The 57,648-nt window shown below is 45.4% G+C and overlaps 1 protein-coding gene across 1 annotated transcript; it reads right to left on the reverse strand.

The window, feature by feature from the left end:
- Window positions 1-610: 610 nt before the first annotated feature.
- SLC36A1 (solute carrier family 36 member 1) lies at window positions 611-57,419 on the reverse strand. The gene is given in 12 exon segments (XM_032628832.1): window positions 611-5,076; window positions 14,915-15,084; window positions 26,124-26,290; window positions 30,573-30,671; window positions 36,003-36,221; window positions 36,791-36,875; window positions 38,905-39,000; window positions 39,472-39,560; window positions 40,534-40,551; window positions 40,553-40,625; window positions 45,671-45,818; window positions 57,273-57,419. Coding segments are annotated over 11 exon segments (1,431 nt in total). The 5' UTR covers window positions 45,814-45,818; window positions 57,273-57,419; the 3' UTR covers window positions 611-4,804.
- Window positions 57,420-57,648: the final 229 nt, after the last annotated feature.

Genomic DNA, 57,648 nt, shown 5'->3' on the forward strand with positions numbered 1-57,648 from the left:
GTGCAGGGTGGCAAGTTCAGAATTTACAGGGCCAGCTAGCAGCTGGAAACTCTTGGGCAGGAGTCGATGCTGCAATCTTGAGGCAGAATTTCTTCTTTCTCAGTGAAACCTCAGTTTTGCTCTTAAGGCCCTTTAGCTGATTGGACAAACCCCACCCATATTTGAGGATAATCTTTTTATTTAAACGCAACTGACTGTGGACATTAACCACATCTATAAAACATCTTCACGGCAACACCTAGGTTAGTGTTTGACTGAATAACTGGGTTATTCAATACAATCGCCCAACCACCTTGACACTTAAAACTGACCATCACAATTGTCTTGGGTGGTCATCTGACACACACAGAGGGGGCTGAGAATTCCTACTCAAGTTTTTGAGAGAAGCAGGAGCACACTTAGGAAGGGCAGGATTGTCTGACACAAAAATAACTACCGCCCTTTCTTGGGGACTCTCCATCCACAGATGGTTCTGCTGTTCCCACTACACCCCTGGATGAGCTCTGTGACATAAACCAGAAACATTTTGACATAACATCTAGTAAAGGGATCTGAGTGACCAAAAAAAAAAAAAAAAAAAAGTGAAAACAAGGACATAGACCGCAACCTCTCAAAAATCAAAAATAAAATTCATTTATTAAGGAAAAGTTTAACACATGAATCGTGTGCAGAACCCAAAATAAGATCTTCCATGAGCTCCAGCATGATCCACATCTCTATACATACCATGCGGGAAACACACATCCAACGCAGGCACATAACATACACAGGACTGTCTTGTTATCAAGACCTGCTGGAGGGTAGTTTTTCATATTCCTCTTATTCACACATCCACTGACATGTTCTACAACAGAGCCGCATGATTTTATTGTTCAGTAAAACAAAATCACTTCTACAGCACCACCTTGATTGAAACAAAAGAACACGGCTGACAACAGGCACCCTCACCCTCACTCCCCACTGCAACTCTGGCAACCTTAGATCAGCACCGTTTATGTCTCCTGGCCAGGAAAGGACCCAGTGGTACAAGGACAGGGAAGAAATGCCACAGGCAGATGCTGTGAGAGCAAACAGCCTTGCAACCAGCAGGACTGTCTAAAAAGTATTGACCGTGATTTCAAAGACAAAGCACTCTCCTTTCCCCTTGGAGACGTGTAATGTACTTTGAAAAAATTGATTCTAAGGCAGACGTCAAGCCGACTCCTGTATACCAAGTCATGCCACTTACATTTTTTATTTCCACCGTGACAAAGCAGCTTTGTGTTCTGAGCGGGGCTGATACCGGGTCTCGCCTTAACGTCCAATCGGCCATGAACTAAACTGAAACAGACCCCCTTGCGGTGAATAGTGAACAGAGGGAGCTGTAAACAGACATAAATTGAGACTCTGCACTTCCAAGAAGCATGAGGTGAACATGTGGTATTAAACACAGACGATGTTCTACAATTAGGAAGGGAGAAATTTTAGAAAAAAAGAGAGACAGGAGAACAGGGAGGGGGGAAGAGATTTTCCTAATGTACCTGTTTGCCTGGGGGTAGAGAGTTGAATGGTGAGCATCAGCCCGTGAATTTGGCTGGAGAGGTGAGTGACAGAGAAGGAGGGTGTAAGCGGCAGGCTCTAGGCTAAGACATGCCACACAGTCACATATCTCTGTGCAGATGAAGGGCTCCTAGCAGCTGGACAACAGCACAACATAAATATAAATAATGCCACTTGTGAATGGTACAACTTCTAGGAAAAAGGGAATAGTAGATGCCAGGTCATGCTGTTCCCAGCAAGAACCTACATTTAAGGAGAGGTATACTGCCTACAGGGAGTTGGAAACCTGCTCCCAATAGCGGCATTTGCAGGACAGAACAAGGGGCTCCGAGAAGCTACCTCTGGGCCGATGGAATCTGGGGTTGCCCTGGGGAGACTGGAGGAGGACACAGAGCCCAACAGCACTGGGCCAGAAAGCCCCACGGTTTGGTTTGGTCTGACAGATGTGGCCTCACACACCTGAAAGCCTTCGCTCTGCTGCTCCCCGATCAGTCTCTTACTGATGCTGGGGCTTTCTCACCAGAGACTAAAGCCGGGCCCAGGAAGAGGCTGGGCAGCTGGTTCCTAAGAGCACTGGGAGGAAAGCAGGCAGGGCTCCCTGACTGAGCAGCCCTGTGGGCAGCAGAGGAGTAAGCTTCCCTGAGCTGGCCCCGCGGGCTGCTTCCAGAAGAGGAAGGGCTTCCTCCACTACAACCTCTGGCCGACCCTTTACTCGATACCTCATTGCTGTGCAACTGCACTAGCCGGAAGGTCCCCATGGGGTCCGCCTTGCCTAGGTCTCCTGAAGCAGCCATGCCATCGGGCTGTCAAAGCAGCAAAAGCACGGGAATGCAATTGAACAGGACGAAGGCCAGGCCAAACTAGCCTTCCCGAAGCCCCAGGACTAGAGCTGTCTCTCCTATGCACCACCTTCCCTGGGCAGGGGCTCTGAAGCAAGAGACCTGGGGCCAGAGGATCTCAGTATTGTGCCACCCAGTCCTCAGGTCCCAGCATCACAGTCCGGGTCTCAAGACCCACCTGGAGAGGACTGCCTCTAGCAGTGCCCAGAGCCTCCCCAGTGGAAGCTGTGGGTGGGCTACACATCTGACCCGCTTCTACCGGCCTGCACCTTCTTGCTGAAGACAACTCTCAGGACCACTCTGGAGAGACTGCTGGAACCGGGGCTTGCAAAGAGGAGCTGACAGTTCTTGAAGTTACATTTTGGTACTAGAAGTTACTTAGAAAGCCCGAGGGCAGGGAAAGCCTTCAGAGGGCAGGGCTGCTGCCACCTCCAGCTAGAACCCTGGTCATGTAAGCACCTGTGAGTGACCACCAAAGAGCAGAAAGGATGGAGGAAAGTGCCATTTTCCTAAGGGAGACCAAATCACCACTGACTGCATCTTCCTAAGTGAATAAATTATTAGGTAGGTCAGGAGTCACTGCAATGAGAGAATCTGGCTTTGGAACAGAAGAGAAAGAAAAAGCTGGGGCTGTGAGGGCGAGTCACAGCCCCTAGGAGCTTTGGTGAAATACAGAAACAAAACCCCTGATAAAGTGGTGCTGTTCTCCCCACTTTCAGGCAAGAACCTGGTAGCAGGGGTAGAGGACAGCAGAACCCTGTTATATATGCAGGGGAGCGCGCGCACACACACACACACACACACACACACACAGCTCAAGAGATGGAGAGTCAATGAACACCCTTCTGCAATACTTCTCACACCAAGAGGGAAGACGGGGCAGCCGAAAGCAAGGCAAGGGACCTTCCCCTGCCTTCTCGGCAGTTTGTTCCCAAACCTGAAGGCCGACCTTGAGGTGAGTCAGCCCTGAGGCTGTTTCTTTTCTGATACCCAGGGAGGCATGCATGGGGGGGTGGAGCGGCGGTGGGGGGCGGGGGCGGGCAGAGACAAGGGCATGATTAGTGTTTAGAACACAGGAGACCGAAGCCCCAACCACTGGAAGTCCAGGTCCTGGAGGCAGCTTGGGGCGGAGCACTGTTTCTGCCCATCCTCCTCATCCTCTGGGGATTGTAAACAACTGAGCACCACTTGTAGTGTCAGACCAGCTGCTGCAAACTCCAGGAACTGAATCTCACACGCTCTGGGCACACTGGCCTCGTCTTCTTGTCCACGGCAAGAGTCTGGGTGTCTTCCTGGACGTTGCCGTGACGCTTGTCTGTCAGGGGCTGAGGCTGGGAAACAGGCCTGAATGCACAATGCAGCCATTTTCTAAGCCTCCTATGGAGAGAAACACACCCCATGTGGCCATCCTTCCCCTTGGCCTTGTGCACCGGCAAGCATCTCTTGAGTCCTTCATGTCTTCTCAGTAGGAAATGTGGCTGGTCAACGGGAGGCAAAGTCCATGGTGCCCCACTAAGGTCCACACTCTGATGACCCTGATGAAAATCTCTGGGGTCCTTGGCCAAGGGTGCTGAGGGTCTAAGCAGACATCTCCTGCACTTAGCTTCTTCTCAGCGGGAGAAGCCGAGCAAGGGTTTACTGAAGAAGGAACAATTCACAACAGTCCCAGATCCAGAGACGGAGTCTAAAAACAAAGGCTGATTTTAAATAAAATATAAATATTTTCAACTTTGGCAGCACTTGATACCTTCCAGGAGTTCCAGCAACTAAGATAATAACAGTATCGTGACCCACACGAGGAAACCGGAGAAGAGGAGGTGTCGCCGAGGATGACAGCACGCCAGAGACAGCAAAGGCTAAAAACTCCAGCTTTGGGCAGCTGGTTTTAAACTGCTAGGTAGTCTCCACTACGAGGTGGAGACTTGAACAGGTAGGAAAATATTGAGGTAAAATATTTGGGAGAGAGATAAGAGATGGGCCCGGCAAGGGCATAAAGAAGGGCATTTCCACTGACATCATCTAGGCCTGGCCCGGGCGAGGAGAACACATGAGGTGAGAGACATTAAAATTTTTAAATAAAGTGAGCTGTGCAACAGGAATAATTTGGATGAGGTGGGTCAGAAGGAGAAGGGCAGGCAGTAAGGGAGGAGGCGTGATCAGGGAAAAGAGTTGAAAAGTTCCGGGTTAAAATAAGTACAAATGAACAGAGATGGCACTGCCCCTAGAGGTACCTCCCACACATCTGCTGCCGACTCTCTACCCTGCCCTCAACCCTATCTGGCTCAGGGAACCCAGGTGCCAGGCAAGGGTACGTGGATGGCAACCTTGCCTCTCCCCAGAGCCTGGACCCTACCTGAGGCTCTGGGGCCAGGTGCTGGGGAACATACAGGGCGGAGTGGGCCAGTGTAGGGAACGCACCCAGCCCGCTATACAAAGGCACTGGTGGAGTTGACGAAGATGGGAGCGCTGCTGGGCTGGATCAGCTCGTAGAGGGTCACACACGTCCCCACCACAAAGCCCACGAAGCCCAGGAGGCTGATCAGGGCGTCCTTGACGATGGTGACGGGGCTCATGCCCTCTGAGTAGTAGGTGGCGATCTCCAGGAGGGGCGGGATGATGAGGGCCAGGGCACTGCTGCTCACGGAGCCCACCAGGGAGATGACCAGGTCCAGGCGGGGGATGAGGATGGCCAAGACGCCTGTGGAAGAGAGGACACGCCTGTTGATGACTGCCCAGAGCTGAGAGAGACCGCCTCACTGTTCAGCAAATTTAGCAAGTGTTCTTCTCATAGTATGGAGAGCTCCAAGGAAGCTGAGACATCGTCCAGTCCAATCTCTCATTCCACAGATGAGAAAACTGATGCCCAGAGATGTGGCATGACCCGGGTCTCACAGCAAGGATGGCAGAACTGGGACTGGAAACCTGCCACAGTCCTTGACTTCCACCTTTCTGAGGAAAAGGAACCAAATTACATTCCAGGGTAACCTGGTCTCGCAAAGGAGAGCGAGTGGAGAGTAGAAGAGGAGGTGAACCTTTTCTGAGCGACTGCTCATCTTCTTACCACTGAGGGTACCTCCAACACAAACCACTCTACTTGAATGACAAGAAACGAAATGGGGAGAAAACCCTCCTTCTTCTGGAACGATCCCATGTCAGCCCCATTGCACAGAGCGTTTTTATACAGGGAAAGGAGAAGCAGGTCTGTGTGCAGGCCAACCTCAGAAGCAAGGCCCCCCATGATGACTGTGTCCCTGTGCCAGGACAAACCAGTGGCTCCCACACCTGAAACTCAGCCCAGGTGTACACGAGGAAGGTGCAACTGATGATAAAGGTGAATGGGGGGGACTTCCCTGGTGGTCCAGTGGGTAAGACTCAGCGCTCCCAATGCAGGGGGCCCGGGTTTGATCCCTGGTCAGGGAACTAGTTCCCGCATACCGCAACTAAAAGCCCACATGCCACAACTTAGGAGTCTACATGCTGCAGCTAAGAGGTCTACATGCTGCAACTAAAGATCACACGTGCTGCAACTAAGACCCAGTGCAGCCAAAATTAAATAAATAAATAAATATTTTTTAAAAAGAGGGGCTTCCCTGGTGGCGCAGTGGTTGAGAGTCCGCCTGCTAATGCAGGGGACATGGGTTCGAGCCCTGGTCTGGGAGGATCCCACGTGCCGCCGAGCAACTGGGCCCGTGAGCCACAACTACTGAGCCTGCGCGTCTGCAGCCTGTGCTCCGCAACGAGAGGCCGCGACAGTAAGAGGCCAGCGCGCTGCAATGAAGAGTGGCCCCCGCTCGCCGCAACTGGAGAAAGCCCTCGCACAGAAACGAAGACCCAACACAGCCAAAAATAATAAATAACTAAATAAATTTAAGAAAAAAAAAAAAAAGAAACTGAATTGCCATTGCCATCCGGATTTACTGCCTGAAACAAAAAAAAAGCTCCTGATCTGTTTGGCTTAAAAAAAAAAAAAAAAAAGATGAGTGGGGACTGCATGAGGAAACGCCATCGGCTTGCAGAGCACACCAGCGCCTGTACCACCAGCCAGCTTGGGGGTGAAGGCCAATGTTTCACAGGTTTATTGAGGATTATGGCCTCTGGAATTAGGCACTTGTGTGTGAACCCTGGCTCTGCCTTGAGTGATACATGGCTCCTTTCTATTTCCCAGCGTTCTTGTTGGCAAAACAGGGATACAAAAAGCTCTTACGTCACAGAGATCTTGCGATGATCAAAGGAGATTACACGGGCACTTAACTAGAGTCCTGGTGTACACCAGGCACATAATACAGTTAATATTACTCTTCACTAGTGTATATCTTGTTGCTCATGGAAAGTGCATTGTTAATTCGTCAGTCATCGAATGTATTTTGATGGATTGTCTTCCCGGCTGCGGAGCTCCAGCCGGAGGTCCTGCGCATTGAGACAGCGATCCAGGGCACATCTGTTACCTCACTGATCCCTATGAGAGTCTCACACTAGACACGGGGGTTTCAGTTCTCACTTCATTTCATAAAGCAGAAATGTAGTTAAATTGCTCTGAGGAAGGCATCACAGTGGTGAGAGACCAGAACATCTTGTATTGGCCGGAGTCCAATATAGCCTTTTTACCCTCCAGATGGATTGTCTGAATCGATCGCTGCTTCTTTGGCTGAGCACCAGACGAGAGCAGTGGGCTGCATTTAGAGGCCAGGCTTTATGAGAAACACCTACTTTTAAACTGGAATACCACTCCATGCGGTAAAGGAAGAGGCATGCTGGGAGCCGGGATTTAGCAGGGGAGGAGCAGGGTCACGTCACCTGTCTTACACTCACTCTACAGCTGTGCTGTCCGATAACGCCGCAGTCACTAGCTATCTAAATCTAAATGAATTCAGTTCCCCAATCACACTGGCCACATTGCAAGGACTCAACTGCCACCTGTGCCTAGTGGCTACTGTCCTGGACAGCACACCTAGAACACTCCCATCACACAGACCGTCTAGTGTCTAGTAGACAGCACTGGGAAGCATCCACTCACTGAGCTGAATTTCCCTCTGCTCCACGGGTACAGAACTCCACATTATAATGGTCCCTGTGGAAGGAAAGGTCCAAAGAATTTAAATGATAAAAAGTGACAGAGCTGGGACTAGAGTCCAGGATCTTAAGCCCCTGCTACAGTCACATCAGAGACCTGATGATCAAGAAAATACAGAATGGGACTTCCCTGGTGGTGCAGTGGTTAAGAATCTGCCTGCCAATGCAGGGGACACGGGTTTGAGTCCTGATCCAGGAAGATCCCACATGCCGCAGAGCAACTAAGCCCATGTGCCATGACTACTGAGCCTGCGCTCTAGAGCCCGCGAGCCACAACTACCGAGCCCAAGCACCACAACTACTGAAGCCCACGCGCTCTAGGGCCCGCATGTTGCAACCACTGAGCCTGCGTGCCGCAACTACTGAAGCCCATGCAACTAGAGCCTGTGCTCCACAACAAGAGAAGCCACCGCAGTGAGAAGCCCGCGCACCGCAATGAAGTAGCCCCCGCTCACTGCAACCAGAGAAAGCCCATGCACAGCAACGAAAACCCAATGCAGCCAAAAAAGAAAATACAGAATGATACATGCAGCAGGAGGGATAACGGGGGATCTGGCTGATCGGCGGAAAGATCCTGTCTGTGAAGAACCAGGGGAGTCTGATATCGGGTTAGCTTTCCCAGGGATGCACCACAATCATGTGGTAGGGAATCCGGTACAGGTCAGCCCTGACCTCTCTCTGCTTTGTAGAGGACACCAGACAAGGATTTTGAAGCCTGGATAACAAAAGGGGGTACAAGGAAAATGAGTCTCAGATCTGCCTCTGCCGCCCAGGGTTTTATAGCCCTGGGGCAATCCCTTCCTCTTTCTTTCTTCTATATTCAACCATCATGGCAATTATCCATGAATACCCTCACTGTTCTGAAGCCTTCAGAAAGTCTAAACAAAGGATAAGCTTTTAACTTGCTCTGCAAGTTAAAAATAGTCTGTTTCAGCCTTTAGTTACTTCTAAATAGAGTTGGTGATGTCCCTCAAACCTTCAGGGTTGAATATGGAGGAAAGGTGGAAGTGAAGTGTCCGTAGGCTGATGACAAAATGGCATTCTCATCATGGATAACCTGACGCTCAACAAATGTTGATCTGCTGTGTGACCTGGAATAAGACACTTGCCCTCTCTGGGGTCTGGGTCTCTCTCTGCCTAATGTTTAACCACACAGTGGTGGCTCCAGATGTTCCAGTTTGGGTGAGCAGTGGGGTGGAAACAGCTGAGGCAGCCATCAGACCTAAGCCTGGGTGTGGTTAAGGGTCTGGACTCAGAACCTAGGCTCCAATCCACCACCAGCCAGTTTCTTAACCTGTTTAAGACTCATCTCCCGTACTGCTAAAAAGGGATGGTCAAATGAGATCATTCACGTAAAGAACTTAGAGTACTACACACATAACAAGTGCTTCATACATGTCAGCTAATAGCATCACCCGTCCCTGCTCAGTAGTAGGCTGTGTGTGACCTGGGGGGGAAATCAGTTCCTATTCTGAGCCTCAGTTCACTTACCCATGAAGTATGGTGATTGCATTAACACTGGATGATCACTCAAGTCACACTCGACTCTGAAATTTTAAGGAACTGTGCAATGCAGATTTAGTCACGTAGGAATGTGTTCTGGGATATGTCCCTCAACTCACTGTCAACTGGGAAGCAACGTGTGCTGCTCCAGAGTGGCACAGCGGAGAGACGGGATTCCGCTCTAAGAACACATGGTTGGGCCAAAAACGTAGCTTCTAGCCTGCCTGCTTTTGTACCGTTAAAGGGAGTGTGAGTTATTCCTCCTGGTCCCCAGGATGCTCCAGCCCACTCAAGAGAAGGGAGGATTTTAGCAGAGGCAATGAGCCCCTGGAGGAGATAAGTCAGAGGACCTGCCCAGCCCTCCCAGCTCTGACAGTCTGTCCTCTCCCTTCCCTCTCTCCCCTTCCCTCTCTCTTATTAGCCCGGAGGACAGATGGGTACTTCATGATACGAGTTAAGTGAAGTCACTCGTGCTCCACACTGATAAGAATTAAATGAAAACAGAAACAGAAGCTTGTGAGATCAGAATCTTTTCTCAGATTGGACGGAGATGTTCCATTTCATCATGACTTTAAAAAGCAATCTAAACACTTGCTCTTGTTTTTACTACAACAGATACACAAGATAAGTATGTTTAGCAAAAATATCCTTAATAGAAATATTTTTAAAAGGGCAAAAACTTTTCTTTTAAAGCCAGGACCACAGGGTTGCAAATGGAGCACTGTCTTCCTGTCCTAGCTGGACTGGATATTTAGCTGAACCAAAATACAGGCTGACACTGGAGAAAGATAATGGGGGAAGAAGGCGGGAAGAGTGAGCCTCCCGCTAATACACTGGGGGAAGAGGAAGAGAAAGGGGCCCAAACTGAGGGCTCACTAGCCAAGGCATCTGTTTACCTACAAGGCAAAACGTGACAAACTAGTTTTCACTAATCCCATAGGTGGGAATCAGTACTTGGGAAAGATACAGGAGCAACTAAAACCTCTTCTAGCACTGAATGTCTTTACTCCATGAGTTAAAATAAAGCCCTCTAGAAAGAGAAACCCAAGAAGGCAGAGACCTCAGAAAGCAGCCAACTGGGAATACTCTATCCCCACTTCCCCACGAAAAGAGCACCGCATGCAAAGAGGAAGCCCACAAACTCCCAACTGGCAGTTGCCAGACCTCTGCATTAGCCCAGCTGTGGCATGAACAGAAAGGGGGCCCTGAGGATAACCAGACCACATGATTAGTGAAGAGGGCTCCAATGGTGTTACAAAACATCTTCCCTCTGGGTTAAGAAACACTGAGAATGTGACTTTAACTGCTGAAGCAGCAGGAGGCCAACGGCCATGTTCAGAGGAGGAGCCGATTGGGATTCTGGAGCCTGTGGTTGTAGACCAGCAGCAGAAAGAGCTGACGTATGCACAAGAGGAGAGCAAGCACTTTAGAGACAAACACGCACTGACAGAAATCCCTTGGACACTTACAGCTCCCGTGTCCAGAAGTGCTCACTGCTATTTATTATGATCAACGCTGGTGAGGCCCACCTATGTGACTCTTAAATTGCTAGAAATCTCCCTTTAAATTAATAGCAGCCTTGGACAGGATATACAATTTCATTTAGTGGGAGTATAAATTTTAAAAATAATACAAAAAGCACGGGAAACAACTTACACGTCCAACATTAAAGGAATAGTTTAGTAAATACAATTCATCAATAAAATGGAATACCATGCGGTCATAAAAATATTTATGAAGGATATGTATATTCATGATGTAATTTTAAACAAAATGCAAAAGGCAAAGTTATATGTACACTAGAATTGCAACTTTTTGTAAAGAGCGCCCATGACGGACTTCCCTAGTGGCGCAGTGGTTAAGAATCCGCCTGCCAATGCAGGGGACACAGGTTCAAGCCCTGGTCCGGGAAGATCCCACATGCCGCAGAGCAACTAAGCCCATGCACCACAACTACTGAGCCCGTGCTCTAGAGCCTGCGAGCCACAACTACTGAGCCCACCTGCTGCAACTACTGAAGCCTGTGCGCCCAGAGCCGGTGCTCCACAACAAGAGAAGCCACTGCAATGAGAAGCCTGTGCACTGCAACGAAGAGTAGCCCCCGCTCACCGCAACTGGAGAAAGGTCACGCGCAGTAACGAAGACCCAATGCAGCCAAAAATAAATAAAATTTTAAAAAAGAAAAAGAAAAAGCGCCCATGAGGATTAACACAAGATAAAATGCAAGAAAAATTATTTTAAGTCACTGGGATATTGGGAATTTCATTTTTACTTACTCCAGATCTAGACAGTCTTCAGGTGTTCTTACATTAACTTCCTTTTTTTGAGCAATACTTTGGTAGAAATTTAAAATCAGGCTCAAAGTAGCTGTGCAGCATCACAGAATTTTAGACATGAGGCGATCGGATACCCTTCTTATCTTACAGATGAAGAAGCTGAAGCCTTGCGACCGTCCCCGCAGTGGGGACAGGGGGCACAGTGTACAGGTATTAATGCTGCTGCCCTTTTTCTCTATAGCTGCAAGACTGAGACGTGTGAACGGCCGAAAGGCATTGAAAAACCGCTTTGTTTGGACCTGGAAGCTTCATGCTCTAAAGGGTCTGGCTGCTTGGCATGTTTTACATTCTAGTCTAAACAGGCTTCTTAACTGAGGTGGTTTTGTTGTTATTCTATCTTCAATAACAGGTGTGTGACATTCTCATACCTAACTGAAGTAAAATGTTTCAAGTGGCAAATGCCACAGAGAATCAGTTCGAACCACTGAAGGACAGGTTAGGGCCTCAAGGAATCCAAAGAAACTACTCTTCGTACAGCCCCGGCTGCCCTCAGGTGGAGCCAGCCTCTTCCAGCCCCTTCTACACAAGTTCTGGACATAAGGTGGCCTGCTGAGCCTGCATGTCCAAACATACAGACTGGAAGTAACTACTGTCCCACATGAAATCATAAGAAAATGAGCACCAGTCTCTGACGTGTGTTATTTTCCTTTCCTCTCCTCTCCAACAGTGTGAAATTAAGCATCAAAAAGTAGACACAGGGCTTCCCTGGTGGCACAGTGGTTAAGAATCCGCCTGCCAACGCAAGGAACACGGGTTCAATCCCTGGTACGGGAAGATCCCATATGCCTCAGAGTAAGTAAGCCCATGCGCCACAACTACTGAGCCTGCACTCTAGAGCCCATGAGCCACAACTACTGAGCCCGTGTGCCACAACTACTGAAGCCCGGGCACCCAGAGCCCAAGCTCTGAAATAAGAGAAGTCACTTCAATGAGAAGCCCGTGCACCGCAACAAAGAGTAGCCCCCACTCGCCGCAACTAGAGAAAGCCCGCGTGCAGCGATGAAGACCCAACACAGCCAAAATTAAATTAATTAATTAATTAATTAATTATTTTAAAAAAAGTAGGCACAACCATCTTTGGTGGATGGGGAAGAGTGGTGAGACGGTTGAATTCCAAGTGGAAAAAAAAATGAGGCTGGACCAAATGCTCCTGCTTTCCTTGGGGACAAGGGTGAGGAAGAGGAGAGAAAGTTGAGAAAATGACGAGAAAAATACCCAAAATGGCAATAAAATGAGCTGCCATTAAAATTTATAGGTATAATTGAAAACAATCAGTTATATCAAAGATCTAAAATCATACACCAATTAACCTTCTGCAAAAGGATCTGAAGGTACAGAGGAACAAAAACAAATGAACTCAGATAAATGCAATTAAGTTGGTGCTACAGTAAAATGCCTCTCCTGAATCCCACAATTACTTCACAGTCTCCAGGGAAAGCAAGAGAAGCCTAGGGCTGGGAGATGAAGGGGTTGCACCCTTTAATAGGATGACAATGTAAGGCTAAGTCACAAGCGACCACAGAAGAAGGCAAAAACAACCCAATGCGCTTGAAGATCAAAAGCGGCTCATGTCATTTGAGAGTCACGCTGTAGAAGGGAGGTGAGACCCACAGACAGTGCCAGGAAAAGCAAAGCGAAAACCAAGAGGCATCTAAGGATAGTATGAGGTCTGTGAATCAGAGACTGCTGGTTCCTGCGGGGCGCAGCAGAGAGGAACCTGGCAGGAAGCGCGACATATGGTAGCGGAGGCTAAGCCAGGCTTGAGAAGAAAATGGGGCGGTGAGAGGAGTCAGGGCCAGCTCAGTGCCCCAGCTCTTCCGGCAGAGACAGCACATTGTACCCAGACAGACCTACCTTCTCTCGAGGAACCACTCTGAAACAAAGCCCGTTATTTGAGCTATCCCTATCCTTTCTTCCAATGCCCCTTGCATTCAAGAATCAGGGCCCTGAGAGTTGACATTATGAACACTTTTCACGTGCAAGCTGTCTCCTCAACACTCAGAGCTAATCCATCCACAGAGGAAACATACATATTTGATCAAAGCCTCCAGAGTTGCCAAGCAGGAGACAGGAGTAAAATCTAGAAGAGTCTAAGCATCCTATCTTATCACACATTAAGGCAATTTACTGGAAAAGCAAGCTATATCACATTCCTTCCTTTCAGTCGCTTTGGGGCAGCAGTGGCCTGCAGCCAGTGGGTTGTTTCTCTAGGCTGGTCTAGGAGAGAGCCGGAAGGGCTGTCAAATAAAGGCTACAAGAAGTCAGATCCTTGGTTGCCATCAGCTCTCTGGGGCTGGGGAATCCAAGGTACCCACGGTCCTACCCAGGTCCACCCTATAAGAAATCTTCAGCAGGACAGCTGCCCAAGATTAAGGTCAAGGGACAGTCTTTAGTTCCTCAGCTCCAGTGAGTTTTTTCCACGCAGATCCAGGATGCTGAGCTTCCACCCACTGCCCTAGAAGTAATATCAGGAAGACAACTGCAGGTGGCTTGAGGAGGTCCATTCCAGGATGAGCACTAGTCTGATCCCCACGTTTGCTTGGGTAAGGATGGACAGCCTCTTCCCTGTCCTCCTCTTGCTAACAGTTAACCAATAAACTCATTTCTGACTTTCCATACTATGAGTGCATGCTAGACAACATTCACATCATTCATCCCTAAAACATTCCATTCTGGTCTAGTTAAAAAATCACATAGAACTATCTTTACTCCAAAGACAGAGGCTCGGACTGGATAATTTAAAGAAAGTCCCAGGGAAGTCTCAATATAATAGGAAAGACGTTTCTTTCCCCAAAAAAAAAAAACAAAAACTTAAACACAGCCAAAAAGAGAAATCTATGATTCAAGCATTCAATTTAGAAAGGAACTGCAAATCGCCTAGAAATTTAAATTAAATATTACAGACTAATTTATTCAAGGATTCTCTATTCTATCAATTCACAGAATCTTCCAAAAAAAAAAAAAGAATTTATTTTTATTTTTGAACTTATACCAGTTTTAACCAAGAGCAAATAGGGTGATATCTCGTCTCTCAACTCACGCTCCTGGGTGTGTGGTCAGGGAAGAGGAATAAAACACAAAGTGATAAGTCAAACACGTATATTAATCAACAGAAATTTTCTAAGAAACACAATTTAGTTAAGACCAACATCCAAAAGTGTCTGGAATAGTATCAAGCAGTCTCAAAATGAAATCCAAGGAATAGACTGTCACATTGGAAACCCAATTATTTGAAAAAACAAACAAACATACACCTGCTATCAAAGTAACCTATAGTACTCATTATGCATATGGCTTAAATGGCTCTCTTTTAAACTTTTGCCATATTTCATATGGAATAGTAATTGCGTATGTTTAGCATGAATTATGACCATCGTCATTGCATTTTAGGCCATATCTATAAATAAAGCACCGTTTCCATTCCCGTGTCCTTTAGAGCACATCTATAATCAATTCACTCCCTTCACGGACGTGCCTCAACTCTGAAGCTGACACTGCACCCCAAGTTCTCTGCTCACACAGCACTGGCCATTTCACTATGATACAAGTTCTCTCTCATGAAAGCCCTGCGGACTCGATGCCCTCTGGAAGAAAACAGACAAGGCAATGATCTTGTCCTCTACTCACACGTCAGGCAGACCAGCATGGTGCGCACGGATAGGTCTATCACCAGCTCGCAATGCTCAGGTGCACGGGCCACGAAGAAGGGGATGATGATCTCGGCCGGGACGTAGAACTGGAGGGCATAGGTGAAGAAGATGCCGATGGAATAGAGCAGCTTAACTGACTGGTACAGCCTGCAGAGAGAGCCGAGACACATTCAGAGCCGGCTCTGTACGCTCATACACCAGCAACGAGAGTGCAAAACAGTCCCAAGGTGATTTGGCCATATCTATCCAAGTTACAAGCGCACGTGTCCTTTGGACAAAAAAATTCAGGTCTAGGGATTTATCTTGTAGATATACTTACACATGCGCACATAAACTTACATAAAAAATAAGTTGCTGCAGCATTATTTAAATCTGAAAGACTGAAAAGAGTTTAAATGTTAATCAGCGGGGAACTGGTTAAATAGATCATGGCACCCCCATATAACTGTTAAAAAGTAGGAGACAGAACTCCAGGCGCTGATGTGGTACGAGCTCCACGATATATGATGGAGTGAACAAAGCATGAAGCAGAACAGTGTCGACAGTATGGTACCAACTGTCTAAAAAAGGAAAAAGAGGGAAAAACACTCCCCTTCACACACACATACATGTGACATTCTTACATGCACCAAACATCTTCAGGAGGAAACATAAGAAACTGGTAATATGGTTGTCCCTGAAATGGAAAATTGTAAAACTGGGGTCCTGGAGAGGCAAGTGGAAACTTAACATTTTCTGTATGCCCTTTGAACATCTGGAGTCTTTTCCACAGGCATATATCCTTTCAAAAATAAAAACAATTGAAAATACAAGGTGGAGGAGCTTCAAGATGGCGGAAGAGTAAGACGCAGAGATCACCTCCCTCTCCACAAATACGTCAGAAATACATCTACATGTGGAACAACTCCTACAGAACATCTATTGAACGCTGGCTGAATACCTCAGACTTCCCAAAAGTCAAGCAACTCCCCACGTACCTGGGTAGGGCAAAAGAGAAATCAGAGACAGAATAGGGACGGCACCTGCACCTCTGGGAGGGAGCTGTGAAGTTGGAAAGGTTTCCACACAATAGGAAGCCCCTTCGCGGGTGGGCGGAGACGGCGGGGGGGCGGCGGGGAAGCTTCGGAGAGACGGAGGAGAGTGCAGCCACAGGGGTGCGGAGGGCAAAGCGGAGAGATTCCCGCACAGAGGATCCGTGCAGACCAGCAGTCACCAGACCGAAAGGCTTGTCTGCTCACCCGCTGGGGCGGGCGGGGCTGGGAGCTGAGGCTCGGCTTCAGTCAGATCGCAGGGAGAGGACTGGCGGTGTGAACACAGCCTGAAGGGGTTAGTGCACCACCGCTAGCCGGGAGGGAGTCCGGGGAAAAGTCTGGACCTGCCTAACACGCAAGAGACTTTTTCTTCCCTCTTTGTTTCCTGGTGCGGGAGGAGAGCAGGTTAAGAGCGCCGCTTAAAGGAGCTCCACAGACGGGCTCGAGCCGCGGCTATCAGCGCGGACCCCAGAGAAGGGCATGAGACGCTAAGGCTGCTGCTGCCGCCACCAAGAAGCCTGTGTGCGAGCACAGGTCACTGTCCACACCTACCCTTCCGGGAGCCTGTGCAGCCCGCCACTGCCAGAGTCCCGTGATCCAGGGACGACTTCCCCGGGAGAACGCACAGCGCACCTCAGGCTGGTGCAACGTCACGCCGGCCTCTGCCGCCGCAGGATCGCCCCACACTCCGTACCCCTCCCTCCCCCCGGCCTGAGTGAGCCAGAGCCCCTGAAGCAGCGGCTCCTTTAACCCCGTCCTGTCTGAGCGAAGAACAGACATGCGCAGGCGACCTACACGCAGAGGTGGGGCCAAATCCAAAGCTGAACCGCGGGAGCTGTGCGAACAAAGAAGAGAAAGGGAAATTTCTCCCAGCAACCTCAGGAGCAGCGGATTAAATCTGCACAATCAACCTGATGTACCCTGCAACTGTGGAATACCTGAATAGACAACGAATCATCCCAAACTGAGGAGGTGGACTTTGAGAGCGAGATTTATTACTTTTTCCCCTTTTCCTCATTCTGTGAGTGTGTATGCGTATGCTTCTGTGTGTGGTTCTGTCTGTATAGCTTTGCTTTTAGGGTTTTTTTGCTTCTAGGGTTCTATCCGTCCGACTTTTTGTTTTTCCTTACTTTAAAATTTTTTTTCTTAATAATTTTTTATTTTAATAACTTTATTTTCTTTTATTTTATCTTCTATCTTTCTATTTTTTCTCCCTTTTATTCTGAGCCGTGTGGATGAAAGGCTCTTAGTGCTCCAGCCAGGAGTCAGTGCTGTCTCTGCCTCTAAGGTGGGAGAGCCAACTTCAGGACACTGGTCCACAAGAGACCTCCCAGCTCCACGTAATATCAAACGGCAAAAATCTCCCAGAGATCTCCATTTCAACGCCAAGACCCAGCTTCACTCAACGACCAGCAAGCTACAGTGCTGGACACCCTATGCCAAACAACTAGCAAGACAGGAACACAACCCCATCCATTAGTAGAGAGGCTGCCTAAAATCATAATAAGCCCACAGACACCCCAAAACACACCACCAGACGTGGACCTGCCCATCAGAAAGATAAGATCCAGCCTCATCCACCAGAACACAGGCACTAGTCCCCTCCACCAGGAAGCCTACACAACCCACTGAACCAACCTTAGCCACTGGGGACAGACACCAAAAACAATGGGAACTATGAACATGCAGCCTGCAAAAAGGAGACCCCAAACACAGTAAGTTAAGCAAAATGAGAAGACAGAAAAACACACAGCAGATGAAGGAGTAAGGTAAAAACACACCAGACCTAACAAATGAAGAGGAAATAGGCAGTCTACCTGAAAAAGAATTCAGAATAATGATAGTAAAGATGATGCAAAATCTTGGAAATAGAATAGAGAAAATAAAAGAAACATTTAACAAGGAACTAGAAGAACTAAAGAGCAAACAAACAATGATGAACAACACAATAAATGAAATAAAAATTCTCTAGCAGGGATCAATAGTGGAAATAACTACTGCAGAGCAGAATAAAGAAAAAACAATGAAAGGAACTGAGGACACTCTCAGAGACATCTGGGACAACATTAAATGCACCAACATTCGAATTATAGGGGTCCCAGAAGAAGAGAAAAAGAAAGGGACTGAGAAAATATTTGAAGAGATTATAGTTGAAAACTTCCCTAATATGGGAAAGGAAATAGTTAATCAAGTCCAGGAAGCACAGAGGGTCCCGTACAGGATAAACCCAAGGAGAAACACGCCAAGACACATATTAATCAAACTATCAAAAATTAAAAACAAAGAACAAATATTAAAAGCAGCAAGGGGGGCTTCCCTGGTGGCGCAGTAGTTGAGAGTCCGCCTGCCGATGCAGGGGACACGGGTTCGTGCCCCAGTTCGGGAAGATCCCACATGCCGCGGAGCGGCTAATCCCGTGAGCCATGGCCGCTGAGCCTGCGTGTCCGGCGCCTGTGCTCCGCGACGGGAGAGGCCACAACAGTGAGAGGCCCGCATACCCCAAAAAAAAAAAAAAAAAAAAAAAAGCAGCAAGGGAAAAACAACAAATAACACACAAGGGAATCCCCATAAGGTTAACAGCTGATCTTTCAGCAGAAACTCTGCAAGCCAGAAGGGACTGGCAGGACATATTTAAAGTGATGAAGGAGAAAAAGCTACAACCAAGATTACTCTACCCAGCAAGGATCTCATTCAGATTTGATGGAGAAATTAAAACCTTTACAGACAAACAAAAGCTGAGAGACTTCAGCACCACCAAACCAGCTTTACAACAAATGCTAAAGGAACTTCTCTAGGCAAGAAACACAAGAGAAGGAAAAGACCTACAATAACAAACCCAAAACAATTAAGAAAACGGGAAAAGGAACATACATATCGATAATTACCTTAAATGTAAATGGAATAAATGCTCCCACCAAAAGACATAGACTGGCTGAATGGATACAAAAACAAGACCCGTATATATGCTGTCTACAAGAGACCCACTTCAGGCCTAGGGACACACACAGACTGAAAGTGACGGAATGGAAAAAGATATTCCATGCAAATGGAAATCAAAGGAGAGCTGGAGTGGCAATTCTCATATCAGACAAAATAGACTTTAAAATAAAGACTATTACAAGAGACCAAGGACACTACATCATGATCAAGGGATCGATCCAAGAAGAAGATATAACAATTGTAAATATTTATGCACCCTACATAGGAGCACCTCAATACATAAGGCAAATACTAACAGCCATAAAAGGGGAAATCGACAGTAACACAATCATAGTAGGGAACTTAACACCCCACTTTCACCAATGGACAGATCATCCAAAATGAAAAGAAATAAGGAGGGCTTCCCTGGTGGCGCAGTGGTTGAGAGTCCGCCTGCCGATGCAGGGGACATGGGTTCGTGCCCCGGTCCGGGAAGATCCCACATGCCGCGGAGCGGCTGGGCCCGCGAGCCATGGCCGCTGAGCCTGCGCGTCCAGAGCCTGTGCTCCGCAACGGGAGAGGCCACAACAGTGAGAGGCCTGCATACCGCAAAAAAAAAAAAAAAAAGAAATAAGGAAACACAAGCTTTAAATGATACATTAAACAAGAAGGACTTAATTGATATTTATAGGACATTCCATCCAAAAACAAAAGAATACACATTCTTCTCAAGTGAACATGGAACATTCTCCAGGATAGATCATATCCTGGGTCACAAATCAAGCCTCGGTAAATTTAAGAAAAATGAAACTGTATCAAGTATCTTTTCTGACCACAATGCATTGAGACTAGATATCAATTACAGGAAAAAACCTGTAAAAAAATACAAGCACATGGAGGCTAAACAATGCACTACTTAATAACCAAGAGATCACTAAAGAAATCAAAGAGGAAATCAAAAAATACCTAGAAACAAATGACAATGAAAACACAGTGACCCAAAACCTATGGGATGCAGCAAAAGCAGTTCTAAGAGGGAAGTTTATAGAAATACAATCCTACCTTAAGAAACAGGAAACATCTCAAATAAACAACCTAAACTTACACCTAAAGCAATCAGAGGAAGAAGAACAAAAAAACCCCGAAGTTAGCAGACGGAAATAAATCATAAAGATCAGATCAGAAATAAATGAAAAAGAAATGAAGGAAACGATAGCAAAGATCAATAAAAGTAAAAGCTGGTTCTTTGAGAAGATAAACAAAATTGATAAACCATTAGCCAGACTCATCAAGAAAAAAAGGGAGAAGACTCAAATCAACAGAATTAGAAATGAAAAAGGGGAAGTAACAACTGACACTGCAGAAATACAAACGATCATGGGAGATTACTACAAGCAACTATATGCCAATAAAATGGACAACCTGGAAGAAATGGACAAACTCTTAGAAATGCACAACCTGCTGAGACTGAACCAGGAATAAATAAGAAATATGAACAGACCAATCACAAGCACTGAAATTGAAACTGTGATTAAAAATCTTCCAACAAACAAAAGCCCAGGACCAGATGGCTTCACAGGTGAATTCTATCAAACATTTAGAGAAGAGCTAACACCTATCCTTCTCAAACTCTTCCAAAATATAGCAGAGGGAGGAATACTCCCTAACTCATTCTATGAGGCAACCATCACCCTGATACCAAAACCAGACAAAGATGTCACAAAGAAGGAAAACTACAGGCCAATATCACTGATAAACATAGATGCAAAAATCCTCAACAAAATACTAGCAAACAGAATCCAACAGCACATTAAGAGGATCATACACCATGGTCAAGTGGGGTTTATCCCAGGAATACAAGGTTTCTTCAATATACGCAAATCAATCAATGTGATACACCATATTAACAAATTGAAGGAGAAAAACCATATGATCATCTCAATCGATGCAGAGAAAGCTTTTGACAAATTCAACACCCATTTATGATAAAAACCCTGCAGAAAGTAAGGATAGAGGGAACTTTCCTCAACATAATAAAGGCCATATATGACAAACCCACAGCCAACATTGTCCTCAATGGTGAAAAACAGAAACCATTTCCACTAAGATCAGGAACAAGACAAGGTTGCCCACTCTCCCCACTATTATTCAACATAATTTTGGAAGTTTTAGCCACAGCAATCAGAGAAGAAAAAGAAATAAAAGGAATCCAAATCGGAAAAGAAAAAGTAAAGCTATAGTATCATGCAGATGAGATGATACTATACATAGAGAATCCTAAAGATGCTACCAGAAAACTACTAGAGCTAATCAATGAATTTGGTAAAGTAGCAGGATACAAAATCAATGCACAGAAATCTGTAGCATTCCTATACACTAATGATGAAAAATCTGAAAGTGAAATTAAGAAAACACTCCCATTTACCATTGCAAGAAAAAGAATAAAATATCTAGGAATAAACCTACCTAAGGAGATAAAAGACCTGTATGCAGAATATTATAAGACACTGATAAAAGAAATTAAAGATGATACAAATAGATGGAGAGATATGCCATGTTCTTGGATTGGAAGAATCAACATTGTGAACATGACTCTACTACCCAAAGCAATCTACAGATTCAGTGCAATCCCTATCAAACTACCAATGGCATTTTTCACAGAACTAGAACAAAAACTTTCACAATTTGTAGGGAAACAACTAGGGCTTCCCTGGTGGCGCAGTGGTTGAGAGTCCGCCTGCCGATGCAAGGGACACGGGTTCGTGCCCTGGTCCGGGAAGATCCCACATACTGCGGAGCGGCTGGGCCCGTGAGCCATGGCCACTGAGCCTGCGTGTCCGGAGCCTGTGCACTGCAACGGGAGAGGCCACAATAGTGAGAGGCCCGCGTACCGCAAAAAAAAAAAAAATGTGACAGGAGAGAAAGCCCAGAGATAAACCCACACACATATGGTCACCTTATCTTTGATAAAGGAGGCAAGAATATACAGTGGAGAAAAGACAGCCTCTTCAATAAGTGGTGCTGGTAAAACCGGACAGGTACATTTAAAAGTATGAAATCAGAACACTCCCTAACACAATACACAAAAATAAACTCAAAATGGATTAAAGACCTAAATGTAAGGCCAGACACTATCAAACTCTTAGAGGAAAACATAGGCAGAACACTCTATGACATAAATCACAGTAAGATCCTTTTTGACCCACCTCCTAGAGAAATGGAAATAAAAATAAACAAATGGGACCTAATGAAACTTCAAAGCTTTTGCACAGCAAAGGAAACCATAAACAAGAGCAAAAGACAACCCTCAGAATGGAAGAAAATATTTGCAAATGAAGCAACTGACAAAGCCAAACTTTACAAGCAGCTCATGTAGCTCAATATCAAAAAAACAAACAACCCAATCCAAAAATGAGCTGAAGACCTAAATAGACATTTATCCAAAGAAGATATACAGATTGCCAACAAACACATGCTCAACATCACTAATAATTAGAGAAATGCAAGTCAAAACTACAATGAGGTATCACCACACACCGGTCAGAATGGCCATCATCAAAAAACTACAAACAATAAATGCTGGAGAGGATGTGGAGAAAAGGGAACCCTCATACACTGTTGGTGGGAATGTAAATTGATACAACCGATATGGAGAACAGTATGGAGGTCCCTTAAAAAACTAAAAATAGAACTATCATATGACCCAGTAATCCCACTACTGGGCATATATCCTGAGAAAACCATAATTCAAAAAGGGTCATTTACCAAAATGTTCATTGCAGCTCTATTTACAATAGCCAGGACATGGAAGCAACCTAAGTGTCCATCAACAGATGAATGGATAAAGAAGATGTGGCACATATATACAATGGAATATTACTCAGCCATAAAAAGAAATGAAATTGAGTTATTTGTAGTGAGGTGGATGGACCTAGAGTCTGTCCTACAGAGTGAAGTAAGTCAGAAAGAGAAAAACAAATACCATATGCCAACACATATATATGGAGTCTAAGAAAAAAGAAAAAAAAAAGGTCAGGAAGAACCTAGGGGTAAGACGGGAATAAAGACACCGATCTACTAGAGAATGGACTTGAGGATATGGGGAGGGAGAAGGGTAAGCTGTGACAAAGTGAGAGAGTGGCATGGACATGTATACACTACCAAACATAAAACAGATAGCTAGTGGGAAGCAGCCGCATAGCACAGGGAGATCAGCTCGATGCTTTGTGACCACCTAGAGGGGTGGGATAGGGAGGGTGGGAGGGAGGGAGATGCAAGAGGGAAGAGATATGGGAACATATGAATATGTATAACTGATTCACTTTGTTATAAAGCAGAAACTAACACACCATTGTAAAGCAATTATACTCCAATAAAGATGTTATAAAAAAAAGGCAATATAACTCCAACAAGCCTATTTATATCCTTCCCATCCAATTCAGTGCTCCCTAGAATCAGACAGTGACCACACAGTGCAAGAGGCAGGAGCAAAATCCATCTTTGCATTCCACTAGGGTTACTATCCTACTACTGCTTCATGTGTAGCGTCTCAGGGAGACTGCTGACTCACCATGGGACATCTCTATCTTATCCCAGGCCTAGGACTGTGCAGAGGAGTAAAAAGGTCTGATCAATAAGTATTCACAGAACTGACTTGATCATTAAAGGGAAGGACACTGCCCCTATGCAAAGCTCCACTTCACATAAGACCCTCATGCATTATGAAGCGAGAAACACGGACCCCCCTGCCTTGGAAATCTATTTAAAAGTGGTGATTATATTGTGCATGATGCATTACTGAATGTCTCTGTGGTCGAAATTAATACCTAGAAGATGCTCTAATGCTATGAGCAGAACATCCTGGGAGAAACTGAGATTGACAAAACGTCTTACTTGTTCCAAGAAGAGATGATAAAAATCCTTGGGGAAAAAACCAGCTAGTGGCTCTATAATTAAACTCAGTGCAGCACCGAAGCCTTCTGGAGTGCTGGCAAGTCCAGAATCAGGATAGTCACCTGCTGGGATGGCCAAAGAAATCACACCCGAATGGAGGCAGAAAGATCGGGGTGGCTGGGTTTGAAACATCAGAGGAAAGAAGACAGATGCTCAGCTATGGCTTCAGATTATGTGGGCTGCTTCTGCGGCCCCTGATCCACTTATCTTCACTTATGCGAGCTACCACCCGACTCTTCTCTCTTGAAAGAGCAGGAACATTTGGAAATTTAAAAGCAGGCATCAGAGGGAAAGAGAAGGACTTTCAGAAAACAAAAACCCATTTCAGGGCTACCACTTGGCTGGCCATACAACAAACCTAGTCCCCAAAGCCCTGCTGATCAGGGTGTCCTGTGCGAAACACTGATACTCCTGAAAAGATGTTTTTCTCAATTTTCTCAATCTGTCCTTGTACAACGCCTCACTGATCAGAGCTCTAATACCAGACTGGCTTGAAAGGTTATTCTGATCCCTAGGGCATTCGACAAGCTTCTCAGAATCTGCTCACGGCTGCTCTCCGCAATGAAACTGTAATCTTCCGAAAAGAACTGCTGCTTAAGACACACCCTGTGACAGCTACCTTTTTAGGAAGCATTTCAGTATGTCTCAGTGCTTCTCTACAATACAGCAACCATGACTTAGGGAAAATGAGATACAGAAGGGTTCCCAAGCATCCCGGGCCCACGGTGAGAGGCTCCATCTGCACCTGCACGTGGAGCAGGTGACAGCCATTGGGACAGGCACAGCAGAAGCTGGGAACCAGGCAGGTTTGCCCTCCTCTTTCCCCGTCTATTTAGAACGGTTCAAGGTCAATGGACTGGATGCTTGACCATTCTGGGCTCAGATCTCCGGGGAGAAATGGCACCATCAGTCAGGGGATCAGCCAATCCATGCAGCATCCATTTCCATCGGAATGACTCACCCAAAGCAAAAAGCTCTTGCAGCATCCTACTTCCTCATAGTGCCAGTTCAGTATTAGAAAGCTCACACACATCTTTTGCTCTTCATGACAATCCTGGCAGAAATGACTATTCTTATTTCCCAGAAAGGGGAACTGAGGCAGTGAGAAGCTGTGATCTGTCCAAGGCCGTAGAGCTGGGACACAGCAGATCACCTCTATCCTCTGGGCCCCACTGGCTTCCTGGTAACCTTTCCTCATTTATAAATGCCTCACAGTCTCAGCGCTTAGTCCTCCTTTTCATTCAAAAACTTTTCACTGGGTTTTGATCGTACGCCAGGCATTGTGCCAGGGGCTTGGAGTAAAATGAAGAACTGGACAGTTGCTGCCCTCAGAGCTTACAATGTAGGGAGATCACAGTACAGGTAAACAGACAGCTACAACACAATGGGAGAAGAATTAGGACAGGATCCTCACGAGACTCCAGGGCAGCAGAGAGGAGGGCCACTGACCTAGACTTGAAGTTGCTGTGGCTGAGACATCAGAGAAGTTTCTCAAACAGAGTGACGCCCAGGCTGCGTCCTCCTCACTGAGAAGGAATAAGGTAGGGGTGGGGCTAGAGCCTGAGTGGCCCTGACTGTACCTGAAGGTTTCCTCTTTATCATAAGAACTAAAGGAAGCCTTTGAGCCTTCTCAATGGGGAAGTGCATGACTGCACTAAGGGTTAGATGGCTCACGCGGGTAACAGGAGGAGAACAGATGTGGAGAGAGACTCAGACCCAGGCAGGGAAACCAGCCAAAAGGCTTACTGGGCAGCCAAGGAGGGATGGTGCTAGGCTAGGGGCTGGTGGCAAGTGAGAGCTAAAGTGAAATGGGCTGGGGCTTCCCTGGTGGCACAGTGGTTAAGAATCCGCCTGCCAGTGCAGGGGACATGGGTTCGAGCCCTGGTCTGCGAAGATCCCACATCCCATGGAGCAACTAAGCCCGTGCGCCACAACTACTGAGCCTGTGCTCTGGAGCCCGCGAGCCACAACTACTGAGCCCGCATGCCACAACTACGGAAGCCCATGCACGTAGAGCCCGTGCTCCGCAGCAAGAGGAGTCACCGCAGTGAGAAGCCCACGCACCGCAATGAAGAGTAGCCCCCCTCTCGCCACACCTAGAGAAAGCCTGCCTGCAGCAACGAAGACCCAACGCAGCCAAAAATAAATAAATAAAATAATTTTTTTAAAAAAAAGTGAAGTGGGCTGATTTAAGAGATAGGGAGGAGGAAATAATCACATTCTGGCCCTCATTAATTTTTTTAAAAACCCAGTGCTCCCAGGCTTCCATCCTCCCCAACATACCAACAGTTGGGCAGGTTGAGGGTTATGCTCCCTTGGATGTTAGCTCCAAATTGCAGGTACCCCAGACACGCCAGGCTGATGTAGAGGACAGTGATGATAGCCATTCCCACATAGAGGATGAGCGAGAACTTCCGAGGATCCTTCATTTTGTTTTCAAGGGGCAGAACCTAGGAGAGTAGTGAGAGAAGAGAAAGCATAGAATAAAGCAACATTAATGGCCAATGACAACAACAAAGTAATATTCTCAGAAAAAAGTAACTTCTCTATCCCCAAATTCCCCCAAAGCACATCTGTCCTTGACTAGACAGACAAATGCAAGCTGTTCCTCATTAGTTACGCTTGCCGAGCTGGAGGAGCTCTGGAGCCTGCTGTCTAAGCAGGAAGTCCTGGGAGGTAAGGGCGGGCAGGCCCGGAAGCCAGGACTCCTGGCACAGGCTGGCTCTTTGCCTCCGGCTACAAGATCCCTGTGGGCTGGGAGTGCTGTTTACTCCTCAAATGCAGGTGGCATGGCACCCAGCAGGCCCTCTCGCATCATGCCCACTCAGTGCAACAAGGAAGAGACACAGGTGGTGGCCCAAGCCAGCTGTACCTCACCTGAAATCACAGCTCTACTAACCTGTCCCAAGAATGCAAAATGCAGGTCAGGGAAAACTGCCACTCCACTTCCCAGAACCCGTTTCCTTACCTCAAAAGGGGTGGGCACTAGCAGTGACAAGTGAAATCTCCAAGTTAGAGAAACCGAGAGGACCCTGGAGATTGAGGTTCGTGGAGATGTATAACAAAACCCAGTTTCCAGACTCCTGTTTCAAACCACTGATCCTCACGGCCTTCTCCCTCATAGCAGAGGACTTTATTTATTTATTTTTATTATTAAATTTATTTATTTTATTTTTGCTTGCGTTGGGTCCTTGCTGCTGCACGCGGGCTCTCCCCAGCCAATGGCATGCGGGCCTCTCATTGAGGTGGCCTCCCCTGTTGTGGAGCACAGGCTCCAGGTGCATAGGCTGCAGTAGCTGTGGCATGCAGGCTCAGTAGCTGTGGCTCGCGGGCTCTAGAGCGCAGGCTCAGTAGCTGTGGTGCCCGGGCCTAGTTGCTCCACAGCATGTGGAATCCTCCCAAACCAGGGCTCAAACCTGTGTCCCCTGAATTGGTAGGCGGACTCCCAACCACTGCACCACCAGGGAAGCCCAGGACTTTCTTTAACATTAGCCAAAGCCAAGGAAAGGCGCCTTTTTTTTTTTAACACTTAAAATTTTTATTATGAAAATTTTCTTTTAAAACATTTTAGTTGACTTACAATGTTGTGTTTAATTTCTGCTGCACAGCAAAGTAACTCAGTCATACATATATATATTCTTTTTCATATTCTTCTCCATTATGATTTATCACAGGATATTGAATACAGTTCCCTGTGCTATACAGTAGGACCTTGTTGTTTATCCATCCTATATGTAATAGTTTGCATTTGCTAATCCCAAGCTCTCAATCCTTCCCTACCCCCGACCCCCTGGCAACCACAAGTCTGTTCTCTCTATTTGTGAGTCTGTTCTTGTTTTGTAGATATGTTTGTTTGGGTCGTATTTTAGATTCTACATATAAGTGATATCAGATGATACTTGTCTTTCTCTTTCTTACTTTATTTAGTATGATAATCTCTAGTTGCATCCACATTGCTGCAAATGGCATTATTTCATTCTTTTCAATGGCTGAGTAATATTCCATTGTGTGTGTGTGTGTGTGTGTGTGGACATCTTCTTTATCCATTCATCTGTCAGTGGACATTTAGGTTGCTTCCATGTCTTGGCTATTGTGAACAGTGCTGCTATGAACACAGGGGTGTTCAAATTATAGTTTTGTCTGGGTAGATGCCCAGGAATGGAATTGCTGGAATTGCTGGATCACATGGCAACTCTATTTTTAGGTTTTTGTTTCAATAAATTTATTTTTATTTATTATTTATTTAGGCTGTGCTGGGTCTTCGTTGCGGCATGTGGGCTTCTCTAGGTGCGGCGCACCGGCTCTAGAGTGCGCAAGCTCAGTAGTTGCAGCGTGTGAGCTTAGTTGTGATATGTGGGATGTTAGTTCCCCGACCAGGGATCGAACCCGCATTGGGAGCGAGGAGTCTTAACCGCTGGACTACCAGGGAAGTCCCTATTTTTAGTTTTTTGAGAAACCTCCATACTGTTAGGAAAGGCCCTTAATGAAGGCTGGTTTGTATAGGGACAGGGAAAATAGCAAGTGTGACTGTGACAACCTTCATGATCTGCTGTCAACCGCCCCTGGCTGGTCTGACTCCCAAAATGTGACTCACGGCAACATCAAACTGCCCCCGCCCCCCCCACCCCACCCCCACCCGTCCCAACTGTCTTTGATCTTGTCGTTATGCTCATTTTCCTTGAGGGAAATGAGGCAGAGCAGGTCTGAGCCAGACACACCCTGAGCCAGCTGCCGGCCTGGGGCTCTAGGGCGTATCACTGCTCTGTATCTCCAACTGGCCCTCAGCAACCCCACCCCCCACCCCCCCCCCCCCACCCCCCAGACCCCGCTGCCCGGCTCAAGGGGCTCAAGCTTCAGTTGATCCACATCCAATGAGAAACAGTTTCTAAGCTTTCCTTCGGTTTCTTTCTATGGAGAGTCTCAGGAGCCAGAGGGCAGGGTGCCCATCTCCTCCAGCCCAGCCAGCCCAGGTCAATGGTGCAGAAACAGAGAGAGCACGGGAAATCCCAGTGAGTCCACTGCTCTTACCCGTCATGCCCAACAGCCCTCAGATCCAAACTAACAGTCAAAACAGCAGTGTCTCTATTGTAAAAAGAGAAAACATGGACAAATCTTGAAGTAACAGATAATGAGGATTACAGAATCACTCTATCCAAGCCTCAGCTAATGAAATGAAACAAAGAACAATTTCTGCCCTGTGCTGTTAGGGGAAATTGACAAATGCAGTACAACATTCCTAAAGAAACCCGAGCATCTTTCCGCACTCACTCAGCCTCTTCTTTCCAGTCCCGAGTGCTCGGGACCTCTTTCTCCTGCTATAATACAGGCCCCTTCAGGCCTCTGCCCCAGCAGCAGGGAAACCATATATGTCTGTGAATCAAGATGAGACATTCTGGGGCTTCCCTGGTGGTGCAGGGGTTAAGAATCCGCCTGCCAATGCAGGGGACACGGGTTCGAGCCCAGGTCTGGGAAGATCCCAAATGCCACGGAACAACTGAGCCCGCGCTCTAGAGCCCGCAAGCCACAACTACTGAAGCCCACGCGCCTAGAGCCCATGTTCCACAACAAGAGAAGTCACCGCAGTGAGAAGCCAGCGCACGGCAATGAAGAGTAGCCCCCGCTTGCTGCAACTAGAGAAAGCCCGCGCGCAGCAACGAAGACCCAAAGCGAAGATAAAATAAATAAATAAATTTATTAAAAAAAAAAAAAAGATGAGACATTCTTCTTGGGCAATGAGAAGCCCCAAGAGCAAGCACAGGGAAAGGTTCAAAACCTCAGGACAACCACGTACACACAATCCCCTGAAAAGTCTCCCCCATGTTGTTAGAGCCTCACGTTCCATGGACACCACCTGAGCAATTCCTCAAATTGTGACAAAAAATGTCCAGCTTCCAGGTTTTCTTAAAAGTGTATAAGGTGACAGGACAATCAAATGGGGACAAAAAGATATTCCATGAAAGAAGTGTCTTCCCATTTCCTAAGCCCTAGGCCAGCAGAGCTAATAACTTTCTTCAGAGAATACTGGACCTTTATTATGAAAAACACAAATAAAAACCAAAATAGGTACACCTGAGTGACAGATCCCTCCCTCTAGGAGAAGAATTTGGTGGAATCACAGCACCAACACGGGGAAGCTGAGCTAGGATTAAAGGCTACTCATTTATACAAGGAAAATACAGCTCAACAGTGTTCCAGGGCAGAGAATTAGTTCATATGTTTATTGATTTAACAATAAAATCAATAGTATTATTAATGAAAATAAAAAGTACTTATGCTCACCGTATGTCAGAGACCGTACAAAGCACTTTACACATATCTCATTTAATCCTAACAACTACTAAACATTAAGCCCACTTTTCAGAAGCAAACAATGAAGGCTCTGAGCAGGCGAGTCCTTGCACAAGGTCACACAGCTACTCTCTGGCAGAGCCAGGACCACCCCAAGTCAGTCTGAATCTAGACCCTGTGTTCAGAATTGCCCGGCACTTCTGCTTACTGCACACACAGGAGATGAGTGTGTAACAGAGAGGGCTTGAAGGGAAACATTCTCAAATTACATACAACTTACTTCCAAAACCTGGAGCTGGGAAACTTCAGTGGAGTCTTTGAAACGCTATTCATTAACTGGCCAATAAGACTCAGAAGATAATTTCTAATAGCATTTCCTCAGCATTCCTTAAAGCAGACCTCAAGGACACTGAGGGCACCAGAGAATCACAGTGCAACTCTTACCATCCCGATGCCTTCAAATGCAAAAATGGCTGTGCCAAAGAAAAGAGGGTAGGTCTGCCAGGATGCCACCAAGGGGAGGAATCTGGGGTCTGGGATATCCTGAAAGAGAGAAAATAAAACAGATCAAAGGCTATATAGAGATTGATGATTTCAACCCCAGCATCAGACAGGTCAAACCTTTCCTAAGTCTGGGACAGGTGATTTGGGGTCATTTATGGCCTTTCTTTTTTTTTTTTCCATCGCTGAGAAAACCCTACTTGCTTTGGGGAAAGACTAGCCCAAAGTACCATTAAAAACTCAAATGTTGGGACTTCCCTGGTGGTGCAGTGGTTAAGAGTCCACCTGCCAACGCAGCGGACGTGGGTTCAATCCCTGGTCTGGGAAGATCTCACATGCCACGAGCCACTAAGCCTGTGCCCCACAACTACTGAGCCTGCGCTCTAGAGCCCGCAAGCCACAACTACTGAAGCCCGTGCACCTACAGCCCCTGCTCCACAGCAAGAAAAGCCACTGCAATGAGAAGCCCGCGCAGCACAACGAAGAGTAGCCCTCGCTCGCCGCAACTAGAGAAAGCCCACACAGCAACAAAGACCCAATGCAGCCAAAACTAAAAAAATAAATTTATTATAAAAAAAACCCTTAAATGTTAGAGACTGCATAAAAAGAATCATGTTCTTTCACTAGGTAATCCCATCCCCAGAAATATAATCTAAGTAGAAAAAAAATGATGAAAATATGAAAAAAGTTGAGCAAGGCTTTTTAACAGTAAGTGATAACAACCTAAATGCTCCCAAACATCTGAACAGGTAGTTTACTGCACATCCAATACACCACAGAATATTATGCACTATTTAGAAAGTAAAGAGTGGGATAACTAAGTAGTACATGAAAACTGCTTATAAAATAGTAATGAGAAAAATATTTTTAAAATTTATATATTCACCATGATACAACTACATAAACACTCCACACAGATAAAGCTGGAGGGAAAGGTGGTAGATTTTTAGATAAGCACTTTCTCTACTTCCCTTTCTCTCTTTTTTCAAAAATTCTGTAAATCAACACTTGGAAAATATTTTTGATAGGCACATGACAGGAGTATTGGCACATATGGGAAAAAAATAGCAAAAACAGCATTTTAAAAAGAAGGCATATAAAAACCAAGGCACTTGATAACTGCAGGTACAATGTAAATATGTACCCACCTGGCTGACTAATGGGCAAGAGTCCCCAGTGATGGACAGTATCGAAGGAGCAGGACTCAGAGGCGACAGAAGCTGCCATCCGTTCAGAATCTGGCCTTTAGATTTAAAAATGACTTTAAAACTGCCTTTTACAATCTTTTAAAACTGATTTCCCTAAAGAGGTCTCTAGAGAGATATGGGGAATGTTCTAACAGTGTGATGGAATAATATCAGAGAGCAAAAAAGAGATCTACTATTCCTCTCTGTAACAGGCTTCTCTTTGAAAGATTTCAAAGCAATTATATTATAGTCTTCCTAAGACAAAAAGGATTTTTTAAATGCTTTCTTTTTTTTTTTTTTTCTGAGCCCCTGCTAAGAAATCAGTTAGATCTCTCATAAGAAGCACTTCAGGGACTTCCCTGGTGATGCAGTGGTTAAGAATCCGCCTGCCAGGGGACACAGGTTCAATCCCTGGTCCAGGAAGATCCCACATGCCGCGGAGCAACTAAGCCCGTGTGCCACACCTACTGAGCCTGTGCTCTAGAGCCTGCGCTCCACAACTACTGAAGCCTGCCTGCCGTAGAGCCCATGTGCCACAACTACTGAAGCCTGCATGCTCTAGGGCCTGCGTGCCACAACAACTTAGCCTGCGTGCTGCAACTACTGAAGCCCATGTGCCTACAGCCTGTGCTCCACAACAAGAGAAGCCACCGCAATGAGAAGCCCGCACACCGCAAAGAAGAGTAGCCCCTGCTTGCCACAACTAGAGAAAGCCTGCACGCAGCAATGAAGACCCAACGCAGCCAAAAAATAAAAAAGAAGCACTTCAGTTCCTAGAATGAAGACAAGACTCGTAAATATTTTTGTTTTTTGATGAAATATGAGGGTGAGATCACCCCGTAATTATCCCTGAGTCACAGTGTAACTAAAGTTCCTGAAAACAGGAGGTTAGTGGATCTGTTGGTTAATGGATGACTACTGCCCAGAGTGATATATCAGATCGGGCTGAGATATCAGAGAGGGAATTTCAAAATACATGTCTGAGGATACCGGTGTGAATGAGACCAGCAGAAGGAATTTATAATTCTACATACATAATGACTGCTACTGCCTTACACCCCAACGAATTAAACTTGGGGAAAAACTTTCATTTACAAAGAAATGTACAAATTAAAATCGGCTCACTTGCAACATATTATCTCCTCATTTGTACCACATTATCATATAATTGTAACAGCTTTTTGAAAAAATGCTGTTAAGTGTACACAAGGATTGTCAGATGTACTCCAATTTTGGAAACGTTATTAACCGTGAAAAAATACATCTCAGAATCAAGGATATCCCTGGCAGCACAGTGGTTAGGACTCCGAGCTCTCACTGCCATGGCCCGGGTTCAGTCCCTGGTCAGGGGACCTAAGATCCCACAAGCTGTGCGATGTGGCCAAAAAAAAAAGAATTAAGGATATGCAGTGATAACACATTTATTGGATTTATTGGGAGCCCTTCTGGGCAAGGCACTCTGCTCAGAACTGTGCCATTTGTCATGCACGTGATGAAGACAGCTGCTCGGGTGGAAGGCATCAGGCGACTTCCTACAATGGCATGAGCCTGAGGCTCAGTCATGTACAGGCTCGGGTTTAGGTGAAAATTCAGGAACTTTGGACAGCAGGAGGAAATATCAAGGTAAAGGGGGTAAAAGGCCAAGATGGGACAGAACTAACAGCAACAATGAAAACAACCCAGAGGGACATCTTTAGCTGTGTACCACATCAAAATGAAGCTCCTGAACACACAGCCAGACCCGGGCAGATAGCACCACCAGATCACAACCAACCTCCTGGCTGAGCCCAGAGACAGGCTCAGAATCGCTCTCGCGAAGTCAGCAGGGCTGCCTCATCCAAAAGCGCAGGTTGTACGAGGCACAGGCAATGCCCTGGATGGACTTTCAGGGGGGACTGAGATGCTATGGAACCCATATTCCCATCCCAGCCCTTTGATCACAGCAACGACCACAGTCCAACAACCTGCAGTGGTTTGAAATTAAATGCGGTGTCTACGTGAGCTGGCATCACCCGTTTTTGTCTTTAACGTTCACCACAGTGTGTCCTAGGCACTGACTGAGATCTCTAATTACAAAGTTAAATCATACATTTATTTACCCTTGCTTGTTTTAACTTAATTGGCCAGATAGGGAAAGAAACTCTCGGGAAATTGTCATTCATGTGTTCACAGGTCCTCTTTCCAGTCCCATAAAAAAATGGGACATGGACAGCTGTCTATTTTATGCGTTAGAAAATAGTTCTGCTTAGATCCTTGGCTAGTTTGATTTGGTATTCTTGCACCTTGACTGCTAGTAAGAATATTGCAAGGCTTTTTATAAAGGATATCACTTACATTACTAGAACCATAAAAGATACTAAAATAAAGCTATAAACAAAATTATGAATAAAATGTATATAATGAAGACATATACTTACATGATTATTATATGTAAATTATATATTTTAAATCTTTTGGTATTGTTTTTGCAATATGTTTTGTTTTGTTTGTTTGTCTTTAGCTATTTATGATGTTTGAAATGGTAAAAAGTACCCAGAATAAAAATTTGTATTCAAAAAAAAAAAAGAAAATAGTTCTGCAGGAGAAGAGTCAATATCTGCCATCCACCTGACTTACTGGGAGAAGGAAATACCGGTAAATGCTCACTGACTACACTGTTAGTCTAAACTCATTATGTCATTTCCTCAGTACAGGAAGTCCTTGTATTTTATGACCCACTGTTTTCCTAGAAACCTCATCAGGGGGTAACCGGGTCACTGTTAAGCAGACTGTGAAAATGAGGTAATGTTCACCTGTCAGACTGAACCAGATTTAAACGATTGACACAGTGTGGCTAGAAGGGGCTGCTTACAAACTGTGGAAGGGAGTCAATGTGCAATTGGTAAATAGCTTTTGGAAAAAGCAACTTGGCAATATAAAAAATTCTACAGTGCACACTGTCTAGCAATTGCGTCTCTAAGCACCTCTAGATGCTTATCTTGGAGAAGTATTTATACATGTCCACAAAAAGGAAGGCATACGAATATTCACTGCCATAATACTAAATGACACTACAGATGATACATGACTTGACAGGCTACGAAACTACAGCACGTCTATTCTCTGAGATACTATTTAGCAATTAAAAAGAATGAGATAAAACCAGGTGTATCAGCATGGAAGGCTTTCTGAGATATTGTCAAAGAAAAAAAGCAAGGCAGATGAATACTACATGTAATAATTTTTTAAATTATGTTTAAAAAATGCACAAAACCAATTTTTGCTTTATATATTTCTCTACATAGGAATACAGTGTGTAAATGCATTCGCAGGACCTAGAAACACACACAGTGGGTCCCAGAGTGGAGGAGACTCAGGGTGGAGATGGAGTGTTCAAAAGGTATTTGTGTTGTCTGTATTTTCATAAGTATGTATTGATGAGTTATTTGGGGAATTAAATTTACATACCTTTTTTTAAAGTTATTCTTTTATTCACATGCTTTCATTTTCTTCCTTTTCTCAAGTCTTGGCAAATGTCTATAATCAACCAGTGTTTAAGGGCACATTTTCCTCAGCCTGATCTTCTACCCATCTATAGATAGATGTCCTCTCCTGCACCTCCCCACAGACCTGCCCACATGGGCTATGTGAGGTGGAATAATCACCGGATTTACAGTTCTGACAAATAAATATAAAACTGGAGTGGTAAGGAAATAAATATTCCTTATTACAATATGTTATATAATAAGATGATTCTTATATTATTTAATATAAGAATATAAATGTTATAAGTTAATATAAGAATCATCTTAATATTTTTCTCTATTTTCCAATCTTATACAATGATCATGTCTTAATTATCTAACTGGGAAAAAGTCTAAACCAGTGATCTCAGTGGGGATGATTTTGTCCCCCCCCCGGGGACATTTGGCAACGTCTGGAGACACTTTTGGTTGTCGTAACTTGGGGAGCGGTTGCTACTGGCACCTAGTGGGTAGAGACCAGGATGCTGCTAAACATCCCGCGATGCACAGAACAGCCCCACAACAAAGGGTTATCCAGCCCAAACGTCAACAGTGCCCACGCTGAGAAGCCCTAACCTAAGTACACTGCTCATAAGTAACAAACCCCTATTTATGTTCCACTTACTCACTTTCTTTGTTTCTCTGATTATTTAATAGGTGGAGCGGGGAGCCTGGGGTCATACCTGAACAATGAACTGGTAGAGCATAACCAGGCTGACCACCATGGTGATGTTGGCCAACAGGGAGAAGATGGACAGGACTCGGAGGTTTCTGACGAACACCAGAAGCACCAGGAAGGGCAGGAAGGCGAGCATGTAGAGTCTCGAGTCCATGGTGGGCGTCAGGATCACCGTCTCGTTGTTGTGGCAGTTGGTGGTGGTCCCATTGGCTGCTTCTATCACCTAGAACGAGGGGAAGAAAAGCTGCAGGGAAAGCCTCTCAAATGACAAAGGCCAGTGGCCCTCCCACCAGAAGGGATTCTTGGCTAAAGGCTCAGCATGTGAAGAAGGCCACATAGAAAGTTAGTGGTCGATGAACTGTCTTTGGAGATCTTCGTAATTGTTAGCCACCTGAATGTCTGAGCTGGATTTGATCACATCTTACCTAAAGACAGGAGGACAGCAAGACATCTTGAGGTTTCTCGACGCCCTGGGTCTCTCTAAAGTATTTTTTTTCTTTTAATTTTCATTTATTTATTTATTTTTTGCCACGCCATGCAGCATGCAGGATCTTAGTTCCCTGAGCAGGGATCGAACCTGTGCCCCCTGCAGTGGAACTGCTGAGTCTTAACTACTGGACCACGGGGGACGTCCCACGCCCTGGGTCTTTAGATAAAATCAAACGACACTGACACTGTTCTACGTAAAGTGTTAAGATCTCAATTCTTGTGTTGAACAAAACTGGCTTGGAAGAGATCCTAAACAGGAAGTCCACTCATCTCTTGCCAGTCTCTCTTTTTACCAGGGCCTACCTGTTTGAAGTTGTCAGCCAGAAAGACAAAATAGACACAGCAGAATCCCAGCTGCGTGACGATTAGGAAGAAGTCCACAGTGTGCCTGCAGGTGGGGAAGGAAGGAGGACAAAGATCGTAATGATAGCAAGCAAGACTGCCAGAGAGACAGGTGTTTGAACAGCGCTTATTCCCAAGTCATCACAGACCCTTCCCATCAGGTGACAAGGATGAGTGTGCCCAGGAAAGAGGAGAAAATGTGCCACGTGCCACTGGTCTAGAGCCTTAGAGGAAGGTGAAGGAGGTGCTATCTGTGTGGTTCCCGAGGTCCCCTTCCTGGCTTCGTGTCAGCAATGCTGCACGCGGTCAGGCAGACTCGAGACAGTCCTGAGACTGCACTGGCCGGGGCGGAGCACATACACCAGGACCACTACCCAGCCCCTTGGCTACCCGCTTCCCATAGCCCGCCTATCCCCTCTCACACTGTTTGTCCTAAAGCTACAGGGAACCCTCAGCATAAAAGCCCAAGAAGTGGACCCCTTCACAGACCTCTTTCTATAACTTGGATCTAAGAACCAACTGACTCTCACATAAGGACACAGAAATTGATGTACCAAAACAGGCTGCTGGTTGAAGCACTGTTACAACAGCTGGTAACAACCTAAGGGGTCACCAAAAGGAAAATGATTAAGTTATAGGCCATTATGAGATGAAACAGAATACAGCAGATAAAAAGAATATGTTAAATCTGCGTGTGCTGATAAAGAAATGTCTAAGACCAAACAAGTTTCCAGTCAGTATGCATAGTATGGTAATTAGTGTAAAAAATGTTAAGAATGTGTGTATGTTTATATATATTCAGAAAATTCCAAAAGAAAACCCATGCAACTGTGACCGGGATATACTTTTACTCTTCACTTTATGTTCTCCTATCTTGTTCCAAAAAAAAAAATTTTTTTTTTAACCACAAGCACACATTAATTTTATTAAAGGAAGGCAGGGAGGGAGGGAGTAAGGAAGGAGGGGGAAGGTATGGGGCTAGAGGGAAAGAGAGGAGGAGGAGAGAGGAAAAAAGAGATGAAGAAAGGAAGAGGAGAGAAGAAGAGAGGTCAAGAAAGAATCAACTAACAACCAACCAACCAACAGTGGTCACTTGGCAATCTGGCTTCTCCCAGGCACAGAAAACGACTTTGCTGAAAGAATTACATAATCCTGCATCACAGGAAGAAGCTGACTATGTGTGAAGGTAAAAGTCTCCCTATGATCACAACAAGGAGTTTTTCTGGAGAACATAACTTTAATGTGATTCAACTTTTTTTTAAAAAAAAGGATTCAGCCCTCGATGTTATCAATTTTCTACATCTACATGTACCGTTTCCTCAAATAGGAAACAAACAGTAGAATATTTCTCTCCAGGCATCTGAAAAGTTACCATAAGGAGAAACTTCCAAACACCTCCCAACCCAGCTCCTGAAACGTCTCTTTCCCTAACAAACCCATTTGTTCTGGTTCACCTCACCTCCTCCTTGAAGCCTTCCTTCTCCTGCCCAGTACCCTGCCCTGAAAGCTCCTATCACGTGCGCTTCTCATCTGCCACGGCGGACAAGAGCGTCTTTAGGGCTCCTCCCTCTCAGGGCTCCTGCGGTGTATTTCTAGCTCATGACTCTCTCTACTGGTATATCCTTTTCCTGATCTCTTGTTCTCAAGATTCCCATGCATCTTTCTCTGTCTATTGGAGTGCCAGGACTACATAATATCCCTCAGGGAAACCCCCCTCCCTATACCTAAAATTGTTTTGTACCACTTATAAGAGTGTGCTTAAATATATCTGTTAACCAAACAAGGGGATGAAATATAATCACTGGTCACAGGCTGTCAAAGCTGGGAGAGCCCTTCAGTATCTTTCAGGGCAGGACCCAAGTTTTACCAATGAGGAAACTGAGGCCCACGGAAAGGAGAGGTCACACAGCCCAGGGTCACACAAATGACCACTGGCAGAGCTAAGCTAGAACTCAAGTCCACAGACCCAAGCAATGCTCTTCTCACGAGCTGCACTGTCTCCCACGCCTAACCTCCCTATCCGAAGGTCTCCACACCCGGCGGCCACAGCCGCAAAGAAAAAGGAAACCCATTACCTTCCCCAGTGGGCGTTGTTCCGGAGCCAGGAGATGGGGGTGGCTTCCAGGCCATACATCACCGTATCCCCATAGTCCACAAAGGGCTTGTTCAGTCTGGGAGGAGGGGAGGGAGAGGAAGGGCAGAGTGCAGGGGTCAGACAACGACAACAACAGAACAAACACAGCTCACGGGAGACCTGGGCCGGTTCCGCATCAGCCACCCTAGACATACCGCTGAGTCCTGGGTCTGATGCTTTCAAGGAGCAGAAGTTTTAGGTCAATGGGACGATTACTTCCCTTATAATTAACAACCATCTGGTAAAACCTTTTCAATGGGGTAAATATTACAAAGCACGTAAAACCAGAATGTGGTCTCTGTCCACTGGATATAAGTAAGTGCGACAGATGACAGCAAGCTAAAAAGGAACACAAAAATCGCCAGGGAAAGGCAGTGCTGCGATGACTAGCAGCCACCTTCAGCCGGCAGAGTCCAGAGTGATCTGTGTTAAGTGCTCACTTTCAGTGTTGGCAACGGAACCCCAAAGGACAATCTGTCACTCGAGAAGTGGCTCGGAGGGCTCTCACCTGCGGCAGAAGTGGTGAGCGCACTTCACCAGGATACCCATGCAGTGCACAGCCACGAGGCCTATCACCAGCAGGCTGAGGGGACCCATCTGCAGACAGGCGTTGTGGGTAAGAGGGGGAGAGACAAGCAGACAGAATTAGAACTGGATTTGCAAATGATCAAAACTTTACTAGGGAACCTTCCAATGACAGAACTTCCGGCAGAGCTTTCGAGAGACAAACATGCTCACAGAGGTGAGCTGAGTAGGACGGGCATCATCTGAACCTCAGCAGGCCTTCTAGAGAATTAATCTCCCGGAGGAGAATGACACAAGATAAGGCTATTCCGAGACTGTTGCCAATCGGCAGAATAGAAGGCTCCTGGGACTGTCTGGGAAGAAGAGACAGGCTAAGGGGTGGTGGAAGGGGGAGAGTTCTCTCCAGAGCAATGCCACAACACCGTCCTTAGCGGAGGACAATCCCCGTCTCTAAGCTTCTCCAACTTTAAAAGAAACCAGAATGGCTTTGGATAGGCAGCCTATAGGGGGAGAATCATGAAAGGAAAAAAATACGATTCTCAGAGTTGGCCATCTAAGGGTAGGGCATGGAAGGACTGTGTAGAAAATGGACAGACTTCTGCTACTAACTCATTAATTAATATTATTGATAGAAACTTCCAGAAACTTTTCAAGTACCTCCTCCTCGCCTCAAAGTAAGCTCCATGAGGAAAGGAATCATTGTCTGTTTTTATTCACTGATAATATTCTAAGAGTCTAGAACAGTGCCTGGCACACAGAAGATCCTCAATAAATATCTTTAGATGATATGTATATGTATAACTGATTCACTTTGTTATAAAGCAGAAACTAACACACCATTGTAAAGCAATTATACTCCAATAAAGATGTAAAAATATATATATATATCTTTAGATGAATGAACACCTGAACTTTGCTTTCTCTCAACTGAATGTGAAAAAGAAAAGCTTCCCATTTAAAATGTTTTCCATGAAGTAAATTAAAATAAAACCACTGTCTCCTAAAATGTGTCACAATACTTCCTTGCACCGACACAGATCCTTACCAAGATGCCTGCATTTTTTCACGGCCAGAGGCAGCCCCAGGAGTCCTGTGCCAATGTTGCTTTTTAATAGGTGGATCAGGGTCTGGAACCATCTGAAGTGGGAAGAAGGCAGACAAGGGCATGTTAACAATAATGAGAGCTAGCATTTACTGAGCACTTAGCACTGTGCTAAGTGCCTTCACGAGTTATCTCATTCAATTTCCAGAACAACTCTATGAGATAGGTATTAACTTCACCTTATGCATGAGGGAGCAACTTGCTCAAGGCCACGTACCTTGAGTGTGAGCCTAGATTCAAACCCAGGCTGTCTAGCCCCTGAGCCCACTCTCTTAGTCACTGGGCTATAAACTCTGTTCCCTGAAGCATCTGAAAAGTCCACCTCTCTTGGAGATTAGATCAGAGGGACAGTGGGGGTCTGCAGTCCCTGGTGTACTTTTTATTAAAAAAAAAAAAGACAAGTGCCTAAGATTGGAGAAGCCCTCTTCACACAGTCACCTAGTTTATCCTTCTGCCTTGAGGACACAGTTTTCCCTCATCTGTTGTACAGACTGTGCACCTGAAGCTGCAACTGTAAAGTCTCTCAAGTGTCCTCATTATTTTTTCACTCAACAAATACCATCTATAATGTGTAAAACATTGTGTTAACGCAATGGTGGAAATCAGCATGAACCAGATACGGACCTCAGTCTCTAGAAACTAATAAAAGTCTCCAAGGAGATAAAGCAGACACGTTAACAGCCACCCAAGGTAGAAAGATCTCTGTCCTAGGAAGAGTCCAGGAACAGTGCCCAGGGAGGGGCAGGGAGGTGAGGGCTTGTAGCGTGCAGAGACCTGGGCTGAGCCCAGCTGGGCCCTACGTAGGGCTCTGTGTGTGTGCCAACAGGGAAGAAGAGCCTGGGAACACTCGCCCAGACACAGGCGTGAGCACCAACACAGAGGAGTGCGTCAACTCTGCGGCCGCTCAGGTTGGGTGAGGGTGGGCATTCCATACAGAATGGGAGCTCCTCAAAGGACTTACGTCAGTGGCCTCATCTTTAGCATTTTCCATCCTCTGTTACTCCAGCAGGATACGGAAAAGATCAAACATGGTACCACAGACTTAATCAGGATTTGGCCCCTGGCACTGTCTGGAAATTCTTCTGTGCAAATAACCTAAATACGTCATAAATGATGCTTCCACATATTTCTTCTAATCTGCAATTCAGTAGAAACTGAAAGCAAGTCATGTGTTAACTTGTAAAGACCGTAATAAATAAGACCCATCTACACTCTCTGGAAAGGAATTTTACTTTCGGTAACCTTTCCCCCTCTATCTCCAGGAAGAAAATCTCTTGACCTTCCTACCGTCTCCCAAGCTTCTCAGGCAAGATGAAGAAAACTGCTTCAAGTCTGAATGAGAAGAGGCAAGCGCTCTCCTGGATTAAACTAAAGGACAGTAAGGGTCCAGGGGTGACTCATTCATTATCAGTGGCCAGTGACCAGGAGATTAAGTGCAGGGTGATGGACTAAGCAAATTTCTCTCTTGGCAATGTTTAATCCACTTAAGGGCAAAGATAAGCACTGTATCAAAACCACCTGCCTACCAGAGGCCTCCCCAAAATGCCTCTGAGCTGGGTTTCATGGGAGACCAGGTCCCTCCAGCCCTGGCTCTGCCATTAATTCCATACGGCAATTCCCTTCCCTTCTCCGGTCCTGTTCTCTCATCTGTAGAGTGAGGGCACTGGACCAGAACAGCATACCTCAGCTGTGAAACAGCAGGATTCCAGGCAATTGACCAAAATCATGCTTTTTAATCAATGGCCATGAGCTGGGATTACCCATATGACCTATCATGAAATCAACTCCATGGACTGCAGAGTCTTAACCGCGGGGGGTGGGAGGGAGAAAGAAGCCTCACAAATCTCTGTCATCTCTTTACGCTCCAAATCTGTTCTTGTATACTTGTTTGGTCTTAGGTCCCCTTTATACACTTACGAATTATTGAGGATCCCAAACAGTTTTTGCTTATATGGATTATGTCTGCTGACATATATTATATTGTAAATTAAACCAAGAAATTTAAAAACATTTATTAATTTGAAATAACAATAAACCTATTACATGTTAATATAAATAACCAATTTTAACAAAAAGTAACTCTATTTTCCAAAAAGTATAATGTGAGAAGAAGGACACTGTTCTACTTCTTTGCAAATCGCTTTAATGTCTTGTTTGACAGCTGGACTACCTACTTCTGCATTCAAGCTGTTGTGATATGTTGTTTTGGTGGAAGTACCTGAAGAAAATCTGTCCTCACACAGACATGTAGTTAGTATGTATCTTAATAGCCTCTTCTGACAATTGTGATAATTTTTCTTTGATACTACACCAAAACTCGACACATGGAGTTTCTTAGAAGTTAGTTGTAATGTGGAATCTGACCTTTTCATCCTCTCTTACATGAAAACGCACTGGTAATCTTGCTCCTTGGATGGATCTTTTACCCACGCACAATTTCCTAACATCGCCCTTTGGTCATCTGGGAAGATACTGATTCCCCGAGCTATGTGGATCTTCCAAATGCTGGCACATTTCATTATACGATATCAAAAAAAATCACATTCATTAATATCATTCCTAATCTTATCAGAAAAGTCTTTGAGTAGAGGGAAGCTGTCAAGGTCACAGTGCTGGATACGAGTTTTTTTTTTTCTGATTTTGCTCGAAAGCTCAAATTTCATTGTGGCAACAAATACTACTGATTGTTTTTCTTGATGGTGACGGTCTCATTACTGCCATTTTCAAGAAAATGTCTGCCAAGTACTCAGGTCTGAATGGACCTATACTTTGTTAGTTGTTCAGTAGAAGTATTGCATGTGTACTTTCCATTTTGTCACACAGAATATTAAAAGACCTGTACCGAAGGGTCAAGATTTAACAAAATTAGTAATTTGACTGCTTCATCAAGGACGTGCTTAAGTGAAACCGGCTTATTCTCTGTATACGTATATGTGTGACAGTGAGAAATACGATGACAAGCAAAATTTGGTACCACCGCCTTGATTTCCACTAAGGCGCCAGCAATTTTACCCATCATTTCTTCTGAACTATGAGTGCACATGTCAACACAGTGAAAAAACAAATCACATCTTAGTATTATTATGAAAACAGTTTTGACTTCGTGGGCTTCTTAAAATGGTCTTGGGAGCCCTAAAGGGTCTGAAGACCATACTTTGCAAGTGGCTGCTCCAGATAACCTACAGAAGACCAGTTTCAGTCAACTGGTTTCTCAGCCTGCCAGCCTGGAGAAAAAGTATCAAAGCCTGATCAAGAGCAGTATAATGTAGCTCAATAGGGCAACAAGAAAACTTTGCCCCAAAGAGTAAAAAATGAGGCTGTCATCAAAGCAGTCGACAGCTTGATAACATTCAAGTGTTAGGAAATACCCTCACCAAACACATCACCATGGAAGCATCTGGGGTTCCTATTTGCACCCCTGATTAGGGATTTTTACTGATCCCTAAACCCTTAGAAGAGCCTGGTGTGTGCATGCTTTTTGTACATGGAACGAAGTACATATACTTTGCTTCTTGTACTTCGTTCCATGTACTTTTTCCATATTCCCTGGCGGTCCAGTGGTTAGGACGCCACGCTTTCACTGACAGAGCCCGGATTCAATCCCTAGCTGGGGAACTAAGATCCCGCAAGCCTCGCGGCCAAATAAAATAATGACAAAAAAAAGAAAAGAAAAAATAAATATGAAAATCTAGACCCCATACGGCAAGCACTGCATAGACAAGCTGATGCCTGAGAACAAGGAGCAAAAACTGGAAAGGAAACTAGAGATGAGAGAAGCTTGGAAGGAGTATTTCACAGTAACAAGAGTGACTTCGGAAGGGAAGCTATCAAATGTCATTGGCTGCATCTGACACTTCTTCCACCTGGGGGAAGCCAATTAGGTAGGTAAGGTTAGGGAAAAAAGAGGAAAGACAGTCCTCACTGCTGCCAGTTGTGGTCTAAGCAGTATTTTCCATCAGCTAACACTGCAAGCAAATGGGGGAATCTAAAATAGCATGCCACAGGAGAAAGAAGTTATGGAGACTGAATCTTTATGAGCAGAAAACCAGCTAGAGGTGGAGAGGGGCTTATAACGTGGGCCAACCATCTCCTCTAGTTCTGAGTTCACTAGGGAAAATGCTCTGCACTAGGAGAGACTGCAGCTAGGCGGAGCTTCACCAGTAATGAACTCCAAGAGAAGCTTCCATGGTCTCCTTGGGCAGTCACAGTGGGACAGTGTGAGTCAAGAACGTAATGGATCCCTCAGTTAAGTCACACCCAACCCGCAAGGGAACACAGAGCAGGTGATGGCAAAGCTTGAGGAATAAAGAGAAGGGCTGCAAAAGATGGAATGCTGGGGTCCAGAAAAAATGTCAGGGCTCTGCTGACTTTCAGAACTGAGCCAGACAACTCAGTGGAGTAGAAAACCCTCCTCTGAATCTTTTCATTTGAACAGTGAGTCGGTATAGCTTCACGGGGTAAGGGGGGTCCTCAATTTGATCTTACATTTGGAAAAACTGAGGCCCATAGAGGGCCAAACTCACCCAGATGAGACTTGGGAATTCAGTTTCCAGGGGTAAGACTTAAGCCCTCCCAAGGGCATGCAAAGCAGATCACCTTTAACAAGCCCTTGAATGTTTTTAAGGGCAGGAGAAGTTATTCCTCCCTCTTCCTACTTCTTCCGCCAAATGTCCCAGTTGATTGGTGATGGGGACGGAAGTCTGGGGGAGACTTTGCAAAGGAGGCTTCCAATTGGACTTGGAGGCATTTAAGGTTCTAGCACAGACGACTCATGGCTCTAAATTAAGAGAATGTTCTCTCTAGAAGTTTTTCTGATGTTCAGGCTCTTACTCGGCACCAGCCTTCTGGGACCACACAGGTGAAATGAACAAAGAATAAGAAACAGACTAGAGAGTGGCAGACAAGAAGCGCAAATCTCAGCACCATTACTCACTCAATCTCTTTACCTCTTACTTTCACCTGTAAAGTAGGGAATTGATAAAAATAGGGGAGCAAAAATAACTCTAATGGAGATTACGTACTAATACAGAATTAGGAATACGAGCCCCACCCAGGAGGGTAGACAGGAACAGCTACTTACGTTGTGCTGTTGCTTTCCCCGAACCGCTGGTAGGATCCCGGGGAAGAGAAGTTGTTCAGGCCTTCGGATGGACTCTCCTCCGGGCTCACGTCTGTGGAGCTGTAGTCACGGTAGTCCTCGTTCCGAAGTCTCTGCGTGGACATGGTAACTGGGGGGACAGGGGCAGTGCTAAGACCTCCAGTGGCTGGGGCCTTTAGCTCCAAGCCTGGAGTCGGCTCTGGGGCAGAAGCAGCCATTGCCACAGTAGCTCAGTGACAGCTGCACTATGGATTAAGTACAATGAGGTTGCCTGATATCAAGAGAAATGAAAAAGGTACAAAGTACACATGGGCGGGCTGAGCTCTCTTGGCTTCTCCCTCGCAACCTATCTAGTCGGTGCCACATTCGTTAAGTTTCTAAATTTGCGCGCACACCTGGACAGAGCAAAGGTGAGGCACGGCTTGGGAGGGATGGGGAAAGACGCAGACAGGCCCTTCTAGGCAGCCTTTCCCATTCCTTAGCTTGGGATTAACGACCCCTTCCTTTGAGCTAATTTCTTGGACCCTGAACAATACTGACATTGTATCTACATCCACCTTCCCCAAGAGCAAGCTCTCAGAGGATTGGGAACCTAAATATTCCTAGCTGTATTCTATTTTTCCTCTGCATTCGGTCCCAGAAAGAGCCTCTTCTGCATTCCAGAAATCCCTTCTAGATCATCTAATTCTGCTCAAACTCGCCACCAGGCCCCAGAGCCACAGATGATCTTCTCTTTCTCTCTGCCGTGATTTCTGGTATGTCCTATACTCTTTGGAGGCCATCAGTGATGCTCATTCCCTCATCCTAGGACTCTTTTCTTGCAACCAGCCTGCATACTGAGAATGGCAGCTGAAAGCAGCACAAAGGATGACCAGGAGCATGAGGACATGCTCACCACTGGCCCTTGTCGCAACATCTCCCTGCCGCAACCCTTCTCCTTTTTTGCCAATTTTTCAAATGCTGGTGAAAGAAGAAACCCTTCCTATTGTGTGCTGAGGAAGGACGGTGAGGGTGGTGTCCCACGAGTGGAGTTTTTAATAATTATACACCAGAAAAGAGAAATACAAGGACTTCGCTAAGATAACACTATAAGGATACATTTTGAGTGCTGTGTAGGCTCCCAGAATCCTAGAGACGGTTGCTAAAAGGGCCTTCGGAGGTCACACCAAACTACTCGTTTCACAGATGAAGAATCGTTCCCCCAAAAGAGGAAGGGACCTGCTCTGCTACAGACAGGTAGCACCAAGCCGTAAACATACATCCTGGCGCCCTGCCTAAATCTGGAAACACCTACCGAATACACTGCCAGTTGCAGTGATGGAATATCATAATGAAAGAGAGTCAACTTCCTCCAAGAATCCGCAATCAAGTAAGGGAGAAAAGGCTCATGAACATTGAAAATTACCAATAAAAATCCTTCTGACACTTGGCAGACTGGCACAACCAGCTGCCTATAAGGGGCTCTCCCCCAGCAACGTGGCTGGATGCCCATCCTTAGTCTGATGTGCTATCTCAGATGCCTGGTGAAGAGACAGAACCTCTGACGGCCATCCACAACACACCGTCCCGCCCAACACCCATCACTAGCTGCCAGAGGATAGACAGCTCTGTTTGCAAGTGCTCCCAGAGGTCCAGTCCCAAGGGACTCTTTGGAAACTGACCCCACCTAGCACCTGAGTGATCCAAGGTTGATCTCATTTTCTCCCACCAACTATAATGGAGGAAGAACCCCACGTAATCTCACGAGGAAAGTGCTTCCAAAGCCATGAAGGGCTTGGAAGTCCCAGAGAGGATCCTGCCTCACTTCACCACCAGAGCCGACTTTGCTAGATATCTAAGTCTGGCATCATTTACTCACATGGTGGAGGAATTCAAGGAAGTCATCTAAGCTCTGGGGCAATGAAATTCATAAGAGGGCAGGAAACAAAAATCTATTTAGTATCTCAATATGAACAGTTGAAAGCTGCTATTCAGGCAAAAGCAATTAAATTCATTTCTATGAATGTCAGAAGGCCTGGGTGCTAAAGCTGCCTCTAACACCAGTTTGCTCAGTAGCCTGGAACAATTCTTATTTCTCTCGGGTCTTAGTTCCACATGCTCAAAAAGACGGGGGTGGGGCTTCCCTGGTGGCACAGTGGTTGGGAGTCCGCCTGCCGATGCAAGGGACGCAGGTTCGTGCCCTGGTCCTGGAGGATCCCACATGCCGCGGAGCGGTTGGGCCATGGCCGCTGGGCCTGTGCATCCGGAGCCTGTGCTCTGCAACGGGAGGGGCCACAGCAGTGAGAGGCCGGCGTACCGCAAAAAAAAAAAAAGGCGGGGGTGGGGGGTACGGTGTACTAAACTATTGCTCTAATATTCCAGGAATCAATTAATGCAATTCTTTATGCAAACAGCAGCTAATTTCTAGTCTCTTCCAATACACCAAAAGCATCTGAGGAACAGAGCCTTCCAGGTGAACCCTGTATATTACTGAGGGAGAGGGACAGAAAACAGGCACTGACAATTTCCCCAATCCCTCCCCATCAACCAAAAACCACTCTTGCTTACTTGGTACAGATGCTCAATTTATTTCAAACACTGTAAAGAGGCCTCTTTATATTGTGACCCACAGCAGATTATCACTAAGAAAACTGCTCAGAAAGAAGCTGAAATCTACAGATCAAAAGTCCAATGAACAACTGCAGGATGTGGAAGATATGGCTTGGCAACTGTGTGCATGTTGAAAAAGGAAAAAAAAATGCTACTTATGGGTTTTAGTTGATAAGCTCAACAGAAATCATTGATATCATAATAGATGCCAATTCAACTAATGCAATTCTTGGTTGCACTACAACAAGAGAGAACCCCAGGGAGATGACAGACTGTTCTTTTTTGCCATACTTTGTACTCTGTTCCAGGCAGCATGCTATAAAGGGGATGATAAACTGCGGTATAGCCAGGGGTCAGCACCAAGGTCATGAGGGGAAAGAAAACCAGCTAAATGAAGAACGGTTGGAAGCCCTGAGAAGTTTCAACCTGGAGAACTGGCAACTCGGGAGGTCAAAAAACTGTCTTTAAAATCTGTCCTAGGGATCAGATTTGTTCTGTGGAGCCTCAAAGATTACTCAGATACAGGATCAGTAGGTGGAAAGTAAAGGGAGGCAGGTCCTTGGCTAGACATAAGAAAGACAACTATCAAAAGGAGTTGTCCAGAGCTTCCCTGGTGGCACAGTGGTTAAGAATTCACCTGCCAATGCAGGAGACGTGGGTTCGAGCCCTGGTCCGGGAAGATCCCACATGCCACGGAGCAACGAAGCCTGTGCACCACAACCACTGAGCCTGCGCTCTAGAGCCCGTGAGCCACAACTACTGAGCCTGCATGCCACAACTACTGAAGCCCGTGCGCCTAGAGCCCATGCTCTGCAACAAGAGAAGCCACCGCAATGAGAAGCCCGCGTACCGCAACAAAGAGTAGCCCCCGCTCGCAGCAACAAAGACCCAATGCAGCCAAAAATAAATAAATAAATATATTAAAAAAAAAAAAAAAGGGAGTTGTCCAAATGGATCGCTCTAGGAGATAGTTCCTTATCCCTGGAAAGATCCAAGCAGAAGCCCCTCTCAGAGCTGCTAAGCAGGAATTGAAGCACTGTAGAGGGGGGGTGCGGTCACTTCCTGGAGTGCCTTCTAGGGTTCTTTCTGGCAACCAAGGCGTCCTCCTCTTCTCTCTAGCTGTCCCCACTGAGTGCAAGCCTCCATGGACACCTTGCCTTGGGCTCTCTGTGATGAAATCTGGTTTCTACCGTCTAGTGCTATAATTGCCATTTCCTGCCCTGTGGGAGATTTTATTCGACCCTGTTAACTGTCTAAATGAGTATGGACAGTTACTATTTAAGAGTTGTAATATTTAAGAGTTCAAGACCAGCTCTTCCTTCAGGTTCTTGAGGACAATGGACAGAGTTTATACAATATGTGTGGCCCATCAACACAAAGTAAAATCTCCATAAGATATTTAGACTCAAAAGAGTGTACTAAGGGACTTCCCTGGCAGTCCAGTGGTTAAGACTCCACACTTCCAGTGTAGGGGGCGCGGGTTTGATCCCTGGTCAAGAAACTGAGATCCCACATGCCACGTGGCACAGCCAAAAAAAAAAAGTGTACTACATAAGAAAAGTCTGCATGTTTACTGGCAAACATATATATTGTTTTTTTCAAGTGTACATTCAACCAAAATTGCATTGAAATACCAACTATTTGTATAACCCTGATAAATTTCCTTATATAAACTATTTTTAATTAATCAATATTCTCATTATTTTAAGGTTTTTTTCCACTTATTTTATATCTACTCTTCCTTGAATCTACACAGTACACACACTGATGATCTTTAGTTGTAATACAGTAATATAATGGTCCATCATTATATTAATAAAATAATTTGCTTCACTAGCTCCCAACTGTTGGCTTTTGAGCTTTTTTTTTGGACTATCTTACATCATAGCTAAAAAAATTCCTACAAATAGTTTCTAGTTTTCAAGTCATATCCTTGGAGTAGAGCTAGATGAATAGGCTTTTCTATGGTTATCACCATACAAATGACTGAACTAACATACAGTATCACTAGCAATATATGGACATGCCTATCTTTTCATAACCCTGCCAACTTTGGATTTTATTTTTTTTCTTTTTTTTTTTTTTGGGCCACACTGTGCACACAGGTTGTGGGATCTTAGTTCCCCGACCACGGATTGAACCTGGACCCCAGCAGTGAAAGCACTGAGTCTTAACCACTGGACTGCCGGGGAATTCCTGGATTTTATCATTTTTATTTTTGCTATTTCTGATGAATGGGTGGCTCCTTGTATTTATTTTATTTTATGTTTCTTTAATTTCCAACAAAGACCACTGATAATAAAAACTGTAAGAGTATCTTTCCCCCACCTACCAGACTCATACTTTTGGAAATACTAAACTCATTTTTGAACTTACTTTTTTTTTTTTTTTTTTTTTGCGGTATGCGGGCCTCTCACTGTTGTGGCCTCTCCCATTGCGGAGCACAGGCTCCGGACACGCAGGCTCAGCGGCCACGGCTCACGGGCCCAGCCGCTCCGTGGCATGTGGGATCCTCCCGGACCGGGGCACGAACCGGTATCCCCTGCATCGGCAGGCGGACTCTCAACCACTGCGCCACCAGGGAAGCCCAACTTACTTTTGAATATACTAAAATGTTCTCGAGATAGCTATTTAAGACTTAGTGATTAAATTCTATTCCAAATTCAGTACAATAAACAAGATAAATTCCAATAATGGAAGGAGAATCCATCTGTATGAGTTTGTAGGTCTCTTTCAGGGCACATGGGAAGGTCAGGGAGAGGAAAAGAGAGGAGGGAGGGAGAGGCAGTACTAAAGCGTTAGCTTCATTACTAAAATTTAAACAATACTTCTAAGGGTGACTTGTAAACACATAAAAAATTATCCTCTAAAAACCATTAGAACTAATAAGTTCAGCAAAGTTGCAGGATATAAGATCAATATACAAAAATCAGTTGTATTTCTTTGTACTTTCAGTGAACAATTTGAAAACAAAATTGAGAAAACAGTTCTATTTACAACAGCATCAAAAAGAATCAAATATTCAGGAAGAAATTTAGCCAAGTAGGTGTAAGACTTGTACATGAAAACTATAAAACATTGTTGAAAGAAATTAAAGAAGACCTAAATAAATGAAAAACATCCCAATATTCATGAATTAGAAGATTTAATACTGTTAAGATGGCAATATTCCCTAAATTGATCCACAGATTCAATTGAATCCCTATCAAAAGCCCAGCTGCCTTTCTGCGGAAATTAACAAGCCAATTCTAAAATTCATATGGAAATTCAAGAGGCCCAAATTAGCCAAAACAATTTTGGAGAAAAAGAACAAAGTTGGAGGACTTCCCAATTGCTACACAAAGCTACAGTGACCCCAAGACAATACAGTATTGGCATAATGACAGACAGATCAACAGAATAGAATTTAGAGTCCAGAAATTAACTCTCATACCTACGGTCAATTGATTTTTGACAAGGGTGCCAAGACAATTCAATGGAGTAAAAAATAGTCTTTTCAACAGTTGACACTGGGACAACTGGATATCCACGTGCAAAAGAATGAAGTTGTAACTCTACCTCACACTATATATAAAAATTAACTCAAAATAGGTCAAAGACCTACATGTAGGGGCTAAAACTATAAAAACTCTTATTAGAAAACATAGGTATAAACTTTTGTGACCATGGATTAAGCAGAGTTTCTTATATACGACAGCAGAAGCACAAGAAAAAATAGGTAAATTAGACCTAATCAAAATTTAAAATGTATATGCCTCAAAGGATACCACCGAGAAAGTGAAAATCAACCCACAGAATGGGAAAAATTTTCTGCAAATATATTACACTTCAATAATAAAGTGAAAACCCAATTAAAAAATGGGCAAAGGATCTGAATAATATTTCACCGAAGATGTGAAAATGCCAATAATCATCTGTAAAAATACTCAATATCCTTAGCCATCAGGTAAATGAGAAACAAATATCACAATGAGATACCACTTCACACCCACCAGCATGGCTAGACTCAAAGACAGATAATAATAAGTATCCACAAGGATGTAGACAAATTGTAGAGGGTTCCCTCTTACACTGCTGGTGGGAATGTAAAATGGTGCAATCACTTTGGAAAACAGTCTGGCAGTTCCTCAAAAGGCTAAACATAGTTACCATATGATCCAGCAATGATTCCACTCCTAGGTACATACCAAAATGAAAATGTATGTCCATAGAAAAACATACACACAAATGTTCATAGCAGCATTATTCCTAGTAGCCAAAAAAAACCCTGATAGATGGATAAGTGAAATGTGGAATATTTATACAATGGAATATTATTCAGCAATAACAAGAAATGAAATACTGATAGATGCTACAGCACAGATGAACCTTGAAGACATTATTCTAAGGGAAAGAAGTCAGTCACAGAGGATCATATAGTGTACGATTTCATTCATATGAAAGTTCAGAATAGGGAAACCTATAGACAAAAAGTAGATTAGTAGTTGCCTAGAGTTTGCGGTAGGGAGTTGGGAGGGATTGGGGGGTGACAGCTAAAGGGTTCAGAGGTTCTTTTGGGTGATGAAATATTCTAAAATTGATTGTGTTGACGGTTGCATAACTTTGTGAGTTCAGTGGAAAAGCTATTGAATTGTACACTTTAAATGGATGAATAGTATGCTATGTGAATTATATCTCAATAAAACTGCTAAAAAAAAAAACTGATTTCTGGGCCCAATCTGATTCAGCCTGAGCATTTTAATTTTAACGAGCTTCTTAGATGATCCCGATTACAGGCAGATTTATATAAAGCACTATGAAAAAAAACATATAGGGCTTCCCTGGTGGCACAGTGGTTGAGAGTCTGCCTGCCGATGCAGGGGACACATGTTCATGCCCCAATCTGGGAGGATCCCACATGCCACGGAGCGGCTGGGCCCGTGAGCCATGGCCGCTGAGCCTGCACGTCCAGAGCCTGTGCTCCTCAACGGGAGAGGACACAACAGTAAGAGGCCTGAATACCGCAGAAAAAAAAAAAAAAAAAAATATATATATATATATGATCTTATGATAGGTATACCACAGGCCTCACCTCCTACCAAAGTGCATGGATTGGTGATAATACGCAGACTAAAAGTGCTACCTATTATTCTGAAACAATTACATTCTCTGGAACCCAGAGAAACAGCGAATTCTCTAGATATACGTTCTCTTTGTTGCTGGAATTCCAAAAACATGAACAAAGACACAGACTGTGTTCCTATATGTGGTCTACAGGGAGGGAAGTGAACATTTCTGACAACCACAAGATTTATTTTAGAGGACATCAGATAGGACTCCATCTGATCTACCAAAAAAGTACATTCCCTAACTTGAGACTCCTGCCTGAGAAGCTCTGGTGCAAGGACAGCCGCAAAACAGCTGCTGACATCAGCAGGCTCTGCACGGAAGCAGCTGAAAGAGCAAACACACTCACTTTTTACCCACAATTATAAAAATCTCTAAATGTTAGGACCAGGCATGACTGACAGGTAGCCAAGCTCCAGTTTCCCATTTATAGGTGAGAAAACCAAGCCCCCAGCTGGTTAACAGTTTGGGATTAGAATACAGCATATCCGATTCCTAGTCCAGTGTTCTAACACACCATCTATTCTCCCCAAAATCTCCCTGGGAACAAAACTGGGGCAGGATTAGGTCTACAGGGGGAATCCTGAATAATAAAAAGTACATGAGTTCAGAGCCTAGTTGTGTGACCCTGATCTCCCTTTGTCTCAATTTCCTCATCCGAAAAATGTCATTAAGAATGCTTACATTAAAAAAAAAAAAAAAGAATGCTTACATCACAATTTTGTTACAAGGTAGAAGGAAAAGATGTTAATTATGTTGCCTGGTACATAATGAACCCTCATTAATGGCGGCAACTGTGTTATTACCAGAGAGAAGTTCAAGGACAGAAGTCAGAAGTTCAAGTCAGGGAGTCACTACACAAATAAAGCGCTTACAGGGCTTCCTCCATTCCATCACTCTGGAGAGCTGAGCCAGGTCTCCATCTCGGAAATAGTGATCTATGTGCCAAGAGCATTCCAGTAACGCATGTAGACAGATTCCTGAACTTCATGGAAAAGGGAAGCACAGAGGAGTCTTTCCTACTAGAGAGGGTCATTGAGAACTGGCCCTGGGTGTCAAGGATTCCAAGAGAAATGTATGGAAGGAAAAAGATGAGACAGCACCAAATACAGCATCAGGAGGTTTCTCTTTTGGCATATGCAGAATATCCTATCCACTGGACCCCACACTCATTAAATAGAGACTAGCTCTGTGTGCTCAGACCCAGTAAGGTCCGGCCAAAGGAAGGAGGTCCAAGATTCCGCCAAGATCTGGGTTAAGACAATGTGAGCTTCCTCTTTGGGAAAAAGAGAAAGCTAGCCTAGCACTCAGTGGGTAGTCACACACCTCTGGAAGAAAGTATGAGGACCAGTCAGCAAAAGTAGAAACCAAAGTCCACTCACTCAGCCCAGCTCTAGGATCTCACTTCAGGTCAGGATGGAAAGAAAGAATATACCATTAACAGCAATGACTCTTCAGCATCTGACCCTGGAAGAGGTATCAAGAACTTAAAGAACTGAGACACTCACTGGGGAAGAGAGGAGGGATAAAAAGAAAGAAAAAGTGGAATATTTAACATGAGAATTGTTATCTGAGCAAAGGGGAAAAATAAAGCATTCACAAAAGTGGACCTCGGTTCCATCTACTCTACCTCACATCCCACATGCTAACGAGTCCAGTCCTACAATTTCAAAGAACTTCTGAGTTAGAAGAAAACTGAAATTTTTTTTTTTTTTTTTTGCGGTACGTGGGCCTCTCACTGCTGTGGCCCTTCCCGCTGAGGAGCACAGGCTCCAGACGCGCAGGCCCAGCGGCCATGGCTCACGGGCCCAGCCGCCCTGCGGCATGTGGGATCCTCCCGGACCAGGGCACGAACCCGTGTCCCCTGCATCTACAAGCAGACTCTCAACCACTGCGTCACCAGGGAAGCCCGAAAACTGATAATTTTATCTAGTCTGACCCTCTACCCAACACAATGACCTAATCTACAACATTCCCAAAAGTAATTGCCCAGTGACAATGACCTCCAGAGACAGGGACTGCCATGCTCTGTGTTGCAACATGCTAGAGCGCTAAGTCTTTTAAAGTTCTTATGCTCACCCCAAAACCACTTCCTTTATGGCACTTCATCCACCGTCCCAGTTGTGGTCTCTGGAACATTACAAAAGAAATGGATTCCACCTCCTTACACTGCCTTTAAAATAGACAAAGCTCTGAACACTTCAAGCTGCCACAGGGATGAGGCCAAATGAACAGATATATGCTTTAAAGGGAAAACAAGGACTCAAGAGCAGACAATTATAAATGGCACAACCAGAAAACAAAGGGAGAGAGACTTAATATGATCATCAGAGCAGGCTCTGTTGCATAAGGCCTCCACCCCAAACAGTCTCAAACCCTGAGGGAATGGTCAAGTCTTTTGTGTCCTCTTGACTTCAAGAACATCTTTTAAAAAAACACACTCTAAACATACAATCACGTTAATTACTGTAGACTAGCCTCTCAACAAGAATCAAAGAGGGCCTTGATCATATTTAAAATAATAAAAGTCAAAACCATTTTCAGCTATCAGCATTTAGCTTAGATATAATACAGAGATAGGTAGAAAGAAGAGGTGGATTTCATGGTAACCTAGAAATAAGTAGAGAAACTGCTTCCTGGACAACTGAATTAAACCATTTTGCAAGGGAAATACTAATATCCAGGAGAAAATATCTCTCTGAATAGACAACAAACAGACTGAGATGCAGAGAATGTCACAGCAGAAGGAGACCTTAGGGATTCCACCCCATCACTGTTCAGACTGGGAAACCTAAACCCAAGCAAGGATGGGAGTCACCCAAGGTTGCAAAGCAAGTGTCAGAACTAGAACAAAATCTCCTGATTCCCCAGTCTCAGTTCTTTCCATTACACCACGCTGCTATCTTCTTTTGGCAAGCAAAACATCCATCCGAATGACCAGCATTCCCCAAATCTAACAAGCTATATTAAAAATAAAGCAAAGGTCTTGACATTCTTCAAGTTAATGTTAGGGCTCTCCACAACCTCAGCTGTGAGCCACCTACCCTCCCAGGAGCATACTCTGCTTCTTATTTCATATTTTGGTATGACTTACACAAAATTTCAGAACGCTTAGAAACAAAACCTACAGAATGATGAGTTTGCAGAAAAATCGGTGAACACTGAATCAGGGAACCACACCCAGAGCCAAGTCGATCCCGGCGGCGATGGAGAATGCAGAGCTAAAAAAGGGAGAGGAATGAAAGAAAAGGGGACAGGAAAAGCGTGCTTTTCACCTGTCAAGTTTTCTGCAGGAGGCAGTGTGGTGAAAAGCAAAAAGCCACTGGAGCTCAGGGAGACTTGGATTCTAGTCGCAGGGCTGCGACTAACTCACTGGATGACCTTAGGCAAACCCTACCGCTTCTTGGACCTCGATTTCCCCACAGCTCTAGAAAGGGGCTGCAAAAGATAATTTCGCTGCATCGTGGTAGTTTCGGTATTCTATGACCCAAAGACCCGCTATTATCAAGTCCCAAGCAGGGTTCCCGCAGCTGGCGGGTCACCTGCCCGCGATGTCCGGACCCCTCTAGAAAGCGCTCAACAGAAGCTCTAGCTGGTCATTTCGGTGATTCTTCCCGTCTCGGGACCTCAGTTTCCACACCTGTCAAACAGGTCGGGGAGGTCAAGGGAGACAGCGCGAAGGACTAGGGATTCTCCACCTCCCCTCATCCAGGAGGAGTGCCCTCATCGCACCGCAGCTGCGACCGGGATACCGAGGAGACTCGGACCCGCAGCTTAAGCCGGTCGGTGCCTGACCCGGAGCATCCGCTGAGCCCGGAGGAAGGCGACGTGGGTCCAGCAGAAGGCGACGACCGGCCGCCAGCCCCAGGCCATCAGCGCGCGGACTCACCGCTCGGGTTCCGACTCCGGCTCTGGTTCCAGCTTCAGCGCAGCAGCCCACCACTCCCCGCCTCAGCTCGGAGCCCTAGCCATCCCCACCCTCCGCTGCCCAGGCAGCCGCTTCCGGGCGCCATCACGTGATCCAGGCTCCCAAACCCGAGGCCCGGATCACATGCTCCCGCGCGCGGCTGCTCCTCCCCTCTCGCGGGGCTCGGGGGCTCGGCTTCGCAGCACCACCTGGCGACGGGAGCTGCCTCTGCGGGAAGGACGGTGCTCGCGGGATCTGGGCGTGAGCCGCGCGTCGAAGATCCAGGCGCGGCCGCGAGTCCAGAGTCGGAGAGCGCGGTCCCCTGAGCTGTGGGCTTGTGAAAGGTGGCTCAGTTTTA

This window comes from Phocoena sinus, chromosome 3 (assembly GCF_008692025.1).
Source record: "Phocoena sinus isolate mPhoSin1 chromosome 3, mPhoSin1.pri, whole genome shotgun sequence".
NCBI classification, from domain to species: Eukaryota; Metazoa; Chordata; class Mammalia; order Artiodactyla; family Phocoenidae; genus Phocoena; species Phocoena sinus.